This window comes from Melanotaenia boesemani, chromosome 3, assembly GCF_017639745.1.
Source record: "Melanotaenia boesemani isolate fMelBoe1 chromosome 3, fMelBoe1.pri, whole genome shotgun sequence".
Lineage (NCBI taxonomy): Eukaryota > Metazoa > Chordata > Actinopteri > Atheriniformes > Melanotaeniidae > Melanotaenia > Melanotaenia boesemani.
This window is the reverse complement of record NC_055684.1, coordinates 32,648,524-32,705,408: the sequence shown is the minus strand read 5'-3', so window position 1 is coordinate 32,705,408 and position 56,885 is coordinate 32,648,524. Positions and strand designations below refer to the sequence as shown.

Here is a 56,885-nt window from a genome sequence, read left to right as displayed (position 1 = left end):
CGCCTGCGTGCAACTGCTGTAGGGGCTAATTAACCAATGAAAAGACTTAATCACTAGAGCCTGCTGTCAACTGTACACCTAAGCTTACTTTCAGAAATCTTCAAACATAGAGGTTGGGGTGAGGGGGTGGGATGGAGTTGAGGGAACTTAAAAGAGGTGTTTGTTTCACTTTTTTGTATAGGCATGTGTTCAAATAATATAATTAAGATCAGCACTGCAATCAGCCACACGGTATCTTTGAATTCCTACCACACAAGCATGAGGGAAGGAGAAGGGAAATCTTCTAAAAGAATAAGAGAACAAATCAGAAAGACATGGTCATTAATCCTGATCAGTGACCCATCACAGCTTTCTGCTGAAAAAGAGAGAATGAGGATAAGGAACTGAAGAGGGGAAGTGAGGAGAGGAGAGAAAGGGTATGGGTGATTGACATGCCATGAACCTCTCCTCCATGTAAAGAGCCAATTAAAGCTAGGAGAAACCTATTCCACTGTCCCCATTGGCTCTAATATGAGACTCTAACTGTCCCCTAAACTACCCTCTATTCTCACCTCACATCACAAAACTGCCAGTCAGGCCTTTATGCTGTACCAACTGCTTACCTTTGGCCCCCAGTAAACAAGCATTACATAACAACCACAAACAGATATATGTGGTTATGTGTGTACTGTAGTGGTGGCAATAATGACCTGCAAGTAGCCACTGAAATTCACTTTTTCATTCACAGAGTAATTAGAGAAACAATGTCAGCTGCAGCACTGAGTATTTTCACTTTGAATTAACCTGCTGTTCAAAGGAAACCTGGTGATTCTGTTGTGTTGGTGTCTTTTAATTGGTTTTTGTTATCAGCTACGCTGTGGGTTGATCCTGTAACTCCTCACACAGATCTTTATGTCCTTTGTCAGTTTCTTTTACTAGCATGCTTTTTTTCTGTTAGTTATGATGCAATAATTTGTGAAGGATTTCCTTCATTTATTGAGAAGTTTAATGTGGTTTAATCATTTTATTATATTCTAGTTAATAAAATGTAATTAAAAGCAATAGAAGTTTTAATCACAGGTGCTAGGATTGCTGCAAATAAACCCAAAAAGGTAGTCTTCCATTACAAGCCCTAAATCCAGAGAAACATGAATAAATCTTTGAATGGAACCAGAATGACCCAACAAGCAATTACACACGCATGAGAATTAAAATCCTCTCAACTGGAAGCTGTGAACTAATCATGAAAAATATATGAAAAAGCTTTTAAAGCAAAATTTGTATTTATGCAGCTTTTTATTCACATTATACAGAAAATATCTTATCACTTACATCATCTATTAAAAAAGATCAAGGACAATGACAAAGCAAACTATATACAGATAAAAAACTAAATAAAACTAAACAAAACCTAAGGCATACTTTACATCTACAAGAAGGAAATGGTTTTAATTTGAATAGTTTTAACCCCAAACACAATACAATACTACTTTATCTCATAAGTAGACAAAAAATCTTAGAAATTCCTAGACAATTCATAAGTTGAACACATTGGTTCCTTAGAAACTGGCCGACAAAACTAAACCTAGCAACTGACTTTGGCTGTAAATATATCTTGTATTTTATGGATACAGATTTCATGTCCTTGCAGAGGAAGGTAATTAGGCTTGTGCCAATTTAGGAATTCCACCACACCCACATCAAGCTTTGCCTGGGTCTCAAAGACAGGCATGTTTGGGAGACGGGTGGTTGTAAATGGACTGTAAGTGTGAGTGAGCATGTTTATCTGTCACCGTATTTGTGCTGTGACTGACAAACGTTGAGGTAACATTATTGCTAAAATGATTTGCACTGATTGTTGATAAGAGGTAGAAACTTAGAATTAGTTTAGCAGCAATTATTGGTGAACTGCGGTTATGATTCAGATTTCGTTGTATCACCAGAATACTGCTTAATCTCATCCAGTTTTAGGACAGTGCCACAGTTTTGATGATTTTGTCCAAGTTGTAGGACTGTGAAAGGAAACGATGACACTTGTAGATAATCTATACACGCACAAGACGCATTTGCAAACTCCACCCAGAAGGGGCCCTGCCAAGATTTGTAGGAAGATCTTCATTGCTATGCGGTGACAATGCTGGCTACTGCACCACCCTGTAATCTAGTAAATGTACAGCAATGTAAACATTGCAATTGGAGTCCTACATGCAAAATCATAAGGTTAAATTACACACTATTGTCATAAAAATGTAATTAACCCTATAAGATAAGCACATGTCTGGTGCTGCTGACTGATATAATGCTATATATGAAATCATTAGATTATTAGATTATAATTATAGACATTAAAAGCAACATCTTGATGGTGGAGTTACTTTAAACTACTTTATTCTGTCATGGCTTTGTTTGTCATTTCTTTCTTATTCTCCATACACACCATCATCTGTGAATCTTTACATTGAACTTCTACTGACATGAAACCATATGAGAAGTTCAGAGGGGAAGGAAAAAAAAATCCTTTTTTGTGGAGCTGAAGGGATTTGAAATGGGACTACACACAGATGAGTTAGTTGTTGTAAGTGGCTAAAAACAACCAATTTTATCTTGAAATAGTTTTCACTTATTTAATGCCTTTTAACCTTATCTAGGCTCTACAAAGTGCTTTTACAATGTGTCGCTCTGTCAGCCGTTCAAAGAAAGAGCACTGCTTTTATATTTGCACTTAATATGCTGTGCTTTTTTCTCTACAATTACACACTGATAAGTATATTGGGGTCATTGTCTTCCCAAGCACCTTTCAACTCCAAGTGCTGAGGATCAAATCACCTATATTCTGATTTGAAGACCACTGAGCCATTGTGTTGAAACTGGCATGTACATACATACATTATGATATATTTCAACACTTATCATCCATTGTGTGAAAGCTTCCTTAAGTAAGTACTAACTAAATCCTTAAGATTGTATTCAAGTGAGGTATAGTGTTTAGGTAAACGTAGCCAACAATGTAGCCACTGTGTCTAACAACCAAATATTACCCAAAAACCCAATTTCTGCAAGCACATTAGTGATGAATATGTGATAAAAATAAAGTCACAACTTTAGCAGCAGATCATTGCATGCTTGATTTTTAAACACAAGCTTTCTCACCTTGAACTTTTCTGCCCCTGCAGAACTGCATCCAGTTCATTGTGAAACTTGAAAGAGAAGAAAGGAGGAAATGGGCAGATGGGATTGTAGGAAACCCATTTCAGAAGGCAGACAGATAAGAACAGATGGTTTAGAAGAGAGGACTAAGTGGAGAACTAATAGACAGTGTGGGAAAGTGATGAGAAATGAGTTGTAGGCTAAATACCACCCCCCACCCCTCCCTGCCCCATTTTCATTTCCTCATTCTCTCCTTCAGCTCTCCTCTGAAGAGTGACAGACAGGGATGTTAAATGCCGTTTGACACTAAAGACAGAGGTGACTATGTGAAGGTAGCTATCAGACTGGGAGGTTTTGGAGTGTGTATGAGCGTGCATGTGTCAGAATGGGGTTGTGTAATGAATTAGAGACATGGGTCCGATTAAAACGACTGGTAATTTCTCCGGGGAGATGAGAGCCTGGAGCTGCATGAATCAAACGACTGCCAGGATGACTCACCAACACCATTTCTTTGATCTGAGAAAGAGATGAGAGAGCAGGAGAGACCGGACAGTGGGCTAAATGTAGAGATGTTGGGGGGGGGGGGGGGGGGGGGGGGGGCACAGATTATGGCGAGGAGGACACAGAAAAACAGCATACAGGGATACACTGGATTAAGAAGACGTGAGAGGGATGTAGGTCTGTGTCGTCCAGAGAGAAAAGAGAGATTGAAAGAGTGCTATTAGTGCTCATGAAGAAATATGGTAAGATGGAGGTGACAAGATGATGGGGATGGGAGGGGTGATGAGAGTAAAAGGAAAGGTCTCAAGCATCACTAGTTTCAATCTGTTCTCACCATTCCCACTCATATCTCTGGCCTCATTGCAGGTGACAGCAGCGTGGCTAGATTACCTCCCGCTGGCACTTAAATTAAACAGGGCATATAGTGAGAGTGAGCGACAGCCAGAAAGAAAGGGGCAGGAGAGAGGGAGCGAGGGTGTGTGCGTGCATGCACGTTTGTGAGGATGCTTATGAAAAGAGTGTCCATGGTCACATTAATGCAATTTCTCTTTCGATCCCTCCATTCCCTCAGCCCAGGCCTGGATAATGAGCTAGCGAACACTCTCCCTTCCCCCCCACTGGGTCTACCTGCTATGCACAAAAGGATCTGAACGCTATTTTTGGAGCCCCTCTTCTCATTTATTTCCTTGATTTGGTGATGATAATAATCATTGTGGCTTGAGGTGCCATATTCAAATTAACTGCCATTCCTCCAGTGCTATCGGCCCGGCATCACCCTGCCTGCGAAAGTGTCCCTGCACCTCCTCTGCCTGCTCCCACTATTCCCCCTCCTTCCCACACCTCCTCTGGAAGCAATACAAAGACCATTGAAGCAGCACCGGCTGATATGTTTCCTTGTTGAGCTTATTCAAATCAGGTGTTTGAAAACTAACCTTGTTTGCATTGTAATGTCGCGTGGCAGAGCATCCACAATTGACAATTTACTGATACAAGCCTGTAAGAGGCTGGGTGCTGCAGTGCTGTGAATATGAAATGAATTAGATTCGTGCCTGTAGTTATTCAGATCAGAGTGTAACATGATAGCTTACATGAGTGGGTTTGAATGGAGGTCTAACTAAATAAATTTGATTTGGAAATGGTGTGTTTGGCAGATTGTGCCACTCACCAGGTGCTGCAATGGATAAAGCAAGCAGTTTATTGTACATAATAGGATGCAAGAGTCTTTACATATACATGAATTCTATTAGGCAATGCCGGCACAGGAGGGAGGTACAAAAGGCAGCAGCACACACAGAGAGCAGGTGAGGGTGCAGCTCACATCCATCAGTCTGATAAGAAAGATTTGTGTGTGTGATTCTCTCTTTTTGTGTGTGTTTGTGTGAGGGGAAAAAAAGGCCATTGTGCTGTCACTGTCACTTTGCACTTTTTTTTTAGGAACAAAGAAAATAAAGTGTTTCTGTGAAACAAAACACCTCAGGGATAACTGTCACTGTTGGAATTCTTCTCAGCTCTAAAACAGATGTGTGTGTGTGCATGCATGCTGGCAAGTCAGTGTGTGTAACTCAGGGCTGGTTAAAACCTTGACTGATACAAAAACTTTTTTTTTGTCAAAATATTTGCGCAGGCTCCAGTGAAGTCTTAAATTTTCAAACAGCTGAAGTTTTCAAGAAGTAGAACAGGAGTGATATCTCCACAGTCTGTGACACTTCCATATGACAGCATCTGTGTGTTTTATCTACTTGAGCTTTGCAGCTGCTGTGGATGATCTGGGCTGGTCGAGGCTAATGGCTGGCTTGTTTTCTGGTCTAACTGAGCTCCTAATTACATGATTGAGCTTGTTATAGCCTAATTAAGATGGTAAAACACAGAGCAAAGAGAGAGAGATAGAGAGAGTGAGAGACAGCAGAAGAGAATGTGAATGAGAAAAAGAGCAGAGAGACATCCTGGAGGAGTTAGACTTCAACCACTCAATCCTGTGTCCCTCCCTCTTTCCCCCTTTATTAAACTGTTAGTCCATACGGTCCACTATCTCTCCCCACATCCTGCCGCGAGCTATTTGGATCAGGCCACGAGTTGCTGCTAAAATCAGCAGGTCTGCATTTTAGTAACTCATTTTATAATTTAACCTCAAGTTATACATGTCAAGGTGGCAGAACATGCTCCGTTTAGGGAATTGAGGTGGGGAACATGGGTTGATAAGAAAGTTAAACACAAAACAAAATTACTAGTGACTTATTGCTAGAGCCTGAGGATAGAAAAAAAAGTTTCTATCAGAAACTAAGACACAAGAGGGAGGAGAACCGGGGGGGCATCAAGAGAATAAGGACGAACAATGTTTTTGTTGTTCAGATTTAAGGAGTATACTTTTGGGTCAATTAACAATAAAGATCAATTGATATCGCTTTATCCTTTCTTCTGTGATTCTTTAGCCTGCAGTAATGAGATAAATATTTATGAAGGCAGAAACTCCCCAGCTTCTCCTCCTTGTGTCAAATGCTCGGCATGATCAAAGGCTCAGCCCAAAAACACAGACACACTGAAAGCATCAAGGCTCACTTAGCATTGTTTTTTTTACTGTCCCACAGCTCAAACACACAAAACTACTCTCACCCCTCCTCCTCCTCATGCTGTCCATGAGAGAGAGCGAGAGAGAGAGGGAGAAAGAGAGAGAGAGAAAACGCAGATAGGTTTGGGACCAGCACACTGTCGCTTTAAGATAAAATATTCTATCTTCTACATCATAATTATCTCCTTAAGGTAGAAATATTAGCATATCCACAATCTTATTATCTGAGAAATTGGCTCATTAAGTCGGCTGGCTCCCCTTGCGCCCACCTTGTTCTCCACTGTCCGTACTTCATCAGCGAGGGAGGCTGCTGAGGGGCATTCTGACTGACAGGAGGCACACAGCACTTGGAGCAGGCCTCTGTGGGGACTGGCCCGGGCAGGCACAAGCTGATAGGACAGCACTCTGATGTCCTGCGAGGGGAAGAAAAAAAGAAGAAAGCAGGCTCACTGCTGCTGAAGTCAGATCTCAGAGCGAATTCTCCCCTGGGACAGCGAAAGACTGAGATGTGCTGTGTGACCTAGTGTAGCTTGAAAAAATGGCTTTTGATTGCTGATTTTTTATGGAGCATTTTAGCAGCAATTTAGTGAAAATTGATCAACATTGCTTATGGCAACAAAAAAGTTGCAGAACATACTTTAACCTTCTGGAGTTGTTCTCCATGGGGCTGTCTGTGAGAGAGGCTGTGGACCCTGGACAGAGACAGTGTTCAAAGCCCAGTTTATGGTCTTAAAGAGCAAAGCATACATTTGCTTAGTAATCAGAAAGACAGGCTTTCCAAATTACATTTCCTGCCCTATTAGATATTAATGACATGCTGGAGAATAGCCCTGGCCTCTAATCTGCAGAATTTAATCCGTAGAATGAAACCTGACACCCGTGGAGGCTAATGAAATCATCCTTTTAATCCAGGGAAATGTCCCTCATAAGCTTACAGCTTTGGAGAACCACAGGAAGCAGAGCGGACGGAGCAACGGACAACACCGCACAGGATGAGTCCTGCAGAGCAGGCAGACATAGAGAGACACCAAGCTACTCTAAATGCAGAAGATGTTTGAAAATTAAAAAAAAAAAATCAAACAAACAGATTGGACAGAAACTGAGTTTCTGAAAAGGAGTAAAAGAGCTGAAAATGGCAAAAATATAGACTGTGATTAAAGATGAAACAATCCTTTTGACGCTTCTTCAGGACACAGGAGATGCTTCCACACAATACAGGAGCTCTTTCTCCCTCCCTTCCTCTTGTCTGCCTCACTCTCCGTGTGGCTGTGTGGGATTGAGTTGTTAATTAGAATCGTGGCCAGGCCAAATGAATTCAGACCCTCTTCCTTCTGTAATGGCGCTGCAGACCCCAAGCTGCGGGCTTTAATTCTCCTCTCATCAGCCTGATGGAAAAATCACCTCACTGCCATTCAGCTCAGCCACTCATTAACCAAGCCAAGAAAAGGTGATCGGCACAATGGGCAATTTTATTGTATTTTTCTTCTTTTTCCTTTTTTTCACCTTGGCTTTTTTGATGGCACACATATGCATATAAATCATTCTGTTAAAACATATAAAAATATGCATATGTGTGAGAAGGCAAATGAAAAAAAAGAAATAATAGCAAATGCATTATTTAATACTCCATTTTTTTGTTGTAAGAGACAAAATAATTAATGTTGTCTTTAATCCATTGCTACTAAAAACATGTGTGTGCCCTTCCACTATATGTGTGAGTCTTAAGTGTCTAAATACTTTTGAGGGTGCAGCTGCTCTGCTTGTGTGTATTAACAGGCCATGTGTGAGGCAAGAGGGTCGAGTTGTGATATGCTTAACAGCCAATTTACAAAGGTCAGGTGAGTGAGATCAAACGGGTGGGAAGATCACACCTCACACTCCTAAATGAGAAACAATCATCCCTCCAAAGGTCATCCAGACACAACCAAGGATTAGAATAATAGAGCAGGCCTCCTGCTCCTCCTTCTCCCTCACCTTTGCCTGCTCATCCTCCTTCTCACCGCAGGGAGTTTTTTTGGGGAAAGCAAGAACAAACGTCTCCCCTTTTATTTCTGGGCATATTCTACTTGTTCCGCCTTGATTCACCATATAACCTTACTGATCTGTGTGTTTGCATGAAACTGACCAGTGACATCACAAGATGACTTTTTACCAAAGTAATCATATCACAAATCAGAATTTTTCTTAACATTGCAATGTTTTATATTTGCATTAAAAAACAACTTAGTCATTGTCGATTTTTAAATAAATTTAGAACAAAATCAAGCATTATGGACTGGCTGTGCAGATGTATAGTTATTTTTCTATTTTACAATGTTAAAATCAAATGGCAGTTCATGGCGATGCAAAGGTCCACAAAAAGTGTATTTTATCAAACACATATAGTGTAAAAAATGCAGACAGTTCTGAATATTTGCACGTCATTTATTTAGTTATTGGTATATATTTGTGATTTCTGTGAAAAAGTAAAAAAAGCTATATGGTTTGTTTATGAAATTTATAGAAAAATATATGTATATATTTTATCTAATTTAATCACTTAAAAGGGAAAATATGTGAGTAAAAATAGGATGATTTTAAGGATGACAAGTGACACTAGATGTGGATGTGAAGCAGCAGCAGTATTATCCAGCCTGTAAAGAAGAGCAGACTCACAGAGAAGCACCAACAGGGGGCAGTGTTGGGTCATACTTAGCACACATCTCTCTGTCCACCTTTCTCTCTCTCTCTCTCTCTCTCTGGCCAGAGTCCAGTCTCGCCACCTTTCAGGATTAATTACACTTTTTCAATTAATGTTCTAATGAGAGCTGCTGGTGCGGAAGTCTGATAAGGCAGTTAGGGAGTGAATGAGACACACACATGTACACACAGACACACATACACACAGTAGAGACAGACACAGCAAGATACACTAACTAAAAAGATTGATTGGACAAAACAGAAGCTGATGGAGCTGATACCATGGAGTTAGTGGCAGAATTCAGTTTGCTTAAAAAAAAAATCAGAGGTAAGACAATGAACACACACACACACACACACACACTTATGCATCACATGTATGTGGGAGAAAATACAAAACTGAGTTAAAAACACACAAGCAGTGTGTTTTGATGAGGATGCTCATTTTGGTGACATAAAATCCTTACATCTGCAAACTGGGTTTCCATGGTAATGAGCTCAACTGGTGCACACACACATGAACTTTGCCGGCACGCACCAGGGGACCTGTCAAGTATAAATTAGCACCGTTGATGTGTCACAAGATGCCCCCGAAGGTCATTAATTGGTCAGTGATTGGAGGTTGGCATGTCATTTATATGAGGGTAATTTGCATGAGGCAGTCGACTATTTTACCCTCAAAAAGCATTTTACAGATTATATATATGGTGAAGCCTACTAACTGGGAATTCTTTTCCCCTGCCAGATACGAAGTCAGACTTCTAAAACGGTGTAGCTTTATATTGTAGTGAACATCCTATGAGAATGTACAACCCTTCTTTTATCTGCTTATCAGAGTGAGATAGATTCATTCATTTTATCTGCATATAATGTTTCAAGGCCATATGCCTAACAACTGAGACAAATAATTAATTATGCTGAAAATATTTTCATCCATAAGAAAACAGCTGCAAGTTTAGGAGGTTTTATTTCTGTACTGCAGTATGAACAATGTAATTTTGAATATGCATGAATATTTTGTGCTAAAACATTCACATTATCTCTTTAAATTAAGTCGCAGAGAGAATAAGTGCGTTTTGAATGGACAGAAATAAAAATCAAGGGGATCTAATGAATCTTAAAGGGCTCCATTGTTCAAGAGCCTGAACCAGATTGAAGGTTAAAGGGGAGGAGGAAAAAAAGGAAAATCTCTGACTTTTTCAATGACATTCTTTTGAAAAAGTGGAAGCTGACAGTTATGGGAGGACAAAGGAAAAAGATAGTGTGTGTGAATGTGTTAGCCTGTGAGTAAGAAAGAGAGTAAATGAGGGAGAAGAGTGTGGAAATATTGTTCAAATATATAAAAACACTGAAGCTATTCTCACTTTTGCTAATCAGAGCAAGCCATTCCGTTACATTTTACACTTTCAAAGATAATACGAATTAATAGTGTCTTGTCTGTATATGCATTAGTCCGTATATGCATTAGTTAACAGTTTGCTAAATTAGAATACCATTCTCTCTCATGTACTTACACAGTCTCCACCAAAGGAGAATATGAAAGTACGAGTGTGAAAGATTACTGTTCTCTCCACTACTGCTGCTCTCTAAAACACACACACACAAACACACACTCATTCACACACTTCCTTTCTCCCTCTGTTTCATTTTCTCTCTCTCCTTCGTGCTCTCCCCCTCTTCGTCTCATTGCCCCATAACCACAGAGAGATGAGTTCAAGCCACCATTAAAGCGTTAAAAATTTAAATATATATATAAAAAAAATCTTAACGCTCTTTTTAATTAAAAAGGATCCTAATAATCCACATCATATTATACGTCGCAGATTCATCGGTCAATTTAATAACAGTGAGGCTTTTGGATCTTAATATCTCTGCTACCAGGTTTCCTTCATAACTGAGAGCCCGTGTTAATTACAGCAGAGCCTAATGGTGGGGAATATTCAGGGCCTCTCCATGTTTTGATAAATGGCTTTCCACTAAGATTTATTCCTAATTATCTCATTTGTCTTTCTCCATTACTTTTTATAGCTTAAATTTATGAAGTCATTAAGACGTTAGTGGGCCTGATAATGATTAGGAGAAGGAATTGTATGAAAGTGAATTATATGAAAATGATTATGGCTAAAGGAGTGTTTAAAATGAGAGCTGCTGAAGCCGGGATGTGTGTGTGTGTCTATTTATGCGAATGTGAGGTACATGGCTTGTGCTGTGTGCCAACACCCACCTGCCCCCCCAACCCAGTTCTACCCCATCTCCGCCAAACTCCCCCATCCTGCCCTGTTGATGCTGCCACTGTCCAACAGAGGAAATAAGCATGATAAAAGCTCTTTGTCACTCTCTTCATACTTGTGTGTCTCTACTTCCTGCTGGCCCGCTTCAGCTCATATCCCTGCTCCATCTATCTGTCTGATGTGACTGTGTTAACGTGGGGCAATGTTCTCTCCGACTCATGAGAGATGATCTCTCTTTCTAACACACTTCCTCACACACATACAAAAGAAGTTGCTCTTCCACTGCGCTTGTGTTTAATTTCTTTTGCCTTGGAAGATAATGAAACACATAAATACAGCGGTCTATGTCTGAATTTGGGGTATTCCAGTGTAGAAACTCCTTTGCACCCTAAGTTCACATGTGTAATGAATATTGCCATTCTACCATAAAATAATAATGAAAAAAAATACTGTTTTGGCAGATAAGCAGAGCTCCCCTCTTGTCTTTCTGGCCTTTCCTTGTTTCTCAGCAGTCCACTCCCTATCCTCCACAGCCTTTTTTCTTCCCACCCTGGCAGGCTGTGTGCCAGAGATCATAAGAGGTAGAGCAAGCCCCTGCTTAATGAATTAATTATTTGATTATTTAATCATCCAGATGAAGAGAGTCTTTAACACTGGTGTTAATTAGCCAACATCTGGGCCAGTCAGCGGTCCAGCCACACCGAACCAGAGAAGCATACCAGCGCACACGCCCAGCTAATAGGAGTCACACATCTTTTCTTTGATACTCATGTCAATGTTCATTTACTGATAAAGTGGACAAACATTTCTATTTGTTTTTTGCTATTTGTTATAGAGAAATAAACATTGATATATATATATAAAAATTCAGTTAATGTTTATTATATTTCACTCCATTTACTATTCTTGCTTGCCTGCCAATGTCATTGTATGTTTAACTTTAAACAAAACTCAGTCCACCTCCCCTCTGTGTCTCTTTATTCCTTTATCTTGTCTCGCCATCATGCAATTCTGTCTCTCACCATCAGGAGGGGCAGTGTCTTTTCTTTTTACCCCATGAGACAGATGCCTTGAGTTCACTTGTTAACAGGGTTGCCACACGCCTGCCCAGTATTTAATTATGGAAAATGCACATGGATAATGTGCAATCTGTCAATAAAGAGCAGAGTGGGGCACACAGACTGGAACACAGACTCAAAAATGGACACTTATTACACCTTATATACAATTGGATATATTTGCTTCAATCATTTGAATTAAAATATAAAGCAAACATGAAAATCAGGTGTTCTTCTTGTTCAGCTGCAAAAAAAGCTGTGCTGAGTAAGAAACACACTGCCCACTGAATGACAAACAGTGAAGGAGATAGAGGAGGAGAACTATATTTGTGACTCTCTAGCCTGATTAAGACCACTTCAGTCTGAATGGAGCCACTTTACACCAGCCAGCAACAGCCTTCTTGCGAAGGAGGGAGGTTTGAAGAGGTGAGGGTGTGTATAGGGAGAGTGGTGGAGGGGAATGGTTGAGGGAGTCCCTTTAATTGCAATCATTCTGGCAGCACTGCAGGGATCTACATGCCATGCATACAATTAGAGAAGAGACGAGACAGCATGCTACTCCTCATAGATTATTTCTTTGCAGCCTTGCCATGATAAAACTTCCAAATCAATCTTAAATAGATAACACACATTTAACCATGCACTTCTAAACAACCTGTTTCCTTAAATATATTTGGGCTCTTGTCTGCAACAGTGAGCATAATAGCGCAGTTGCCTCACTGTGGCAGTGCTGTGTTGGTAGCAGCATCCTGATTGCTGTGTGTACATGTTTGTATGCGTGCTTTCTGTGTGCTGCCGAGGTTAATTGAGACACACAGCTCATCTCTGCCCTGATGGGGGTCAGAGCACAGAGGCAGATCTGCATCCCATTAATCTAACCCCAATTTATGCTGCCACACACTGTCAGTTGCAACCCTGCACCCCTTACCAGCCCCCCAGTCACACACATATATTTGAAACCATTAATTTAGCCCCAATTTGTGTTCTGCTCAACTGCTGTGATGCACAGCACACACTCTTGAATAAACACAAGTATGGTAACAACTCACAAAAGCAACAAGAGCTCATGCAGAATGATTTAGTTTGATATCCGCACATTGTGAGCTGCAAGGTAAAGTGTAAAATCAAGTTTGGTGTTAAAGAAAGCAAATCTCTTCCCAGCAACACACAGACTCACACACAAGTTCTCACATCCATGTGGCCTGTGCTTTTCCTGCATAAGTTTCTCACAGAGTGCAGGCCTGACAGAAGCTAAACCCTGCAGCATGCACAGAAGGAAAGGCAAATTAAGCAGCTTCACTCTAACACTGAGGGACCATTAAAGTCGAAACGCCTGATCTCCCTGGCTGGTTTTTCCTCTCCATCCTCTCCCTCGTTCCTCTCTCGTTTTCTCACTCTCTAGTAGGAAAGGTTAACCGTGAGAGGCTCTCAGAGACACTCCAGCAGACACACAAGTGATCTTTCCTTTAATTGGCTTTTCCACTCCCCTTCTCCTCTTCTGTTCTCTCTTTCAGGTCAGCACCGTCCACCGTAGGGCCCGACAGAGGAAACGCACACACACTCACACACACTCACACACACGTCCACATGCAGAACCACACACAGGCAGTCAGGCTGAACTGAGGACTTGATGCACTGAGGAAGGTGTGTGTGTGAGTGTGTATCCGTACACCTTTAAATATCTCCATCCGACCAGTCAATCTGTCGTTAGTAGAACAGAAGTAGCAGAGCTGCGTAATTGAGCTATCTGGCTTCTCGGGCCTCCATGAAGTCCTCATCCATGAAGCAGCTGACACTGTTGCTCTGCTTCTCTTTGTCACAAAGAGAGGGGTACACAAGAAATTCATGAGAAGAAAGCTGACAGCTGTGGAGCTATTATCATCCATAGTGGAGTCTAGTTTATTATCAGCAATGAGTCCTACAATCATCCATTTCTTCCTAAACGAGAATTTCCTAAAATGAAAATGTTTAAGTAGGAAATGGAGGTATATAATTTAGAAATCTGCTCTCAGACAGGCTTTCTGCTCTGTCAGAATGATAAAATACTTGCATGTGTTCTGGCTCAGTCAATGCTATTGTTTCAGAACTGCTTTTTAAAGCCAAGCTGGACTCCTGCCATTGAAAACAGCAAAGAGAAAAGTTATCCAATTCTACAAATTCTTGTCACATCTGGAAAAAATACTTAATTGTGTTCTCCTAAACGCAATCTGGCAGCCAGCAGATCTAGATAGAAGAAAGAGAATCACAGTGTGAAATGAGCCACATGCTACTCTGACTTACCCGAGGTAGTCTAGAATCAAAGCAAGATGACTAGACAAGGCAATTCAGACAAGTGCACCCTGTACCCCCTTATGCCGACTATTCTGCTTCTTCTCGCACTATGCACCCAACCTCGACACAGCCATTATCCACACGGCGCAGTGTGTGAGAGAACATCATTACCAGCTGTCTGCAGAGTTGCCTCTTTCCCATATCTCTGCAGACACCATCTTATCTGACGGCCTGGTCCGAGGAGAACCAGGGCAAGGCTGGAAACTGAGAACAGCCTCATTCCCACCTGACACAGAAACAGATAGGATACCAAGATAGCTGCAGCCTGCTGGTGACTTTCTAGCCTCTGTTAGGCTGATAATGGAGTGAAGCTCATGACTCATCAAGTAAGAAGTTCAGATGTCCAGTCCCATCTCGGATGTGAGACTTTGTGAGATACAGTAGATGTAATCATAGCAGAATAGAGCATGTTCCTGTGGTAGAAGACAAAATTAGACTGAAGTCTTTCAGTCGTAAGGGTCATGTCTACGGGTCATTTTAACAGCTTGTTTATCCCATAAAATAAGATTTAAAAAAGGATCATGTAAATCAAGTATCCATTCCAACTACTTATTCACTATTAAATACTAGTAAATTGGAAATTGGAAACTTTAGCATAATCGGGAATATTGCACTTGTGTGTGTGTGTGTGTGTGTGTGTGTGTGTGTGTGTGTGTGTGTGTGTGTGTGTGTGTCTATTGAATTAAATAGAAATCATTTCTTTTATTTTTAAACTCTTTGCTTAAAAACACAAATGATATTCTCATCATGGTGCAGAAGGAAAACTTTAAAAATGACCAGAATCCTAAAAACATTAACTAACTTCCTTCAACACACAGGACGTGCAACATATTGAGCCAATTTTGGGAGAAAGAAGAAAAATAAAATCTTTGACTTTAGAGGATTAGAATTTCAGGAATGTTTAACCTTTGAGTACATGAATGTATGACTTAATTTTTTACATTCGAGTACACATAATATTCTATGTAAAGGTGGTGAATTAACATTTTGTAAACCTGTTTAGTCTAGACACTGACATTGCAATCCAAAATCCCTGTCCATCCATGAATGTTTTCTAAAAAAAAAGAATTCCAAAGCATCTTGCTTTCTCTTGATATTCAACAGTCTCCATAATTTCCTCTAAAACTGCTGTCTGCCAAAGAAATGCTCTACATATTTACTGTGTACCATGAGGCACATGGATTATCGAGAATTTCTGAAACCATAGTTTAATGATGCTGCTTAAAAAGGTCTTATACCCATTCATCTCTGATTTTCCACCTCACAGGGTCAAAGGCTGGGTAAATATAGTTAAAGCAAAGTTCTTTCCTTCATTAGATACCTCAAAGGTGGGTTAAAAAAAAGTGATTTTCAAATTATTTTTAGAGGGAATTGGTCCTTTAAAGACCGGTGACCTGTAAGTGATGGAGGTCCATTACATAAGCTGGCAGCCTGTAAGAAACCTTTCAGTAAAGTAAATTATGAGTGTTATTCCATGTTTTTTATTTTCTTTTAAACGCAAATGAAGCAACATGCGATCTTGCCTTGCAAAAACAGAGTTGGTGATGGTGGTGTTTTTGATGGAAATCCGTGATGTGCCGCAGTCTGACCGAGTTTGAAAGCTGTCTTTTTCCCAAGGTGGACATGTGACAGCAGGTGGGCAACTACACAAGAGCAACAGGCAGTGAAAGGAAATGGGCTTTGAGGTTGTCATAGCAATGAGAACGTTGTGACCCAAACAGTCTCCGGGATATTACCCCAGCCTGTGCTGCTGGTGGTGTCTTGACCTCCCCCCCCCACCTCCTTTCACACTTGCTGAGGTGCAGGTCTTGCATTAAAGTTAAGTGGACCAGATCTTTTTGAATTTCAGCCATCTCACCCACCCACGCTGCCGTTACCACTTCCTCCTTTCTTTAAGTTACACATGTTTACATTCACAGACAATGGTCCTAGGACCTGTGTCTGAAGAAGGACAGGAAGTCAGTGTTTATCTGACAATGCGCTCTTTCCTGCAAGCTCCCAGAAGGCAACCAACCCCCTAATCATCGTGTGTTTCTGGAATTCACTTTCCCGTAAAAGCACTGGATATAATTCTTTCTGAAAGCTTTTTCTCTCACTCTTGGTTTTCCTTATTCTCCTTCTTTTTAATTGTCAGCATGTCACTCCCTCCTTCATGCTCTCAGCTTTTACTGGCTCTGGAAAACAATGAAGTCTTGTTAGTGGATTTGACCTTAATGGGCACATTATTATTTCTTCTTTTTTCTCTCTCATGATGACTGGGTAAATGTGATCACATTGAGTTTTTCACCTGGCAGGTCAGAGCTCCAGTTCTGCTGTGGGTTATGGGTAAAGCAGACCGTACTGTGTGTACTAAAGCCAGAGTAGAAGCAGAAACCAGAGAGCCTGTTTAGTCCTGTGAGATGTTGACTTGTTACCACCGCATTTTGAGTGTGCATGCATTTGTGCATGTGTATGTGTGCGCTAGGACAAGGCTGTGGTCTGTGCTCTCTGTTTGCTTAAGGTGGCATGAGTCAGCTCAACTCAAAAACAGGAGCCTGTTTTCGTGTGGCCTGCCAACTGCCTTCCTGACATTTAGCTAGGTTTCTGTCTCACAGTTTAACATACATGCAGACACACACACACACACACACACACACACACACACACACACACACACACACACACACACACACACACACACACACACACATATTCAAACACACACTCACTTACTAGTAAGTCAGTTGTGGAGCCAGACTGAACCTATTGGCTCTCTATCCACCCAATGTTCACTTTTTAACTCAAGGCATTTTCTGGGCTAAAATTTCCACTAAACATAATAACAAGTAAATAAATCCTGTTGAAATCTCCATTTTTCATGGAGTCAGGATTTTCAAGTACCGTTGTAAAAGCTTTGATTAGAATGGGACAGAAAATATGGGACTCAATAATGGGTGGTTTGATACTGGCTGTGGGTTTGGGCAGGTTTGGTGGCTCAGGCAAGATGGGAAAGAACTGAGAATTTGGGCTCATTTAGGGGTTTTGGATCAGGAATGGGAGCAGATGAATGTGTTAGAAGAGTGTCCATGTGTCTTCCCCCTTAATATACGGCGAAAAGTAATGCTGCTGTGGTTATGGGGAGCTAAAGGGGTTTGGCTAAGAAGTTGCATAATCAAAACTTTAAAGCAGTGGGTGGGGTGCCATGCCAATCCTTCCCTCCTTCTCTTTCTTTACTTTTGGTCACCTCAGCTCAAAATCCCCTTTTTATTCATAAGCTTTGTTTTACGCTACATTAATAATCATTTAAGAAGACATGGCATGTTTATACATCTAAGAATACTCATTCTGAAGTGTAGACTGTTCCATTAAGGACCTATTAATAACTCTCTAATTCATTGCCAAGTTCAGGAAAAAAAACAAACAATCCAAAACAGTTTTTGAACCTTTGCTTCAACATAAGGATTATCAACATATCCAACAATTAAATGAACGATGACCCAGTTATACTAAATACTGCCTGTACAACCAACGGCAGACAACCATATCCATCCACCCATCCATTTTCTTCTTATCTGAGGTTGAGTTGCTCGAGTGGCAGCCATAACAGGGAAGTCCAGACTTTCCCTTTACTAGACCAAGTCTTCCAGCTTGTCTGGTCACTTCTTTCAGTTTATTCAAGGGGATCCTGAGGTGTTCCCATGCCAGTTGAGAAAGTAGTTCCTTCAGTGTATCCTTGGTTTTCCCTGGAGCCTTCTCCCAGTGGGATGTGCCTGGAACACCTGAAAATGTATTTTATTCATATTTGATAGCTCCACCAGTTGGTGGGTATAAACCAAGAGTTTGTACATGACAGCTCAGGTCAAGAGCTCTCAATAACAGTTTGTCTTTAGCCGATTTTGTTATTGAATCATAAACCTTCAAATATGCACTGAGGTCAAGGTTCAAAAGTCTGTTTTCAAAGAAGTCATGTAGAGTGTTCATACTGACAGATGTTATTCTCCAGATGAAGACCTTTCCAAAGATGTCTTTGGTTGAATGAAAGCCAAAGTTTTCATTTTTTCTCATTTCATTAACAAGAGACCTTCAAAAGCCTCAGAAAGCATTTGCAAGACCCAGCATATAAAATTAAGTTTTTTTGCCCCCTTCAAATTTTTTGGGATTTATTTTTTTATATTCTAAAGGAAGAAATGCTTCAGTGCACAGTCTCTGGGTCAGAGTCAGGGCTACATCACAGATTATCAAACAGCATAGGCTACCAATAACCCTTGAGAAATAATGTGAAAGAATAATAAATGGACAAAGTTCTTTTGAAGTAAAATTGGAATGTAAAAACAATTTACAGAAGGCAATAGCATAGTTTTTAAAACTGGACATAACAGTTTTCAGTATTTACGTGGTTTAAGTAATTAAATAAAGCACCAAGAGATCTGAACACACCACACCAGTTTAACATCTTTACACTGGTTTCCAGCCAGTCACAGAATAGATTTTTAGAATCGTATTATTAGCTTACAAATAACAGAACGGTTTAGGCCCAGAATACCTCTGTTGCCACAAACTGCCAGTGGAGATTAAACCTTCAGCAAATGTATATAACTTATCTTGATTGTTGTTTGCTTTTAATCCTTTTTATTTAATTAGTTATTTTACATGATTTTATTATGATTTTTGCATAGTTTTTAATTATGTCTTAAATTGTTTTTTTCTTTTTTTATGTACTTTTAATGCCTCTTCTGCGCTCTACTGTAATGCTTTTAATGTTTTATGTAAACCACTTTGAAATGTCATGCACATAAAATGTGCTATACAAAAACATTGCCAATGCGATGTGTTGACCCTACTGGGCCACCAATAAGAAATGTAGGAGAAATAGAGTGTAGTCAAAGAGTCATGAAGGCAGGAGTGTTACTAAAATGGAAATATCATTATATTCCCAAACTGTTGACCAATAGTCCTCACTGCATCTGCCATATGGTTCGGATTCAGTAGAAATTATGTAAATTAATTTATTGTGCAGGTCTTGTCCTCTGTCAGGTGAATGGCAACACATTAGAGTTAGTTTTTTCATGAGATTTGTTGAGTATAGGGAAAATTGTAGGATAAGTATTATAATATAGTGAAATAGAGGATTTTTTTTGCTTGTATTTAGTGTTGCTAAGACACATCTGTTTTGAATATTGAAAAACGTTTGGCACTTTTTTTGATAATTTAAATATAACCAAATGCCAATCTATAATTAAACAGGCACAAAAATTAGGGATCACAATGGATAAACAAAGCTCTGAGTAATCTATTACAGCTTGAGTGCTGAATCAAAAATGTTCAATATAACTGCAGCCAGGTCAAATTCACATATTATTAGTTAACACTGTTCCACTGCACAAAAGCTTCAATTAAGTCTGTAAAACAGGTGTTTCTTTTAAAAGTAACTCACTGAAAGGATCTATTTAAACCCAAACCAGCATCTATCCATGAACCAGCAAATGTAGCTTCTGTTTGCATTTCAGCCTCACGCTGATTAAAAATTATATCAAGCCTACAAGGACACTAGATTAAAACAATTGTGCTACACAGGAATTAAAGATTAAATTTGTTGGCAAAATTAAGACAGAGCTGGATCTAAGAAAAACATAGACATAAATCATAGTGTAATGGCTGAGGGAGCAGTAATGGAGTCATAGCAAGACAATACATTAAAGACTGTCCTCCAAATTATGACTCATGGGCCTTTTTTTAAAAAAAAATGTTGTCCAAAAGGCCCAGTTATTATATACAAAGAATAAACAGTCTCTTGTGGTTATTAAAAAAGTGCAAGTGAATTGTAAAAAACTAGCATTCCATAGGCAAAGTGCTTGCATTGTAAAAAGAATGTATTTTATCCCAAACCATGATTGTTTTCTAACTCTTACCAAAACCAACTAGAAAATGACAGAAGTGTTTTAATAAAGAAATGCCATACTCAGAAATACAAACATAGTTGTCATGTGCCAGTTGGGAACGCAGGTCATGAACTGATAAATAATAGAAAGTGCTGCACATAACTGCACCATCCGCCCCCTTTAACAAGCCTCCTTATTGTATTTTTTTGTTTTTTGTTTTTTGTTTTTTTTTTTTTGCAGGAGAGAGACAGGAATGACATTAAGCCAATCAGCAAAATTCTCATTTTATGTCTCTCTTGCTGTTTGAAGGGGGGATAATTTAAAGGATGACATTTTGGGTCAAATTTAAGAAAATGAACAAACCATCTATATGGTCTTTACTGCTGAAGGACTTGTTGACACAATTTTATTGGAGCAGCTTTTTCTATCTGCAAAGAGAAAGAATCTTGACAACCATATGATGTAAACATATGCCAATAAAAAGGAATATCACATTTTTTATATTTAATTTTCAACCTACATTTTGACAATTCATACACATTTTTGCCAACACAGCAGGCACTTTAGATGAACTGTACAACCTCCCCCCAGCCTGTAGACTGTGGCTTACCTTTAGCTAATTAGTAGAACATGAATATGAACTGAGAAATTACATTGTTTTTTTTTTTTAAGACAACAATATTACAGTGTCAGCTGCATGATTGTGACTATTTTCACAAGGCAATTGGTGAATCGTCAGGCAAAATACACAGACTCACAGCAGCAGCCAAACAGGAGGAATACTCATAGCTGAGAGCCAACATTTAGGTAGTGTTTTATTGTATTAGTGCCAGCACTGGGTATCTGGCATCTCCCACCCACACAGATGAAAGCCAAGTCTTAAGTGGCAACGTCTGCTCTGAATGTACCTCCCCTGTCTGACATAGGAGCTCTGGGAAAGAGGCATGCCAAAGCTATGATGGATCTAATACATGTGTGAGTATGTGTTTGCTAACACAACACTCATTATGTATTCGGTTCAGAGTTACTGTGTATCTCCCTATCTTTCAATTTCTCCCTTTTCATTGTTCGGTTTTCTACCCTTCATGCTGAATTCACAAGCAGCTGGGATGGATAAAGCATTTTAATCATCCCCACCTGATTTCTGCATTTGCTCTCAACTCGCCTCTGAGTCGAGGAAAGGGTAAAGTTACAGTTGTGTTTGAAATTAGCATGAGCAGTGGCGGCCACTGGACTGGGGAGGGAGTTTTACCTTAAATCCTGCAGTTCAATCATCTGCATAGTCTCCTTTCAATCTAAAGCCTGGCTTTCCAAAAATTCATCAGTACTGATGTCTGAAAAGCAACAGATGAGTATAAACTTTGTTTGCAAAGGGTAAAATGGAGAAAAATCTGTTCTTTATTGTTTTTTTTTTCTACTGATATCATGATAGTAAATGTAAATAGCATGCCATTTCATATGCCCTCATTTTAAAAAGGACTGACAAATGGTAATTCTGTAATTAAAGTACAGAGCAGGGTGTCACACATACATTGACAGACAATAAACAAGAACTGTGGATTAATAAGAGGTGACTTTACTTGTCATGCTACTTTTCACATGCTACGTGATTTCATAAACCCAGGCTGGTTTAGTCATGTAGATTAAAGGCACTGATATGGGAACAAATAAGCCACAGACAGTCTTAGGTTAAATTTCTGTGAGGAAATTCACCCCAGATCAGCATATCAGATTGATCAAAAAATCCCAGCTGCACTACAGGTATAGGTAGCTATTAAGCCAAATGACTTTACTCTGTCTTGGGCAAAATCTTTCAGGCGATTCATCAGTGATTCATTATCTAAGGGATGCTCTCACATCAGAGAGGTCCAGCTCACTAGATTAATCAATCTGTCATCATCTCATAAGGAAGATATATGGTCATTGTTCAACAAAGCAGAGATGAAGTAAGGGGGCGGGTTTGTGGCGGCACTGGACATAGATATTTGTAATGAGAGCATCACTCCAACCATGTATTGGTAGTTAGGGCCTACTTTTGTTAACTCACAAAATAACACATTTAGCACCAGTTCTTGCTCCTTTTTTATCTGCTGTAAAAAGCTTTTGTCTTTCAGACTCCGACTTCAAGTCACATATCAGATTGTCTCAGCCACTTCTTTAGTTGCACGCATTGCTAACGATCATCGGTCCCCGTCTCGGCGTTTCTCCCACTCTTGCTGCTCAGGCCTCCTGCTCTGCGGCTGCTGCTTCCGTGAGACTGAAACAGAAACAAATATCTCCATCCTGCCAGCTCTGCGTGCTTGTGTTTGTGTGAATGTGTGTGAGTGTGTACTTCATGGAGGCCAACTGAGTTGTGGTTCCCTCAGTAGTCCTGCAGCGGTAGTAACTCGATACAGTACACACACATTTTTGTTGCTGATCCAAGCTTGTCCGCCTGCCATGATTTTGGTTCAGTTAAACTTGTAAAACACTACTAAGCACCGTTAAAGAGCAGGACATGTAATCAGCATCTAATGAACACAGTCCACCATGCTATTGAAGATGGTTATACACCCTTTAATGACATTGATTTGTTGCTGTGGACATGTCTTTGATTTAGCATTTTAATGGCCTCAGATTATATTTCAGTATGGTCTTTTTGTTCTCATGGTTAAGGAAAATCTGAGCTGAGAATCTGATTTGAACCCCGGCTGATCCTTACAACCCTATTCCAAATGCTGCATTTTGCTGTCTCTTTTCTTTAATACTGCTTCTGTCTGTCTCTGCCCCATGACTTTTATGTAGAAAGGAAAGATGTTGCTTCGAAGGAACTTGTTGGCAAACGTTCCACTGACTCACACAGCTGCTGCTGAGGAGCTCCCCTCCCCTCCGATTTACAGCCAGTAACAGTACTTATTTACTGGTACATTCTATACACTGTCCATATGTTTTACTGCCAATTGTGTAAATATACTTTGAACTCTTTAAAGTTTCAGTGTGTAACATTTAGAGGGAAATCTATTGGCAGAAATGTAAAATACTGTATTTATAACTGTTTTCATTAGTATAGAACAAAGTGAAAATATAAATCATAGTATTTTTATTGCGCTAAATTAAGACATTTATATCAACAGACGGTGTGAGTTCTATAATTCACTGTGAGCCATGTTGTACACTATGTCTAATGTTTTTACCAGTCATCATAGTTTCTCCTACACACTTGGAATGGGAGGGTGATGCAGAGAGTATTCAGCTGGTTGTAGTGCCTCTGGATACCACTAAATGCTACAGACTCAATATTTACCTCTGATCTTTACAGACAAGATCCTTATTCTTACTTCAGTCCTCCCCCAAGTCTGAGTCTTTCCCACCTGACATGAGAGAAGAGGGTGAAAAGACAATCTGGAAAGAGAGGAGGTGTGGTGAAAGGTCAAAATGTTACTTCATCATGAGACATACAGTCATAAGACATACAGTAAAGTAACTGTTGACCATAAAAATTAAACAAGAAGAGAAAGACTAAAGGAGGAGGATCAGGAGAAAATTTCAACTGACTGATGTAATGGCTAGAGTGCACAACTACTGAATAGTTGGGTAATTGCTTTAAAGAATCAGCTGAATATGACTTTTGAGACAACAGCATCATGTAACCACATTTTGTTTTCTGACAAGTGAGCATTGAGTGTTTGGAAAATTTTAATTTCAATTTACAATGTAGAGTTAAGGTGTCCTACACCCCTTTGACATCATAAATGCAAAATGTGCTTTTGTAAAAGACACAACTCTTCCAGCATGCCTCTTCTCTTCTCATTAGGATAGGAACTGAGAAATCCTTTAACATATTTATCTTAGATCCATAACTAGCTCACAGGAAATGGGTGATGGATGAAGGAGAGAGAAGAAAAAAGAGCCTTAAATTGGATGAATGAGATTAACCAATACGTGATGTTAAAAGGTGCTTTGTTATGCTACAATAACTTGTGTCTATGTTCAACAAACAAAAAAGCTGTTTGGAACCGTCAAATGCATCTTTTAGAGCCAATACTAAATATTAAAATAAATACAATGCTTTTCATCTTGAATAACTAGTCAAGTTTTGACCCAGTCCCTTTCCAAGCCTTACTGGTAGACCTATGCCTTACTAAAATAAAGTTCCCTTCACATAGGTTTGCAAACTTGTGTGCTGAATATGTTGAATATAATAGTATGAAATTAAAAGTTGAATAATCCTGTGTTGAAATGATACACTAATATACAAGAACAGACTGCACACATACAGTAATTTCTCCCAAAAAAACTAAAACTGAGCCTTAAATAAACATTTAACTGACTTTAATTTGACATATTTTCTTTTTTATTTAATAATTTTTGTGTTATAAAAATATTTACTGTCCTTCCCCTTTGTTACAAAATTCTGATTATTTATGATTATAACATATTCTGCCTTATTGTCTAGACATGACAATAAAATATGACTACTCTCCTGTAACATGGCCCAGGGTTTTCAATCCAGCAAACAGAAATGAACACAAATCCACATAATTTACTTAAAACTATTTCCCGGGTTTCCCTATGGACAGGACACTAAAAACCACATCCAACAAAAAAAATATGTCTTCCTTTAGTGTGGAATTAAACCTGCTGGTCATTTGCCAGTGGTAATATTCCTGAAACTAAATGTGCACATAGGGACCTGCTTCTTATAAGGCTCTCCACTGCAGCTATCATTAACAATAAGTTCATAACACTTGGCTGCTAATTTCCTGAACATGAGTAACCTGGAAAATGAATAATTTCAAATAATTTGCTCAGGGATAACCATGTAAAATTCCCCAATTAAATATATTTTTATTGATTCTCTGAGTGGACATTTTCATTTCAAAACTGACATAAAGCATTAATATTTTATGTTTGGAGGTTCCTATTTCATGTCTCACATAATGGTCAAAACTTGACTAAAAAGCTCTATGATGCACAGTATCACTAAATGGTAAATGGACTGCATGCGGCGCTTTCCTGGTCTTAATTACCTCTCAAAGTGCTTCACACCAAGTCATATTCACCCACAAATTTTCAGTACCTTTTTTTTTTAAGCACAGACACACTCATACACAAACTGACACATTGGGGGCAATTTAGAGAATTTAGACAGGTGTGTAGACTGGAGGAGCCAGGGATCAAACTACCAACACTCCAATTAGTGGACAACCTGCTCTACCTTCGAGTCACAGCTGCCCCCACCACATGTATATTCATTATATGTGCATTATGTGTCTTTTTATACAACTTTTAATTAATTCTTGTTTTATATTATCTTAAATGTTTCCTATAATTATTCATGCTGCTTTTTTTATGAGAATACAACACCAAATTTCATTGTAGGCATTTACAATTCCAGCAGTCTTCCTCATGTCCTAATGTTATTAAGACCCCCAATAAACAGGATCATAGACACTGAACACACAAATCAATTACAAGTGAAATCCCAGATTCCCACACCGTTTTACTTTGTTCATTACAGACCCCACTGCTCCACCCAATGACTGAGCCAGAACAGTGACGGCCTCTTGAAATGTCATGTAATCCTCCAGCATTAAGCCAAAATACATAAACTGTTAAGTATGTGACAGAATTTAATTAGAAACAACTGATCTTCACTCCACTGATTTCTGCAGGTACTACTGTATTTGGGTTTTGATTATTTCATCATCGAGGTCTCTTCCAGCGACAGTCTGCAAAAAAGTTCAGCATAATTAGCGGATTTTGTGTGATAAGCAAAACAAATGATGCATGCGTTTCTCATTTAAACTTAACTCAATAGTTCCATATGTTCTTAAGCACAAATAAGTTCATTCACTGGCGGCTGTGTGGGAGCTGCTGGGTGAAATATCAAAATCATGTTCAAGTTTGCAACAGAATGTAACTCTTTGTTAAACACACTTCATCCACAGCCAAAAGGTCCATTTGTTACTCCAGCAATACTGGTCTGAATCATCACAAAATGTGTTGCCAATATGAAGCCCAGATGAAAGGCGCAGAACTGTAAGGATTATAAAGGATGCACAATAGCTGCCTGTGTAATAGAGGTCCCCATAAGACCACCGAACAATAACCCCTACAGCTGTAGCCACACATGAAGGTTACATGGTTGCCGTTGCATGCAATAATCACATCAGAAAAGTATCAGGCATAGTGTATGAGTTCCATGTCTGTTGTGGAAATCCTTTGACCCACTATTAATAATAAATCGAGCATTTCCTTCTTTAGGTGTCTTTCTGACTTCAGTGGAGTAAGGTTTGTTGGGAGCCAAGGGCGAGTGGCTTGTCATGTCAGGGGTATTAATTTATGATTTCCATCCCAGCTTCTGACCTATTCACCTCTATTAGAATGCAGCCTTTGTAATTTCATGGTTAATATTCAATAGCCACTTGTCCCCTGTGTCTGCTTTGTGCATGTGAAATGTCTGAAGGGGGTTATGAATCATTTTTGTTCACGCTGTGTATGTGTTTGTGCATGTGTGCGTTAGTGAAAAAGGAAATGAGGGTCGACTGCAGATTGGGACTCTGCAAAACAGTTGCAGATGTCCAGAGATGTCCTCTGTGTCACTACTCCCACTCAGAAGCTTGAATCGCCTCTCTGTCTGACCCAAGTCATTTGATTTGCCTCCCTTACGCACACTCTCTTTTTTTCTTTTCTATTTCCCCCACACACATTTGAAACAGTAGCTGTCCTCTTTATAGGCACTTGCCCTGGGGCCAAATAAGTAAACTCTACCCACAGTCCATAAGAAACAGGGCCTGGCCAACATCTCACATCCTGTGGACAGTACACACCAAACAGTGCACATGCACAATAACTGAGGCAGGAGTTGTTGTCATGAGACCTACAGTATGATAACTGATGACTAGACAAGGGAGGAGTCAGAAGAAAGTCTCATTTTACTGATGCAATGATTTGAACACACATCGCTACTGAAAACTTCTTTAAAAATCTGAAAAAATCTTTAAAATACACACCAGCCAACACTGAATGGCTCCGTTCATGTTACTTTATTTTCTCCTGAACTGTTTTCTCTGCTCATACAGAGCTAATCTGTTAATGCTATGCTGATGCTAAATATGCGGATGTTAAAGCTGATACAGATAATATATTAATGGAGAAGAGATAAGCTACTGTATCGCAGGAAATTAACTGTGTTAAAGGGCCCATTTGAATGTACATTACTTCATTTAGCTGGACTGCTAGAATAGCTTTACATGCATGAATGTTAAGAAAACTATTTTTTCTCAGAATTTACAATGCTGTATCCTCTTTTTTTTCCATTCCTTTTAAAATTTTTCCCTTTTAAAATTCTGTCTAAAGTTCTCCAGAAAGAAACTATGAGTCGACAAAAAAAGGTGGATTCTAAAGCACCTGGTTATGCTTTGTAGTGGACCCACTAGAGAAAAATTATGCCGATATTTGAAATGTTAATGCTGTTTTGTAATGTAAAAGTCTAAATGTCCCAGACAGCTCAGAAGCAGTGTATTTCGTGTGAGTGTGAAATGCTTACTTGGTGCACCCACTCTGCACTGTTGGTTAGCAAATACACATTAGTTTTACTGCCACTTGGGGGCAGTCTCATAAATAGAAGAAACAATCTGAGCTGTGGGATGCTCTTGATTTTGTTAGTGTGTGATATTTGGACCTTTGGGAAAGTTTCACAGCTATTTTTGTTGTATGTTTGTAAATATTTTTTAGTTACTTTAATGTACTTTGCCTAAAGTGAATAGTTTGTAACTATGTGTGAGGTAAATGTAAATGACTGAGACTTTGTATTGCTAGATGGTCTTAAATGACTGGTAATAGGGACTAAAACTCCTGATCAAGACAGCCCTAGTAAATGTCTTTAGAAGTGCAGGTGTGATGGTTATATGTTAAAATACAGTTTGACCTAAATCAGGGGTTTGCGACCTGCGGCTGTGGAGCCGAAAGTGGCTCTCTGGGCCCACCACAATGGCTCCTAATACATGGCTAAAAACAAATAACTACATCTCATAGAAGAAAGTCTAACTTTTTTTTGGCTAAAGGTTTATGGTTTTTTTTTATTTTAAAACCCAAAACCAGAAGTAAAACTGTGTTTTTTTTAAAAAATGACAACAAATCTACTATAGTAGATATTTATCAAAAATGATCTTTTCAAAAGGTCTCATAACATGCGATTCTAAATGGGTGGCGTGACTCAGTGGGTAGAGTGGTTGTCTTGGAGCCTGTCGAGCTCATGTCGAGGTGTCCTTGAGCAAGACACTGAACCCCAAATTGCTCTCAACGGGTCGTGGTTAGCACCTCGCATGGCAGTTTCCGCCATCAGTGTGTGTGAATGGGTGAATGTGACGAATAATGTAAAGCGGTTTGGGTAAAATCACTATATAAATACAGTCCATTTACTATTTAAATGGGTTTTATTTAACTGGGCTTGGGGAAAAATGTCTTTGGACTGTAAATGTTGCTGACCTATATCTTTAACTTTGTTCCTTACACTATTCAAAGGCACGTCTTCATGCTGTGATGTTATGGCACTGATTTAATATTACTCTTAGTTTTGTTTTTTTGTTATAAAACAGTTTAACAGGGGTAATGCAACCATATTGTAGCAGTTTCTCAATGTAAAAAGGAAATAAAAATGAAACACGTGTAGTGTGGAATTCACATTGTTTATTCAGTATTAAACAAAGATGTTAATGTGACTTCCAAGACAGCAACTCAAATGGACATTAAAGTGGGGTAATGTAAACAAGATGACATAGTGGACTACAGTCTAGTAACAACTCAGCTGGGATACAATAACTTTAAGAGTACTAGCAGAGACAGCCAGCCCTTTAATTCAATATCCAAACTCATAATTTTCCAAACTCTCATAATGACACAAGTCCATGATATTTCTATAGTTAATGAAAGTTTTAACACAGACAAAAAGAAAATGTATAATACTGAATATTGAAATCACTGAAAATCAACACATTTTCTTCCAGTATTGCTGTGATTGCTTAAACGAACACAAGGGATATATTGGAAGATATGAGTAACTAGGAGTTTGTTTTATGTTCTGCATTACCAGACCAAGTAAACAGTGTTTTCTATGATGTATCCAGACTGTTCCTCTTCTCCACAAGCTGTGAAGCACTTCCCAGCATCAATGTATATTCAAAGATATTCAGACGGCAAAAAAAAATTTCATTGTGGAGTTTGCATGTTCACCCTGTGTATGCATGGATTCCCTCCGGGTACTCCGACTTCCTCCCACCATCCAAACACATGCATCTTAGGTTAATTAGTCACACTAAATTCTTCACAGAAGTGAGTGTGAGTGGCTGGTTGTCTCTCGGTGTATATGATGTATACGACAACTTATTTTATTAGCTGGTTGGCCAACTGTAATCCAGTGGTACAAAACTGTTTTTATCTTTTGTTTTCTGTTAAGTAACCAGTGTTGTTTAGGAAACGGTTTATATCTTGTTTTCACATGAACATGAGATAACATTGCACATACTAGAAATATTTTTCACAATGTCCTGCTCTAGTGACTGAGAACAGCTCCCTAGATGAAGCACTGCGATTTTATTTTGTACTTGGAATGTTTTGTAAATACCAAAAAAATGAACATTGTTACCACTACTGTACATATCATTACATGGCATGATCAGTTCTCCCATCATAAATCTCTAAAAAAGTTGCATTGTTTTGGGGCTCTCCAGGATTTGAAAATGTCTCAAAAATTTAAAACACATTCAGTCCAACGCATATCTTCTCAAGTTGCTTTAGCTGAATGCCTTAGACTACGTGAAAATACAAGTTGTAAAATGCATTATGCATTTTCTGCTTTGGTGCTATCAAGTTAAGTACTATTGTAATGTATTTTTATCCTCAGTGTAAGATTTAAACCCTTAAAATAGGGTTTTATCAAACAGCTAAGTCACTCTAGAACAATAGTACTTCTATGTACATGCAAGTAAAGGTCTAGAAACTTAGGTTCAGAAAGAGTAAACTCTTTCATATTTCCAATAAAAAAGGATTTCTCTAACAGTATTTCATCAGAGGAAAGAGATTTGCATCAAGTCACTGTAAAATGCACAACCGATCTAAGTGACATCTCAAGAGGTATTGGGTTGGAGAAGGTACGCATCACTCGATATGGTGAGTGCAGGCCTATTATCATACTGTACCATTTATAATATGGGCATGTGGATTTAGCTTAGCATAATTTCATGAGATTTTCACTCAAGGAACTGATTTAGATTTGAAGCAACGCTTTACAACAAGCCCAGCAAAACCCGATAACACAGAAATGTGATTTTTTTTCTTTTTCACATTAGAGGAAAAATGCAAATATCTTAACTAAAATCTACAAAACAAGGATTAATAGAGATTTGGTAAAGTCGAGGAAACTATTTGAAAATTCAAGCCTTAAGCTAAGCCAAGGCCATCTGTTCACGTGACAAGAATGACAGAAAAATGAAATGTATTTAAAAAGAGATGATGCCTTCCAGTCTTTAACCAGATGAGCAAAAAAAAAAAAAAAAAAAAAAAAAATTCACTAAATACAGTCAAAGCTTCTCAAATCAAATGTGAAAGTAAACAAAATGTGAAATATTAGATGAGGAGAGATTTTTGGGTAATAAAGCTCTCCCTTCACATGTTGGAGTAGAAGACGTGTCCATTACTTACAGTACTCGTATAGCAGGGTATCCTGGCAGATGCATGAGGCCTCCATGATTCCTCTCTGAATCGGTCCAGTAAGAAAAGATGCGTTTTAGCAAAAGAGATCCATCTAAAATATTGCCACAAGCCACCATTGATGTTTTCTCTATTTTCTACAATGCAACAAGCGCAAATACAGTGAAGGATTCAGCCCTTTGCTGTTGGAATGTGTATTTTATAAAAGCCACTGTAAGCTCTTAACTGGAAGACTTTAACCTTGCCAATGACAGAAGGACAGACTGCGTTTTTACGGAGATCTGAGCGTCCATTTTCCCATTATGCTACTGCTCTTATCTACAGAAACACTAAAATCCAGTTAAACGGAGCCATTTTCTCATTTGCCTTTGGAGGTCATTTTTCATGCTTGAAGAACTCCAGTAATTCAGATGGCAATAGGGGCTTCATTGTATTAATAACTGGATCAGTGAGGGTCCGGAGGCTCGGTTTGCACAGCCCGGCAGACTCACAGATCAGTGTTGGAATTTTCTCTAAACCACACACCCAGCTGTGTAGCAATGAACCAACAGCTAAGACAAAGCAAAGAAGGCATTTGTCCTGTGATGTGATCAACAAAGGAAATAAGAATTCATATATGACTGCCCTCAGCATTATGTTAGATCTCTTATTTGACAAACCTTGTAGGACACCTTGCACATAAATAAGAGCCAACTCCAGTCGACATAATGTGGATCACATTGCTCAGGCAGCGAAGACTGGGTATAGCTTCTCTTAGCTCTGTTGAGGAGCTGGCCATAGTTAATCCTGTGCCTTAGAGAAAGCATCACTTTGCAACACTTAGTGGTGGTTGTGGGCCTCAGGAGGAGAAGCAAAGGCTGCAACACTCCATACAAATCTCCAAGCAGTCTGCAGACTCGCAGCAGGCGTCAATGATGCCACAGTCCATGTCACAGGGCAGGTCACAGTCGCCACATTCCTCCGATGCACAGCAGCAGCAGAGACACGAGTCGTTGCCCGCGCAGGAGCCGCAGGTGGCACAGTCCAGCACAATGTTGCACAGAGTTAGGAACTCACAAAAAAGGCAGGCCAGAATACAGTGAACGCAGCAGTCTGGGCAAAAAGAGACAAACAGAGAGAGTATTTTACACCACTTCATATTTATAGAATATAATCACTTTGACAACAGACAATGCTGAGATACTGGCAGCAGTACTGCACCTCATTTATATAGGTAATCAAAATGAATTCTTGCCTCACCAAATTCCTCTTTGCTGTAAGGCTGTTATCTTAAACCTCTCTGCTTACACATAAGCCAACTCTCCTGTTTGCTGGGATCTCAAAATTGGTCTTTAAAAGAGAAGTCTTTTTAGTTTATAATTACGTGTTAGTAAAAAGAAAAGATTACTGTGCGTTATAAATTACTACAACATGGTTTTAATATTGTCATTACTTTTCTTTTGTTGAAGGTCTAACATGTAAAAACAAATGAAAGATGACAACTATTTCTCCCATTAGAGGTGGTTAAATAAACCATTTTAGTTAGCATTTGCAGACATAAAATTTGATAAGTGGGATTTACATTACAAATTTAGAGGGGGTAAAATGGACTGAGCTTAAAGAAAGTCAATCTGCTTTTTGTTAACTTCTTAAGATTGTGTTTTTTTAGAGAAAATATATGAGGAGAAAGCAGACACTAGGAGACTTAAACCATGCTTTCTGTCTCTTCCAGTGTCTGTATGTCTCTTTCCTCTCCCTCCCAAAGTCTTTCCATAAGTATCTGTCCATGTCTCACCATCCTGTGCCTCGGTGGGAATCTGGGAACTGTTGCTCTTGGAGCTGCTCTTGCTCCTTTTACTGCTGTGGGAGGTGATGGAGGGGTTGGACTGCAGCTTCTTGGTGTGTTTGGGCCCTGCCGAAGAAGATGAGGAGGTGGATGAGCCGCCTCTCGGGAGGGAGCCCAGCTTGGGATGTTTATGAGAGCCACCGTTCCTGACGATGTTGGAATGAAGTGCATGCAGATGAGGTGTGTGTGTGTGATGCGGACAGTGCGTATGTGTGTGTTCGTGGCTCTTGGCTCCGTTGCGTAGCTGGCTGCTGGGCTGCGTTGCACATGACTGTGTGTGGTGGATGGGTGTGGATCTGGCTGCTGGTTGAGCTGAAGAACGAAAACACCACAAACATCTACAATTAACAGAAGATAATAAACATTTTTAAATAAATTCACATAAATGAGTCCAGTTAAGATCAGTGTTGCTGTACTGGTCCTTGTTTAGTGAAGTATAAACAGATGCAAGCAAATAATCTTCACCTTTGAAAAGCTACAACAGGAAACTTTAACTTGATAGAGATCATTACTGAACTGCTGATTATAAATTTATTAAATGATTTCAGCATTTACTGCTAAATGAAAATTTTTGTTTTACTGGTAAAGAATGATGAAGATGAGTTACTACCAAATACCATAGATTTCACACAAAAACTAATGGGATGAACTATCTTCACTGTGTTTAAGTGTTTGCACACGTGAACATTCTTGGCAACATGCCGGTGTAATGCAGCTGCATTGAAGTGTGTTTGCAGACTTGCGCTGATGCAGTGCAAGTAGAAGGGGTCACTGGGAAACTGAGTCCAATTACAGAGCCCACCCAAAAGGCAATAGATCTAGGGATGAAGTACAGTATGTATTTACTGAGATGACCCTGATCTTACTTATCTAGAGGAACAAACTGCAAGTGGAGATTAAACTTTCACCAAAAGAAGAAATTTTTAAATCCAGGATAAAAACATTTCTTTTCTCATGCTCCTATGCATAAAATCTGCACTGTAACTTTTTACTCATCTTTTAATCATTTTAATTTAATTTATGATTTTATTGTCATTTTATTCTATTTGTTGCTGCCTTTTACTACTTTTTAATGCTTTCTTAGCACCATATGTAATGCTTTTAATGTTTTATGTAAAGCACTTTAAATGATCTTGTATATGAAATGTGCTACACAAATAAAATTGCCTTGCCTTAGAGGGAAACGACTGGGGGAAGACGCCTGATATTTTCGGAGAATGCAACTTTTGATACAACATGCACAGAATCTACAAACAGAAACACTTTGGCATGTTGATCTTGGCTCAATATACTATATATTTTACCTCCAAGGGCTGCTGAGCACTAACAACTTTGCTTATAAAGGAGGCAGAAAATCTCACTTCACTGCCAAGCCAAACACACACCCTGAAAATAGTTAAATGAGAAGCTTGGCTTTTATATATTATGATTGCATTTAATACCATCCTATTGAAGCCCTAAATTTCTTTGAAGCTGACAACATATGGCAAGAAGAGGCCTGGTAAGACTTAAGAAGGCAGGGTAGACTTAACAGTGCAGAAGACCAACAAAACTGACAGCAGAAACAGATAGAAAGTTGCACCAAGTTTCAGCTTGATCTCGACCTCTGAAGCAGTAAGAATCTATGTTTGATAATCAGTCTGAGACAGATAACCCACGCAGGGCTGCTTTGATTGGCTGGTGGTCGTGGTCACGCAACCAACCCAGTGTTATTTAAAATTCTTTCATTCAGCGTTTTCAAACTTTGCTCCAGATGTTTGGCAGGCTGCAGGGCCAGTGTGTGTGTTCTGGATTGTGGATGCGCATGCATGTGCATAGCTAAAAGAAGAAGCCATACTTTCTTCTCTAAAGTATGTCAAAAGTCAATACCTGCTGCTTTCCTATATTTGTCTCTTTCCCCCTCATTCCCCCTACAGTGTATCTCCTCCCTTTCTGTGTCTTCCTCGCTTTTAGGTTCTTTCTTTTTGCACTGTCTTGGTCTTTAGCATAATTCTTTTTATTAATATTTTCAGCTCTTAGGGTCAGTAAGAGAATATGGGGATTAGAAAAGGGGAGGGATGCAGTGCATGATTTTTTTTTTTTAACTATCCCCTTTAGCTTTAAATTGTCCTCAGGGGTGTTTTGAGTTGAAAAATTCATACTTCTTGTGAGTTTCTGTGCGTGTGTGAGAACGCAGTACATAGGCGGATCTGGCAGGCAGACACAGAGAGAGACGTCGAATCAGGATTGGCTCCAGAGTTTGAGGTTAGGCCCACTCACACACACACACACACACACACACAGACACACACACACACACACACACACATTTGCAAATATATGCATGTGAGGACATGTGTGGACACACACTCCATATGCACACTCAGAAAAAACGAAAAAAAAAAAAAAAAAAACAAGGTTCTTTTGTCTGCCATCAAGAAAGTACAGGAGAAAGGAGGAGTGAGGAAAAAAACAGAAGACTTTTGCTACTGGCGCATTTTTGGAGTTGGAGGATGCATGGGTGTGACTCAAACACAATGATTCAGCAGTGGGAGCTGGTTAAAAATAACAGCAAATAAAGAGCCAAATGACTGTGGCATTAAGATGATGAGAGTGGGAAACTGCTGTGTGTATGCATGTGCAGGACACTGACACAGTAGTCATGCTGCAACGTCTACTAGGATCCATTTGTGTACATGTTTGCAGATATATTGAGCCAATAAATGAGTCACAATCATTTGCATGCTACAGCACACTGACATTCACACACCCTCCATTACTAACTCCTTTCCTGTTTTCAGCTACCCTGTACTTACACACCTCCCTTCTAGACCAGAGAATAGCTCTTTCTCTACTTATCCTTGCTGGAATGAGTCATGACTGTTTCTGTCTGTCTCTCCTCCAGCTGCTTTATCCAACTGTCTCCTCTGTAGTTTGTCCATGTTGGCTAAATGTTGAACAACAAATATGAGAATAAAACTATGAAATTCAAGAAATAAATGTTTTTATCTCCCAATAAAAAAGAAAATTTCATTTCAGATTCCATTGGATAAAATCAGACAAACGTCTTCACCCACAAATCTGCTTCCACAGCAACTACACAACTTTTTACCATCAAACAAAACAGAACAGAGATACATGAGTGTCTTAAGTAATCATAGCTAGCAGAAACTCTGAATAGAAACTTTTAAATTAGGATTAATAGTGATCTGAATCATTTGCCAGTAAGATTATTTGTTGGAGATTCACCTGCGAGAATTGCAAAATGATAAACTGAGGCTGTAAATATGCTATTCAAATTTGTTTTCAGTGAGTCTCTCCCACATTTTTGGCTGCTGTACAGAGCTCAAATCAACATCACAGTGGTAATGAGACTTGTTTTCTTGCACCCACTCTACACTGAAAACAGTTGAGTGAGATACACAGCTAAATTAAAAGGAAGCATGAGTAAGAAAAAATGTGTTCTCAGTCCAATAGAATGAAAAATAATGGTTTTATTCCTTAAAAAGAGCTCTGTGTTGTCAGACATGTTTGTTTTATGCATGTGCGAAGGAAAGATTTTACAGTAAAATTTGCAGGCTGTGTTCTGACTTACACAGCTTGTTCATTTTCGGATAACCAAACTGAATTATTTCTCAGTTATTCAAGTCTTTTAGTTTACCAGGAATGATTTAAAAAGTTAAATTTTGAAACAAACATTAAAAACCTTCTATCTGTTTGTTTTGAAGTTATTACTAACAGCAAGTTAAAAAAAAATCCTAGGAAGGTTTACCACTGAGCTGCATCACCGCTGTGAGCATTTGGAAAGTTTTCCATTTCTTGCTTAACGTAGAATTTCATCAGTTCAGTAGTTTGAAGAACCCTCTGCCATAGTTATAATTTGATAATGCATCAGATATTTTCAGTGGGTGACAGGTCTGGATTGCAGGCAGGCCAGACACGATGTTGTAATATGTGCAAAATATAGTTCTGCAATATCTTGCTGAAATAAGCCAAGCCTTGTATGCTAGCTTTAGAGCTTGTTTCTCGATAGCAAGTTCAATAGTCAATCAAATCTTTATCCATTAGAATGTGGTGACCAAAAAAAATGTGAAACCACAGCAGAGTTTTCCACTTTGTTTCTGTCCAACTTAAATGGGCTTAGACCCCAAGAAGGCTGAAACTTTTTTGGGACTTCTTTATAGCGTATGTACATCAATTAGTCATAACACTAGTAAAATGGTAAAACAAAATAAACACTAGTAGGTGTGGAACAATACGTTGATCTACATGAATACAGTGATACAGTGGTGAAGAAGGTTGATCCAAATCAAAAACACCAAGGACTGATTCTGTAAAAATTTGTACGACATGCTTAAGAAAAAAAGTTAATTTGTTTACATTTGCTTTGTCTTGACAAACGAAATTCCTCATTTAAATATGATAAATATGTAGCTTATATCAAAAGGCTATATGGTGTGTGTATGATAAAATCACTGTACTACCTTGGTTATTATTATCAAGTTCTAGAAATATTTTAATTGAGCTCAGGAATAAAGTACTGTTTTGATATTTTAGTTTCTTTCTTGAATTTGATATAAATGGCAGTGATGATTTTAAATCAGCAAGTAATTTTGTTTCATGTCGATCGCTGGCTTTTAAATCAAACTGAATAAAATCATAATATTAAAATGAATTGATATGATATTGGTCCCGATTATATTTGTGATTTTCATTCCTAAACTCCATCTTGATATTAAGCAGGTCCTTCTCATGGTGCCAAAAGAGCTCTGGGTTCCATAGAGCTTGGTGTTGCCACGCTGGGGGGGACTGCTACTATAGGAAAGTGGCCATATGGAGGGGTATGACCAGAATGCAATAAATATTTAGGTAGGGGCAAGTGTCAAAGTAACATTTATATGATGCCAGGATACAGATTTTCCCAGGACCACATCTCACTCACTAACCATATTTCAGTGGTTTTAATGTTGTGGCTGATCAGTAAATGCTTTACAGAACCGTTCATTGCTGGGCAGAGTCTGAAGAAATCTATTCGTGAACAGACAGCAAAGGTTTTTAGTTTCAATTTAAAAATATCTGGTTTATTTTTGGTTAAATATAGGACGCTAATAATTTCCGTGTTCCAACATTTTTAAGAAATGTATTGGCGCTTTAGGGAATGCTGAGGATTTAGTGAAATTTAAATCTGTTTTCTCCTGCTTAAAATAATGACAAGCATGATTAACATTTATCATTTAAAACATTGATCTCGTCTGTGTATTTCTTTAGTTTTTGCCTCACTGAAATGTTTGAAGAAAATTAAAACACACTCAGAAGTTAATCAAATTAAAACTATTTTGCAAACACTGCTAATCACAGAAATATTCACCACAATGTATAACAAATTTTTTTTTGAACACCTACATTGGATCACACAATCTCTGCTAGAAAAAAAATGACTGACAGCAGCGTTTTCTCCTGCGAAAAATGTGCAGAGCTTAAACTCAGCTGCTCACAGGGTTTTGGTCTTGTATTGGAATTTGCTAAATGTACTTCTTTGTTTCTATGTTTGTATAAAAGCATGATATATGACAATAACTGACACATAAGATCAAAAACAAATTACCCAATCCCTAAATCTTACTGGAAAAACTTACACTTCTCTTTTTGTGGTTTTGACATGCAGTAACTTTATTCAGTCACATCAAGACAGAAAAAAGAAAAAAAAAACTCCATTCACTTTTTATTTTATTTGACTCATTTGTTTGACTTTCGCTTGACAAATGAATGGAGACACTGTGTAAATATTTGAAGAGTAGAGCAAGGCTTATATTTTGAAGAAAAGCTATGCAAGAAGAACATAAAGTGCAGTAACTCTAATCACCGACCTGATGCATTAATCAACTGCTTCAGCCACACATAACTCCAAATGCTGGCCTTTCCAATTCAACTCTGTGTTATACTGCTCGATAATAAAAGTAAAATAATTTTAAATCTTAGAGTGTGCAAAACCAGTTTAAGACAGCAAGAGAAAAAGAAGATGAGATAGTTATATGGAGGTGGAGTTTCAGTTCAGAGGCTTGTCTCTAATAAAAGCAATGTCACAGTCATGCTAGACTTCCTGACAACACTCCTCTATGCTGAAAAGATAATAAACAGCTTCACACAACATTTCCATCAAACACACTGTCATAATCTGATTTGCACACGCATCAATTTTTGTGTGTTGTTCAAATAGAACAGAAAGACTAATAAAAATACACAAACTAAAACTATCGTCTTATAAATGCTACCAAAATCCTTTCGGTAAATAACACCATGTGTATCAGTATTTCCAGGCAAGAGTGTAAGCTGTTAAACATCTGTGAACATGTGTGTCCTGCTGAGACTGTGACGTCAAAGACAACACTAAGCTCATGACATCACTTTCCCAAGTGTGTTACTTGTGTATGTGTCTGTGTGTTTGAATCAAGTCATAAGACATGCTCACATATGTTAGTGCTCTCTGCTCATTGTTCTCAGACAGCTTGTCATAGGCTGCGAGCCAAACGCATTCTGCAGCTGTGATGTCATCAATGCGAGACCGAACATACAGGCTGTGGAATTTGCTGTTTGTGCTTCTGTTTCCTCACACTCTCACTTACAAACATGCTCATGCACACAAGAGAGTGTCCACAGATGTCCCACGTCTATGATCTCACCACAAGCCTGAGTCATAGCTATTTTATAGTGTCTATGTGCTCATTATGAAGCCAGATACTGGACACAGATGATTGATTTATGGCTTCCAAATGACACAGATCACATTTAAAGTGCTGATAGTGGCTTATGAGGTTCACACAAAACACACAAACCAGCTCACATAGACTAAACAAAATACATACAAAAGACACAAGACGGACCCATGATTATGCAGACAGACAAAAGCTCCCAGTATCTGAAAAAAGAGTTTAGAAATAACAGTTGCTCAGTGCATGGCCCAAGTCCACATATGATTGTTTAAGTTGTAAGAGAGATGAAGCAATTGGTGAAGGAAGTGATGAAGGCAAAACCAAAGCCAGTGAAAACTGGTATGCATGGTGGTACATTTTGTTCAAGACCACGATAGTTGCATAACCCTCCCTGCACAACATATGGAGCTGGTGGGTTTCATGGGTTTTACTGGGATGTAAAATAAAACAGAGAGTAGGGGAAGAGAGGCAGAAAAAGTCAGAAACCCGGGTTCTCAGTATTCCTGCTTGGGCCTAAAAATAGAAACACAGTAAACAAGACAAGTACAGGCAACATAATCAGACAGCAGACATTTAACATGTCTAGTCAATTGAGAATACACTACATTCACCTACTTATCCATTTCCTTCCTAAAATGCAGGTTATTCAGTTACCACAAACTAGCTATTACAGTGTCACCTATGGCTGGCCTTGGATTCCAGGAAAAAAATCTCATAGTTGTCCAACACATACTCAGATGACAGCTCATACAACCCCGTTCTCACCCCTTAATTCCACCTTTCATTCATCACTCATGCACTTACATCATTCCTGTTTCTGCAAATGACAGGAAGGACTGATGTAGGCCACTGTGGAGCATTTCCATTTCTTTCTTTTTTTTAACTGTGCTGTCAGGTTAGTGGCTTAACGTTAAGACAAATTTAATAAGAATTTTGTTGGTGTTATCAAGGAGGGGCCTAACCTGTTGGAGCAATAACTGGTATAACAGAAAATAATTGCGGACTTTTTTATTTCATGGGCGAGGTAAAGACAAGTAAAATAAATGTTGTGGGGTAATGGAATAGCATACTTGCAAAGCCTCTGGCTGTGCTTCAGATTGTTGACTGCGACTGCACATCAAAGAAAGTGAAAGAGAGTCTCTCTAGCTGAGACAAAACTACAGGACTTGTAATATAAGGGAGGCAAATGACAGATTGTGGTTGATGATATGGCACTGCAAAGAAAACGTCTAGCTGTTTTTTTTATGCTCCTCGTCAGTGAAATGAGACAGAGTACTGCTGCAAGAACTAGAAAGCTGAAGACTTTGGGGAGCAGTTTAGACTTGAAGGACTGAGTTGAAATAATAATATTTAAAAACTTAATCCACCCCAGATTCTGACTCTAGTGTCACTGCTAAAAGGCTTTTCGTTCTAAAACAGTTAATACATTATTGGCATAGGTCAGCAGAACCAGCTTCACAAATGAATAATTATTTCTGTTATAGTTATTAATGTAATTAAAAAGTTACTGAAATATAAATTGACACTTATTATAATGTAAAAGACTAATGTCCACCTGTGGAATAATAATAATAATAACAATACATGGATTAACAGTATTATGCTATAAGGTGAATGTTTATCTAATATTTTAGTTTAAATAGCCTTCCATAAGCCCAAATTTCAAGTTAGGGTAGAGTGTGACAGAGTAAGACTGGCCCAATGGAAAGCCATGACAATGGATAAATAGTGGCTAAGTGCCTAAAGTCAATTTGACTATAATTGCAACTGTCTATAGACTTTGCATGTAACTTTACAACCTTTAAAGTTGAATTGGACTGGTTGAAGTGACTCACATTCCACAACGTCAGTGTGTTATTCATAAAGAAGTGCAAACTAATGATAGCATGAAACGCGTCCTATAAAAAGACACGGGTGATGTATTAATAACAGCCAATGAACGGAGCAGGATGTCGGAAGACTTTAGCAAAGTGAAGCTGATAGCCATCTAGCTGAATTACCCATGACAAAAGCCACTTTTGTCCAGTTTTTCTTTAGTATCAGTTTAGCAAAGCAGTCCACTGAAATAGACGTGACCAACAAAAAAAACACTGCATGACCTCTCAGGTACTGTGAGCATGCATGTGCCAGTGTAAACAGGAAGTAGAAGTTTGGTTGGTTAGTTATGAATTGGGAAGTGAATATGTGTGTGTGTCAACATTTAAATGTCTCCCCACATTTCCTGTCTAAAAATCGAATCTGCAAACTAAGTGTCTAGATATCTTCAACCTTGAACAGGTTTTCTGTTACTTAAATTATGTTTGCATATGGATGGAATGTAAAAACATGTTGAAAAGACTAACCTTTAAAAAAGAACTGTGTGCTACACACATGAACAGGGTTTGTATAAGCAGTCTAATACCTGGAGGGAGCAGAAATTACAACAAAATTGCCGTTTTATGATATTAAGACTTGTTTCTTTGCTTAATACAATTTTGGGAGGGATCAATTTGACACCAAGATGTCCGGTTAACTTTAAATAACTAGCAGCAACCAGTCAATGGAAGTCCAATTCACACTTCCAGGCCCACACAACTATTGTCATGACAATACCCTAATAAGTCACAACATGGACAGGCTTTACTGTGTTCAGTAATTATAAACTTAACCTACACAGTTATAAATCTATAAATGTAGACTTTTCTGTCTGGGAGTACAATTACCTGACCTATTTCTTCAGGGTGTGGGAACGTATTTTCTAAAGGTCAGGACAATATGACTCATCTGACCAGAGATCAGTAATGGAAATAAAACTCTCTTCAGTCTCTATGAGTGTTTCTCAATGTGTGAATGTGTGTGTGGATAAGGGTGCTCTACTCACATGTGATACTCTTGTTGGGTGTTGCAAGCGTTGAATGTGAGAGGCTGGTGTTGTAATTGCAACTGTCTCCATCATCACCTAGCAACCTTTCTGGGGTGCCATTAACCCTCAATATGAGGGGCTCAGTGTAGGTGTAGGCCACATCTGCAAAACAAACACAAAAACAGTTACCAACAGACGGTTAAAAACATTAAAACAGACCGTAATGTTTTATATCTAGGTTATGAGCTGAGTAGGTGGGTTTGCTCATTTAGATTCCCAATTTTATTTCCTACAATAAGAAATCAGGAGCAAAACTATTTCCACACTTGTTGTAAACGGCCATGTCATTTCCCATCCACTAACACTTAATTAATTTGAAGAGTTAAGTTCTGCTGACTTCAACAACGCAAGATTTTGTCTGTGTTGGTGTGTGCTCTGTCCTAAACTTCCATCTGGAAGCAGTTAAATCCAACCCCTTGTGACTGTTTAGGGGTCTATGTGAATGCTTGTGAAACCTGAAATCTGTGCGGGTCTATGTGTGTGTGCACGAGTGTCTGTGTTTAAGTGTTGATGTCTGTGAAAAATGACACATAAGAGGACATGCACATGACATGTGCAGTAAATATACGTCTACGTGTTTTATGTGTTTAAAGATACTATACAGTCTGCTAATGAAGCTGTTATTACATAAACACACATATATATGTATGCGCACACATACACAACACAGAGGCCTTCAAAGCAAAACAGGACCGGGCCTCTGAGAGGTGCAGACTCATTCCTGGGCAAATGGGAGCCAGCTGGGCTTGATAAACACACACACATACACGCACAAACCAAACCACGTCCTGTGCGTGGACTCAACACTTCCCGGCTATGTTTATTTACTCTGTCCGCTCTGCCTCACTTCTCTATCTGTCCTCTCTTTCCTGTCCCCTGGCTCTCACCCTATTCGTCTCTACTTCACATTCCTTTGCACATTTGGCCAAATTCCAGAGATTAATTCGTGGCTAATTGTATTTCTTGTTTGAAGCAAAATGGAAGAAGGGTGACAGAACGGCAGATGCCACTGTAAACAGACAAGTGAAAAACAAAAAATAAAAATCTTTCAGGATTGGCTAAATAGATGGTAGAATATAGATTTTTTACTTATTTTAGATTTTTTTTCCCCCCCAGTAAAGTCAGTGATGCTCTATAGTAGTTAATGACATCTTTCTATATTTCAGTGTAATTCAGTGTGATTAAAAAAACACTTAAATCCACATTAACCTCACTTAAGTTATTAACAAGATTATTAAGCTTTTTTATTGAGTACTGTATAATTCAGTGTTGGGACTAAGCATGACCTACAACTATTATTATGTATCTTTTCAAACCAAATAATGACTAAATTCTCATGTTAAATCCTCACAAATCAAATAATAATAAAAAATTAGAACAGCATCAATTAAGCCAATTAAAGGTTCAGCATTTTTAGCTGATTGTTATATTGATAATTATGTCTGAAGGTTGTAATTCATCCAGGTCATGTCCCATGAAGGCAGAGTCACATCAGTTGGGTTGTGTTTAGTTTCTTGAAAATGTTTTGCTCTCTTCTAGAGAAGCTTTTTGGCATCCTTTCCACTATCCCAAAGAGATCAACGACAACCATTTACACTTAGGTCTCAAGTGACACTGAATAATTTTTATTCTGATGAGACCTCAGCCCTGAAGAAACTTTCTGGATTAGAGAGAAACGTTTTCAAGAAAACTAACCTCAGTGTTATTCTTTTATACATTCATTCTTTAAGCTAGAATAAAGAACACACTTATAACATGTTTTAAGTGTTTCTCTTTTCTTACATGACTGTAAGACAGTTTTAATAGTTCATTTTAAGGCATAAAAAAAGATTATGTACCATCAGAGTAAATTATGTGGTGCATTTTCTTGTTCATATTGCCCACCCTAGAGTGCTAAATGAAAACCTAAATGAAAAGTTTGTTTGCACATCGTAATGTCAGGTCTTTTTAGCATAGCTGAAGATGTTCCAACTGAACCTGAGGCATCATACCAACTTCCCAGAGTAAATATAGATATCTGTATCTCTGCCAGAATAAAGTACATGAAATGACTGCTTTGATTAATTTTGTTACGTTGATGAAAAACAACAGTGGATTTGTGCTTGCCTTCACTTTGATGCAAATGTTTGTGTGTGCACACAGAATATGTGTGAGAGTGTCTGGAAGACATTTCGTGCATGTGAAGTTGGAAACTATGCAAACAGGACTTAAAGTGATGGGAAGTACTTCCTGCTCTTCCGTTTTATCACACATGTAATGCACACTCATACATTTTTCCATCTACTTCCAGTTATTGACACAAAAGCTATTGTCTCCTGCATGTGGAAGTCGTTTCTGAGGCTCAAGATGTATCCATTAAACCTCCATCAGACTGCAGATACATTATGAATGTGACTAATGAGAAATGTTGCCCTCAAAGCTTTAAAATAGAGACGTATGGGTGTATTGCAGGCTGTGTGCGTCACTGGCTCTGTCTCTAACTAATTAAATCAATTCACTAAACCATCATCATCATTCTAAATGCCTCCAATAAAACCATTTGAAATGTAACTGAGTAACCCATGAAAGCTGCAATAACACAGTGTCTTTGATCATATTATTTACAATCACACTATTAATATTAAAAAGTCCTTTAGTGTTCTCAGATAAACTCCTTGGTGAAGAGTGTGAAAAGAAAAATAAATAATATCTTAACTGCACATAAACTAGTTATATTGAGCGTGACGACACAGAGACATTAACTACAGTATGTGTGGCATAACGATCTGATGAAGCTCAAATCCAGCGTCATTAGCTCAGTCTGCAGTAGTGCACTAAATGACGTCCTTGGCAGAAATCTGTGGTCTCCTGAGCTCATTTTTAACATCACAGTCTACACAGGTTATTAAACAGAAAACAATAATTCTTATATCAATGAATAAATTGATTCAGTTATATTTTTTTTTTCATTGCTTTTCCTGACTGTGTAGATATAGACGTATAAAAGTCCTGTTTCAGTATCTGCAGGGAACTGTTAAAGCTGGGGTATTCCTATCAGTAGTACTTTTCAAACAACCCAAAAGATTAGACAATACTTGTTAGAATGATTTAATCTCACACCATCTGTTTCCCCTGTGAAGACGTGTCATTTCCCTGCTTTATTTTACATGTCCTGTCTGTTTCTATTGTACTGTAGCAGTCTAGCAAAGCTTAAATTCTTTACAATAATTTTTAAAAGAAACATAAACGATAGGCAATTCATATTTAAACCAGTTATTCATATTTTCACACACTTGCATGCTAAGTAAGAGTTGGATTATCGGATCTCATGAAGCCCTCCGCGCATAAGCATTTAGACTTCTGCTATCAGCAGGATTTAATGGGTTAAAAGTATGTGGATCTTCGACTTAACTAGCTTTCTTTCTCTAAATGTTCAAAACCACAATTGTTGGATCTAAACACATTCCCACCAAAGACAGAATGCCATCCAAGAAGCCCTTCAACCAAATGCGTGTTGGCATTAGCATCAAACCACCAAACCCCTCAACCTCAGGGACATTTCTAAGTTCTGAGAAAGATGAGCCTCTAATCAAAATCAGACCAGAGCAATCAAGAGCTGCTAAGAAAAGATGCTTGTATGTCTACTATTTGGGGCGAGCATGCGTGTTTATTTGTGAGTTCTTTACTGTGTACCTCTGTGTGTTCACGTGTATTTGAAGTTTGGTCTATGTACACGTGTCAGTGGCCCTGAAGGGGTGACTTGGAAGAAGTTCAGCCTCCTAGTAAACAAACAGTTAACCATTAAAGCAAAAACACATGGATCACATAGGGTAATGATTAGCATAAACATGACACATGCACAAAAACACACACAAACACTATTTATATGGGCAGGAAAATGACGTGACATATCCTGTATCACCTGCAGGCGAGCACATCCTGCTGTTCCTCTGGGTATGATCTCAGATGGGGAGTACTAGTTCGTAGAGAACCGTTGACAAAACTCACATGGGGTTTCTGTTTTCTTTTCAAACTTTTTCTTCAGATTCAAAATTACTTCTAATCTGTCTGCAAAGTGAGGTCTAAGTATATGGTGCTTATGCACTTTCTCAATACTAACTGAAAAAAAAACATGTACTAATGCTCAGGGTAAGTTTGTGCCTCTATAATCTAATCCCTGTGCTGAATTTGATCTCATATGGATATATTTGAGTTTCCAGTTGAAAGAAACCTCCTAAATGCAAGCATCTTACTAAAGTTACTTGTTTAATATAATTATGTTCTTTGTTGCACAAGGCCTTTAGATACTTGATAATGAGATTAGATGATGAGCACCAGGGCAGAGTGAGAAAAATGACACCAAAGCAGCTTTCTGAGCAACATTAATGTCAAACTGACTGAACCCGCATAATGAGCCCCTTACCAAGACAAAGCATTAGAAGAAAGAACACCCAGCTACAGAAGTGGTGTGGTTTCATCCTCCGTTCTTCAACCAATAAACACATACATAAAAAATGGCTGTAGCTCGGGAGGAAGAGCAGTTGTCTGCCAACTTAAAAGTCGGTGGATTGATTCCAGGCTTCCCCTGACTACATGCCAAGGTGTCCTGGGGCAAGACACTGAACCCCAAGTTGCCTCCCGATATGTTTATCGGTGTATGAATGTGTGTGATAGAACAAAGCACTTAATATGAATGGGTGAATGTGACATGCAGTGTAAAGCGCTTTGAGTCAAGATGAGTAGAAAAGCACTATATAAGTACAGTCCGAAAGCCAAAAGCAAAACTCATACATGCACACACTCAGAGTGGTGCATTGGAATATGTCCAAAATCAGAGATTATAGTTACTGTGATGAGAAGGAAGTCGTGTAAGCTCATTAAAGACAAAAACCATCTGCTGTTGAACAGGCTTAAGGGTAATTTAATTGTACTATTTTGTATCTGAGATTCTTTTGGGTCATGGGTAAATACAAGCACATTAAAAACACTATTTCCCCAGTTTGGGATCATTAAAAGCATCCATCCATCCATCCATCCATCCATCCATCCATCCATCCATCCATCCATGCATGCAGCAGGTTAGAGTAGTTTCAAGCTCCAATGTCTCTTCATTTATTGGCTTGAAGACACAGCTCAAGCATGGGCAAACAGAAAACAGTTGAAAGAAGAAAGAATGTTATTTATTAAATTTATTTACCCTTGTTTTATTTAGTCTAGAGTCAGAATTTTTATTATTTGTTGCTGTCATATACCATCGTATAACCAGCTTCTTGATACACATTAATTCAGTAGAGATAAATAGATAACTGAAATGAAGCTCAAGCTGAAGAAAATGTGTCACTCTGTTCATCTGTTGTTCTCACCAGAGCAGGGTATCGTTACTGATTAACTGAATTAATTTGATTTAGTTCACAACAGCCTGATTTGATTCGATTAAATCCCGATTTGATATTTCTTTACAGATTTTATGTAACAGCACCAATTTTTCTTGAATATTAAAGACATTCTCAGATAACTATTTTTTTTTATTTTTATAAAACCCTGAGCCCATTTACATAACTTTTAAAATCAGATATCTGAGAGTAATCAGATTATTGTAGTAATCTGGGAGTAGTCAGATGACTGTAGTACTTTTATCTGACATGTCTACATGAACTTCTGACACAGGATTATCAAAAGAATATTGTCTACATTTATTAGTCCATTATAGGATTTATTTCCAGTACGTACGTACGTGGTGACATCACTTCTGGTTATTTTCAAAACATTCTGTTAGTTAATCAATGCAGAGACCATGGCCTTAGCTTAAGCTGTTAATCTGAGAGCTATTAAGCTGCTAAATAGTTTATCAGTGAATCTAATCTAGTGGTAAATGAAAAAAATTGGCATTTGAAAGAAGCTGGTTTTTGTCATATATGTGCCGAGAGTGACCACTGTGGCCTCAGTAGCTTGTAAAGACATCAGCTTGGACCAAGCTTCAGATGTTTTGCTCTTAGTAAAAGAATCTGCTAATATAATCCACCAAAAACCATTTATCCTCCTTATTTGTGAAGTTTCTGACAGCCTTTCATTTAGACTTTTTATCATCAGGTGTCCAGAAACAAAGTTAATATATGTGCTATTTTAAAAATCCAAATTTGGCATTATCTCGGCGAGAGAAGATGATTTTGGGTGAAAGCCACACAGGCAACCTTTTAATTTTGTATATATGCCAAGATTTCACCGAGCATCACTAAGTCATTATCTAATATCTATAAGGTCTGTTATCACAAAAATAAGAAACATAAATAAAATGAAAAAAATATAATAGATTTTGAATAGACTCAAATCAACCTTGTAAAGGAAACTCATTTTGGAAGATTTTATCATCACTGGCATTTGTTCTGTCACAACACAAAACTAATGACTTTAGGTTATGGTTAGAATAGTATTAATAGTAAATTAATAGTATTTTCACAAATAAAGTGCTTTGCTGTAGTGTTGTTGCAGCACATTATTTGGCCTCTCTTGATCTCAGACACATGCAGACTTAGGAAGGCTTGTTGGATTTATACTGTAGCAAATTCAGTGTTGTTGTCAGATTCGTCAAATTTTTAGATTTTTTTAGCAAGATTTTCATTTTACTCAAAAAACACCAAGGAAAATCTAGAGATCTTTTAAATACTGTTTAATGCTTTCTGTGGAAGACAGTATCTCACACTGCTCCTCTTCAGGAGTGAGGAAGGAAGCAATGTTTGTATACACTCCCATAAAGCTTAGAATCTGATGCTCAAATTTAGGGTTAGCTAATTTGACAAAGTATATGTGACAAGTGACTTGACCTCAGTCTGCTTACTGAAAGACAGGGTACAAGAAGTATCAGAACATCTTGCATGAATGTGAACACAAATATTAGAGGGAAAATGAAGATATTCTGCTGTTTTTTATATAGTAATGACTGATGCTAATATACCTACCAGACTGCTCTGGAGGTCTACAAATAACACAATTTTTTATGTTTTAATTGTTTTTAATACAGTAATTTTACAACTGATTACATTTCACATTTATATTTTTAGTATTTATGTAATGTTTTTGGTATTCTGTTGGCATTACTCTAAAACCTTATCATTGACCATAATATTTTTCGGATCTAACAGGATCTTGGATAAAGTGTCTGACAAAGACAGTAAATTTACTGGCAAGTCTGTACTATCAAAGCAGTTATAAGACATTATAGGTGGTACTTGTGTCAGTCCTTTGACCGAGAAGAGGACAAACTGCATGCCACCAGATCGGCAACGGCAACCAATTTCCAAATGTTTGCGAGGTGGTAAAGGAAAATAAAACATACCCATTTTAGTCGTTCAAATATCCTGTGAAAATGCCTCAAACTGCTCCGAGTTTATTTTAAACTTTGTGAGACCGAAATTAGACGCAAGCCTCAACAAACATTAAGCACTAAAAAGGGACAAGTGAGAAAATAGCTGCATCTACATGTAAGGGCAAAGACAGATGAAATGGAGATGAATGCAGAGAGGCTAGAACATGAACAGAAGATTATTTTGTTTTATAAAAGGGGTTAGCACCAGAGTGGACACATACAAGGTGCTTGATATCTAAATCTAAATACAAAGGCTACATTAGAAAAGTAATTTAACTAGAAAAATGAAAATTATCTTTTTTTTTTTTTTAATAACCAGTGGTTTATATATGAAGTGTAACGATTTGGAAAATACAGTATTACAATTACTTGCTGCTTACTTTAGAAAAGTATTTGTTACAGGATAAGCAAAAAAAATCATATGTCATCAATGTGACAAAGTGTAACAAAATAAATTGATTTGGTGGTAAAAAAAAGTCAAGCCAAACAGGCCCTAATGCAGCTGGATTATCTGAATATATGGTTACACATACACACACACACACACACACACACACACACACACACACACACACACACACACACACACACACACACAAAGAAGAAAACTACTTGACATCAGCAACAAATCACACTGCAATTAGCTTGGACCATGTGTTAATCATTATAATTTAGCTCTGCTAACACAACTAAGGACTTTTGATAATGTTTAAATAATAATAAGCAAACTGTTTGGCCTTATTTACTGTCAATAACAAGTTGTCAAGAGCCATTACTTAAATTAGCTGCTGGTAGCTTCAGATTTAGCATTAAGTCTGTCCTTATAAGCTAATCATGATCAAATAAGAGATGCTATATTTACATTGAAAACAACTGCATCAATTTCTACTCACAGTGATTAACTGGAGTTTCTTCATACAAGGCATTTAACTATTTCTTTTTATTATTTTTTTTTAATAATGGAAGCACAGAACCAAATTGGTTAAGTGTTAATTTTTTGCACAAATCATAGTTCACCGCTGTTAAAGAAAAAAGGCAATCTGTGAAAACAGTAGAGAAGTGTAGAAAGAAGGACAGACATCAGAGTGGGTTAAATGCTGGTGGTGAGAGGGCGTGTTGCATTTGGTGGTGAAAGGCAGCTGTTCTATAAACAGACAGCCTCATTGCATCTTCATGCGTAAATGCAAGCAACACTCAAAACACTCAAAACAAAAGGCAATCATATATCAACACACAGACCACTGTTACATGCCCCTGTAATGACTGAGCAAAGCCGTATTTACTCAGAACGTACTGCTTTCTAGGTTTCAGGAAAAAAGGAGGGATAAACATTTGTCTAAACACATTTGATAAATTCAGACTTCCTGGCTTCCAAGCTAATGCTTCCAGCTTAATGTCATAATTAATTAATAGCCTCAGAAACTTCAACAGAAAAATTCTTAAGGAAACCAGAAAGCAAAAAGAAATCCCACTACAATTAAATGACTACATTTAATAATATTTAAATGTACAGGCCTTCATCATTTCATAGCCACGTTGTGTGCAGTCCAATCCCACCTACTGTATTGCTTATTGCTGCAAAATCTATTGCAGCAAAAACATCAGTAATTGATGGAGATCAGGGATCTTGCACAGTTGAAAGTCCTCAATGCTAAATGTAGCAATGCAAAAATTTTCCTGAGGTCCAGAACTAATTTTGTTTGTACACTACTATTAAATGAGATGCCTGTGAAACATCCACCTTCACACCTTAAAAAGAAAATGCTCTTTTAAATGCTACGCATTATATGCAGATTTTCAAACTATAAAGGTTCAACATCATTACACCCCTGTGGTACAAGCTGTCAGCAGAGAAAACTATTGTTATCCACTGAATGACAGAAACAGTTAAAACAATCAGAACAGACTGTAGTTACTGCACTGTATGCATTAGTATGCAGAATGAGAATGGAGGTGTCATTTTCTTTCAGAGGTAGCTTACTATCTAGTAGCAGTTATCAAATGTTGGTTCATGCTTCTCTTGAATTTGAAAATGTCATTTAATAAGTGATCCTTGCATGCATTACCACAGCTTTATTCATTGCCAATTATGCTGGTGGCTCAGATTTCTTATTTGCACGCTGATTAGGACAAATCAAAACCTAACTAAAAATTAGGTACGACAACATGAATCGAACTTTATGAAGTGACAAAATGGGAATCCAATAGATTTATCATGCTAGTTAGGAAATGAAAACAAGACATTTGTGTTTCATGTTTTTTTCATCGGCTGTGCAGACAAAGTCATTTTCACGTGAATAATGGAACTTATTACAGCCTTCTCTTCATGCAAAGTGGCCGTGAGTTTGAATTAAGTGTCAATTAGATCTGTACATGTGTGGTGGTGTCCAAAAGCTCTGCAGTGTTCATGCAGAGGGATGTGTAGGGATGTGTAGGGAGGTGAGGCAGAGCTGAAAGTAGGGCCTTGTTGCATTCAGTGGTAGATTGACCAATCTTCTCCTCCACACCCTGACTCACCAAGCTACACACACAGACAGACACACACATGCACACTGACACCCAAGTAAAATTTTAGTAGAAGAAGCCAGAGTTAAACTTTGTGTTAGCCTCCTGTTGTGCACGCACAGGTAAAACCAGAACAGTCAGGGCAACATGTTTGGGCACAACCTTCCTGTTTAATAACTGTAAAACTCATCAGAAATGATAACTATAACTAACTATGATACCATACATATTTATACCCCTAGTGGTTAACCACAACGCCTGAAAGAGAACAGTAATGGCTGTGTGTGAACTGAACTTTAACACAACAATCATAGCAGACAATGCTGTGCACTGCCTTTAAAAAACAAAAGAAAGTAAAAATAAAACATAATAAAAGAAGTGCATCAACCAATGAACATTTTTGTGGCAGGTCCCTATGGCAACAAGCCACTTAAATCTCTGCACACTACCCCAACTGTTAACCACACCTACACTAATTACCCTGTAAGACCTGCACTCTGATCTTCAGTCACTGCTGCTTTCTCTGTGAAACTTGAGGGAACTTGAATCATAATTGGCTGATCCTGAATGAGTCATTCAGGCACATAACTGCCCTGAGTTGAGTCTGCTACCTCCTGTTCCCGCCCCTCTGTCAGTCAATCCTTGCCATGACCAATCTGGCAAAGTAGAAGGGTCACGGGTTCATTTCCAAATTCCCCAGAGCCCCATTGTGGCATTTCACTGTTCCGCTGGGCTGAATTGGTCCTGACCCCTCAGATCATCTCCAGGCAGCACGTCACCTGAACACACAACTGTTGCGCCTGTCATTGTGAATGCCTCTGACCTATGAATCACAATTATGTCCAGAAAAACACAAAAAGTTTTTTCAAGGAAGTTACTAGAGTTCAGCCTTTGTGTGCTAGAAGTGATTACAGTTGACATCAGAAAACCAACATCAACCTATATACTTTGTACTCTAGTAAAGATCCTGTTGTAAGGAGTTTCAAAGGCAACAGTGGCATTATAAGTCACCCACAGGCCCCAGAATTAGATGGTTAAAGCAGTTCCTGCTCACCGCAATGCATCATATTTCACAATATGTTCTGTTTTGTTCTGTGAGGCTGTTGCTTTAAGCTGTCCTGAGTATTTCCAATATTATTTCCTTCCATTCACAGTGGTAAGATGTGAAAATTCCTAATTATCTAAGTTTAATTTAGAAATTAATTATATGACTCAAACTATGTATACAGAAAATTAAAAAAAATATTGTATTTTCATTTATTAAAAGATGCAACTTCATTCCCTGCGTATATGGCAGATCCAACATATATGCATGTAATGCAAAATTGCAAAGAATGGAAAAGTCTTTTCGCTCTCAGCACTATTCCAAAAACCTCTTTTTTAATAAGAGGACTTCATCTCATACCAGTTTTCATTGAACTACTATCTAGCAGTCATATTAATGTTTAGATACTAAAGAAAAAAAGCAATAAACCTTAATAAACCCTGGTGTTACAGTTCAATCCCTTAGTTCTTTTACTAAAAAAAATATACAAAAACACAGGAACTGTGACAACACATTAGACTTGGGTGTATGCTCTTGTGTTGTTGTTTTTTGCAACCTGTTCCTTACCTTCACCAGGACAGGGGTTTGGGTTGGGGCAGCTGTTTTCTCTCTCTGTGTTTGAGGTTGTTTGGGAACTAGGTTGTGGAGCTGGTAGACCAGGGTCTCCATCATCAGGTGGATCTAGAGAGATGGCTGTGGCACTCCTCTCCTCATCCATGGGCCTAAGCCTGGCTTTTCTGGGAGGAGGTGACTGAGCCTGAAGCAGTAGTAAGAAATGCATGCACGGGCCACATTAAAGATTTACCACAGTGTACTGAAATCTAGAAATGTAGACACAGCACATTTGTGGAAAATATAATGTTACTGAAGAGAAGTAAATACTGGAAGAACGTTGCTATAAGGAAGTGCATATAACAGTCTACTCCTATCAAACCTTTACCATCTCCAACAATGGCTCAAGGCAAAACAGATCTGTGAACATTTCTCATTTGGCACGCTTACAAAATACTTTCAGTTCTTTTTGTATTATACAAGTACCTCTCAAGAACTACAAATCTAAGTATGGCATTTCACTAAAACCAGGTAATTGATTCTGATAAATTTAGAACTAATTTTATTTTTTAGAAATGATTAAAGTACACTTTTTATCAAGTGAACAAAGTGAGTGAAATGATAGACCTAACAGACAGTGAATCATAAGGAGAGGTGAAGTCAGACCCAACATAAATGCCTTTCAGCTATTCTAAAATACTTAAATGAGTTGTCAAACTGCTCTCATGAAACAATGTTTACAAAATAGAGACATCTTCTCTCACAAAACTAATAACTATAGTGGTATTCACTTCACTTCAAGATGGGACAACTTAAACATTGAGACAGTAACAAACTGAAAAAACCCCAACCACCCATTACTAAATAAATAAATAAAATAAATAAATAAAACCCTTACAATAAGTAGTTTTTTCAGTTCGATGGTGCTAACACCTAAAATAAAAATGTACATAATGCATGTACATAATGTACATAAATTTTAAGAGATGATGTCAAGATAGTATCTATGAAATTTTGGGTAGATTATGTACAGCTTTTAGTATCTAACAAAATTGTTGCATAAAGACAGAACGATTTTCAGTTGGTCCGTTCTTACTTCTATTCTTGCTTAAATTACCTGCAGTTTAGTGACAGGTGTGTTTCATCTGGCATTTTCGAAGGGCCTCAGCCAGCCAATGAACCGCGAGCAAGTTCCATAACTGTCTAAGATGAGACAAGTCCGGCATAGCCTGCCTCACGTGCTAGCTTGCGTTTGACGCGCGCCTCTGCAGAGCAAGCAGCTGTCTGCGCGCTCCCGTGGCAGCTCGCTCCGCACTCGCTGCTCCTCAAAAGTTTTGACAAGACGCAGAGAATTTTATACAGAAAAAAAAATTGACGTGAACTTGTTATCTGAAGTCATGTCTGATCGACAAACAATTTAAAGCCTTTAAACAGCAAAACCTACCTGGTTTAAACATTTTGAAGTGGCGCAAAGTTTAAAGAAGTTTGGAGAAAAGAGAAAAGTTACCGCACTGTGCAAAAGCCTGGACCAAATTACGTTCCTGTAAACGAGCTTTGATGACAATAAAGTATTTTTTCGGAAGACACATGCACTGAGATTCAGTGTGTGAACACACTAAATGGAACTGATAGCGGGTGTATTCTGTTTACCTTCACTGCAGGTCTGCGTTCTTCTTATTTATAACGAGTCTCTGCATGTTCAGGCCAAACTGTTTCAGTTCAACTCTTTTTTCCGCCCTAAACTAACGTAAAATAATAACTGACTTTCATCTAAAACTCTACAGGCAATAAAGTCTTACCTTCGTTCAGGCTGGCGCTGAGCAGTCGAGATTTTGATTAGATCATCTCCTATCGCTTCAGGTGGACGTGAAGCCCTCCTTAGGACCCTTTAGGACACTTTACACGACCACAAAATAACCACTTTCAGCTCATGCAGGTGACATAAACTCCAGATTCAGTGCATTTTCTCCAGCAGAGATAGCACTCTCTCCGCCTCCAAAGTGTCTCACTCCGGCTCGCCCCGTCCTCCAGCAGACCAGATGTTGGGAAGTTTGACTGCAGGCTCGCTGAAATCTCTTTGTTTACGCTGCTCGTTTCTTTACATTTTACTATGTTTCTTCAAGCGAAATCTACTGACAGCACCTTTCCAGTCCCGTTTAAGTCTCAAAATAAGTTGTGTATCCTTTCTGTGTATTTGTCTGCCCTGTCCCCTCACACCCACTGTACTTGCCCCAGACTTGTGCTGCTGTTGCTGCTGCTGCTATTGGACAGGAAACTACAGTCAGCAGTGATTGTGCTTCCTCCAGGCTATAAAGTAGTTGGGCAGAGCTGTACTGTCATATAATTATCCCCGTAACCCGAACCAGACAAAGCTCCAACACAAGCAGGCTTTCATCAGGAATTATGAGTCCAGGAACCATATGTTTTAACATTAATGATAGACAAACAGTTTTATTTAGAACAGCAGCAATGCTGTTAGCATGCTATAGTTTATTCTGTTTCAGCTACTTGTGCCATTTCTTTTACTTTTTGAAGACACTTTTTCCCCCTGATGCAAAGCTATATGTGCAGAAATAAAACATGATAAATGAGTTTAGTTTCATTCTTCCTGCATCATTAAGGAGACACTTAAAACAAATATTTACAGCTGTTATTTTAGTAATTTAGTAAAGAAAAAGGAGAAAAATTTATTTTCCTTTTGTTGCATAATATAGTACTTTTACGTGACAAGAGCTGACTAAATCTTTGTTCTGTGTGTCACTGTTTTTAGTTTACTGGCTGTTATGACTCACTGTGGGAATTATCTTCATTCATCTGGTGAACACAAGGCATTTAAAGTCCAAATTAGGCTTTTTTTTTTCTTTTTCTTTTTTTAGTGATTGTTTCTCATCATGGTAATTGTGTGCCAAAGAGTAATTATAAGAAATAATTCAGACCACATTCTGTCATTATATATGTCACTGAGATCAACTGGTTCCAACAC

General features: G+C 38.4%; 1 protein-coding gene across 2 annotated transcripts; it reads right to left on the bottom strand.

Annotated features, from left to right (window-relative positions):
• Positions 1–29,033: 29,033 nt before the first annotated feature.
• Positions 29,034–56,170, bottom strand: mdfi (MyoD family inhibitor). 2 transcript variants are annotated; one of them, XM_041981726.1, is made up of 5 exons: positions 55,702–56,170; positions 53,918–54,107; positions 42,417–42,560; positions 32,817–33,179; positions 29,034–32,134 (listed from the first exon to the last, which is right to left on the bottom strand). In XM_041981726.1, exons 2-5 carry the CDS (start codon positions 54,066–54,068, stop codon positions 31,881–31,883), a joined length of 912 nt encoding a protein of 303 aa, XP_041837660.1. In that variant the 5' UTR covers positions 54,069–54,107; positions 55,702–56,170; the 3' UTR covers positions 29,034–31,880. The 2 variants fall into 2 exon arrangements, with proteins under 2 accessions (XP_041837660.1, XP_041837661.1); XM_041981727.1 differs by lacking the exon at positions 55,702–56,170 and adding an exon at positions 55,020–55,149.
• Between the last annotated feature and the right edge of the window lie 715 nt (positions 56,171–56,885).

Coding starts and splice junctions, on each gene's coding strand:
- mdfi (XM_041981726.1), bottom strand. CDS start 54,068: ATGGATGAGGAGAGGAGTGCCACAGCCATCTCTCTAGATCCACCTGAT. Junction 42,561..53,917: donor AAACCCCTGTCCTGGTGAAG/GTAAGGAACAGG, acceptor TTTGTTTTGCAG/ATGTGGCCTACACCTACACT. Junction 32,135..32,816: donor TCCCACCGAGGCACAGGATG/GTGAGACATGGA, acceptor CTTTTTGCCCAG/ACTGCTGCGTTCACTGTATT.